Raw genomic sequence first — 72,089 nt, 5'->3', positions numbered from 1 at the left:
CAATATTCACCCTCTCGAGAATAAAATTATTATATTTACACATTAATATCAATTTAATGCATTTAAGTAGTTGTAGTTACTTAAGAGCACCTGAAAGTTGATTATTCTAATGAGACTGATGATGAGGAAGTTAGTGTAATCAATGTTATGCTAACATAGTATCCATGTTTTTATGTATCTTTTCTGTATCAGTTTGATATTTTGAATATTTTTGTACATATTGTTTCTATATATCAATAAATCGCTTCTGTGTTGTAAATCCTTGTGAAGACTCCATGTTGCTCTCCTAAATGATTCCTAATAGCCAAATTAAATTTACTGTTACAACTAAATATCATGCCAGTAAATTCACAAAACCCTTACACATGTAACAGAAGTAAAACATATTGGTTCACTGTTACTTGCCAAAGTGTATTAGCCCAGTCCGGAGTGCCTGCTGTAACAGTTTTGTTAATGGTGTCTGAATAATATCTTGTTTCCCAGTGCTAGTGTCTCGCTTTTTTATGTTGCACAGTGCAGATTAAATGCCTTTAAGATTAACTTGGATGTTGACTGCAGTGTCATCACTTTCAACATTACAATATCTCGAGATTTTTATTCAGTGTTGGAACAGGATATTCTAGCCATTCATTCATTTATCTGATCAATGAGGTGGCGATGTAGTATGGGATACATTGCCACTAACAGGTTTCACACACAGAATTGGCTTGTGAAAAGTAGTCCTTGGTTTTTCTGACATAATGAAGCACAGATAAGACACTGTAGATAAAAATGTATTTCTGATATTAATTTGTTTTTAAAGGAAAGCAATGATTTATGTCATTTGTGATATGATAGCAAGTTCATTATCCATAATAAACTTATAATGTGGATTTAATTAGAATATAAATATACATTGAAACATCAGCTGAATAAAGGAGGAAATATAGTTCAGTCAGAATTGTGAATATTTCCAGGAAAAAAAGACCTTAACAGGTAGATAATTCTGTATTATAATGTGTTTATTTTAAAATATGTACTCTGAATTAATGAACATGTCTGAATAAACATTATTTTGAAATCAGACTAAATGTCAAATTTAAAGTACAATGACATTATGTGTTGGTTAGGATATTGTATATATTAGGTGTATTGTAGGCTTGTTATTTAATTTCAGGTGCCTTGTGGCACCAGTGTCATTTGAATTTCTAGCTAGACTTAAATAAAATCTATTGACAGTGCTTTCAAAGGTCAGAACTATCTGACCAGATAAACAGCCACCAATTCAGACATACAATATGTGGCTAGATAGCAGCTTCCACAACCTTTGAGAATGTAATTTTCTGGATCAGCCAAACTTGGGTGACAGATACTGTACTTAAATTAATAACACAAAATTACATAAGAGGAAAGAAGCAAAGGCTAAATGAAAAGAGGGGGGTGAAGACCTTTTTGCACTGCAATCTTCTTGGATTCCTAAATGATGAACCAAAATCTTCCATAATATAAAAAAAGGTTATTATTGTTATTATTACTGAATGCATTGACCTGATGAAATGCAGTTTTTTGTTCTGATATCCATTTATTAATTTCCATTAACTTCCATGTTTTTACACTGCTGGGCAATACTTGTCACTCTTGTTTGTAATTGGATGTATTTTGATGAAAGTTTATATTGTGTTTATAGTCTGTTTACAGGATGGACTAACTAAAGGAGAATTACTTATTTTATGAAAATCGATGTATTTTCCTATATTATGATTTGTGTCTGTTTTTAAGTCTATTAGGATTTGTCAATGTGAGTATCTGAATGAAAAAAGACTGGATGCAGTGTTGTGGGTACTGGGACATACTAACTGTATATAATCTGTAAATTTCTGTTTGAGAAGCTTAAGAATTGTGTGTTTGTAGTTTTGTTTCGTTGTTGTTGTTTTAATAATAATATATAGCATTCATATTTTTCACACCATAACATTCTAAAGTACTTTCCATTTCGGAAAGGGCCCATTTTATCCACTACTGATGCACTTGCCTGACTGAGAAACAGTGAGAAATAAATAGGCAATAGCTTAAAACAGTAGTGTTCGCACCTTACATCTTGATTAACTTTATTTCACTGATATTAAAAACCGTGTAAAGCTGGATCTGATTATGACTGTGTTAGGATTCCACCAAGGAAATCTAGATAGCTTACACAGAGAGTTTGGGAAACTCAATGGCTTCATGCAATTATTGCCTAAAATACTACATTTTACACTTTGAATTTTACTTAAAATTAATACATTAAAATAATTACAGACTATCTCAGTTCAGATATCTCAGTAGAACACAAAGTGTGTTCTAATATAATTAATTGTAAGCGTGGGAATAAAAATAAAATGTATATTACTGTATAGTGTACTTGTCCCTCATATCAATATCATGATCATAAATACAAATTGCTAGCCTGTTATGCAGAAACAACAGTTTTACCTTGTTGCCTCAATACATTTTGGGGGCAATTTAAATCCAGTCTGAGACTACTGAACTACAACAAAGTCCATGCCAGCCAAATTATAGTATCTCCAGGGATATCTGTTGTAGTGGCAATGCTTAATAATAAGACAGAATTAAGTGTTGCTGTGCTTTTCCCAGTGAGGCCCCATATCTCTCTCATAGACCACAGAGAAGCCATTAATGCTGTGTATTGTTTCAGGAATGTTTGCCATCCTGATAAGGAACAGTTCCCAGGATGGGGATGCCTCCATCTAGTCATGATGGACAGCCATTCCTGGCACCTCATTGTCTGAGTGAGACTCTAATCCCAACTGGTTTATGGTCCTAGAGTTAGAGGTCATGGTTACTCATTCCTAAAGTTAGCCAACCAAGCCTGCAACAAAGACTTCGTAAGCTGCTAGCAGTTCATCCGCCTGATAAACGAAGCCTCTATGCCAGAAGCAAACCAAGTTTCTTCCCCCCTTAATAGTGACTTGTTTTGACCGACGCAGTCAACTCCAGTGCACAGAGAGTTTCCTAGTTCATCTTAAGGCTAACTAGCCAGTCCCTAGACAGCAACCACTGCCAGCATGAAGCAGCAGAAAGTTCTTGGTAAATATCACAATAAGATCTGCCATCTGTATCCAGGAAGACTATTATATGTTTTTATATGCACAATTTTATGGATTAATTAATGTATTTAGTGTATGTGAACCCCTGTGTGTGTATTGCTGATTGTTCTGATGATTGATTCTTAATAGCCAGAACAACCACCACATAATTTACTGTTACAATTAATAAATTGTCCCAGTAAATTCACAAAACTCCTACACTTTTTTATTTACATTTTTAACTGGGATATTTAAGTAGTAGTTACATGAAAAATGAAACCTGAAATTAAAATGTATTCTGAAAATAAAACAAATAGTGAATATTAATAATCAACCAGAAAGCATGTGATTCTTAATATACTGTATCTGCTTTTGAAAGAAATAATGTTGCATTCATTTTTTTGGTAAAATCCCATTGTGTATTTCATTCTCTCTCTGATTTTATTTTTTTGTGTGAATATTTAAGCTTCATCAGAGTTTTATCACATCTCTTGCACTTTACTGAAAATGTATACTGAAATGGAAAACACTTGCTAAATGACTTGTAAGAAAAGGCTTTCTTTTAAAATAACAGCTGAAGGCAAGAATCTCAACTGAAGTTATGATAACTTTTGTGCAGGATTACTTTAAAGACATGCTCCAGTAGGCAAACCAGTCAGGGATAAACAGGAATTTTCAGGTGAAGTGTTATGATTATATGTCCAAAAACAAAGCCAAAGCCAAATTCGCACTTTATGAAAATAAATTAGCAGTCAATAGCATCTCAGACAGACTTGTTTAATGACTACCATCATTTGCATCCTGATTATGCAGGAATTGGACTGATTTAAACATTTCTGGGAAGGTTCTTCAATGCATATTCTAATGCAGAAATTCCAAAGAAACCTTGGTCTGCAAATGTAAGATGATACATTTATATCTTGATTATATATCTATTAATGCCTCTGTTACACTCCTTGGTGGTTAAATGAAAATACTAAAAACAAGTCCAGATATTGTGATATTTAATACAAACTCAGCGTATTTCCAAAAATGTGGTAGTTCTTTTCACTACAAAGTGGTAGAAATACATTACTAATACAATTATCAAGCACATATAAGAATCTGGAAAACAAAATTACTCCAGGTGGCCCAAAGGTCCATTTTATAGCTACACACTTAAAAAGGTTAAAAATAATAATATAATGAACATGTTTTTGTAATCAATGTTTTATTTTAGAAACAAAAAAAATAACATTCAAACAACAACAAAATTCTCCCCCCACTGAGAACAAACAATGTATACATTCATTAATTTTAAATTACTAAATTTAATGTACAAGCAAAAATCATCTGAACTGAATCCTGATGAATGCTCAGGAAAAGAGTGGAAAACTAAACATTAGGTTTTATATGTTTTGTACATCATTGTATTAGTGATATGTTTATCATAAAATAAATCATAAAATAGAGTTAATTTTTTAGAGGACTCTTAAGGACTTTTTAAAGCACTTACTGTATGTATACCATTAGAGCTGCATGATCTTTGACACTGTTGCATAATGGTGGATATCAAACAAAAGAATCCCCATTCTAAAATTACAGTCTTGAATGATAATGATGTGCAGCCTTGCAAATACTTGTGTAAAATGCCTCCTTATATTATCATCTCATTTGAGGCAAGCACAGTGATTCAGATGAACAAACAATTGTAGCAATTTTTAACTTGGACTAGAATCACTCAATTTAAATTGTTTATTCAGTTTAAACAATCAACAAGACTAGATAAAAATACACAGAGGGGTAGAGGCAGAAAAAAATGTTGTAGCAGAAATGTTTATTAATAAACAAATTTATAACAGAATTATTTGTTGCTGTGGGTCTCCAGTGAGGCTGCTCTCAGTGATCTTAGCCACAGTGGTCTTTGCGTGTTGGAAAGTAAAGGAGATGAGTTTGTGTTTTGGATAAGGATCTTTTCCAGAATAGTGACACAACCCAGTACCAGTACACATAATGATGAATGTCCAACGCTGGTGCCTGGAGGTCTAGCAGAGAGCCACATCTGGACAATGAACTTAAAGTCACAGGTCATGGTCAATCTTCCAGAAAAATGACCAACCAATCATGGACCTGCAACATATGGAGACCCACTCCACCTGCTGATTTCTTAACCAATCACCAACCAGAATTTCCCCAGTTAAAAAGCAGTTTAGATCTCTCCTAACAAGGTTCTCTCCAGTGAACCAACATGACTGGTTGACAACAGAAGCACATGACTGCCATAACTGTTGTCTAAGCTTTGGGATTTAAAATGTTTGCCTGAAGTGCTGAGTTAGAAAGTGACCCTGTATGTAAAGTTAGAATTCTGCCTGAGGTCCGGCCTGCAGCCAGGACATCTCAACCAGCACTGTACATCCACTTGATGTCACGCCCTCTGCAGCCAGAGGGCGCTCCTTCTCTGTCCTGTCCCTAGTTTCCGGTCTGCTGTCCTTCCTGTCCCTCTCTTTCCCTTGGGCTATATATTTCCGGGTCTTGCACTCTGTCCTCGCTCAGCATTGACGTTCGGATGTCCTGAAACCCGCCTAGCACCAGTGCGCCCCATGTCCGCTCCCTGAGGGCATAGGTTTCTATACGGCATTCCTGAACTCTTTGCACTAATGAGCCCGGGCCTTTTTCCCGTCTCGCCGCTACGCATATGGGTCTTTTTCCGCTCTCTACTCCCCACGGTTAGTCCCTTTGGACGTCCGTGACACTTGATCATTGAAGCAATATGGCTGGACTTTCATCTACATGCCTGAATAATTCATTATTAAGAAGTAATCACTATGCCAGGAACAATCTGAGTTTCTCCCCATTTGTGACTCACCTTCACAGGCAGTCACCTTTCTGCACAGACTTTGACCCAGAGACTCATTGCTAACCCAGACATTCCACTGGAAAGCAGACACTGTCAGTATGATGCTACTGTAGATAGCTAGAACCACTCAATTTCTGAGTAGTATTTGACATAACTATATCACAAGCTTCCACTGTGTTAGTACATGGATGAGTTGTATGTTTGGGAGAGGGGAGAAGGGAGAAAAATATGTTTACATTATTTTCTTCAAGCATGATTCCACTGTAAGCCCTTACATGAATTGTTATTACTAATATCCTTTACATAGCTCAATACTCAATCCTAGTTCCTATACCACCTCTGCAGTATACTAACGAAAATGCTTATCAACTTTATAATTTCATCAGGATCAGCACAACATCCTCAATAACCAATCATGGAATACCAATTGTCAAATCCAATCCTGAGGTTTCAGACCACTCATATGAACATCTGAGCCAAACAGCCTAAAGCTTGTGCTCAAGAATTTCTACAATTGTAGAACTCTACTTCAGTGTTATGGCATTTTTAAGTGCTTTTTGAGTCCTATTTCATCTCCATCAGTTTAATTATGATTTGAACAAACTACTGAAATGGTGTTTCTAAACTGTAATTCAGTACAAAGTTAAATTTAATATCAAATATTTCTGCCCTCCTACGTACAAATATCTTTTCTCCTGAATGTCTCTTCATTCATCTTTCTCTCTCTACCTCATATTCACCCTCTCTGTCTCACTCTTAAAAAAGTAAGGGTTTAGCATAGTCCAAATACATTTAGTTTTTTTCTCTCTGTTTCATTAATTAGGATTTGAACTAGTCCAACCACAGTTATTTAAAAAAACTCAGTTGTCAATTGAACTCAATGATTTTTTGAAAGTGCATTTGATTAAATGCATAAATAACACTTTTTGCTGCATGAACATATCATCATTACACATCAATCAAGCACATACAGTGGGTGTAGAAAGTACTTTATGTATCGCCTCTTGGACCTTTGCCACATTCTGCTGTGTTACCACCTCAAATTGCAACTAATGTGAACAGTATTTTTTTGTATGATAAACAAAACATACTTAACATGTTGATGGGACATAAACATTTTTATTATCAAAGAAAATTTTACAAAAAATATAAATCCGGAAAATCCAGCTTGGACAAGTATTAACCCCCCTGAGACTTTAAGCATTTAATATTTAGTTGCCCCCCTTTTACAGCAATTAAAGCCTCGAGTCTTTTGTGATATGTTGTTACCAGTTTTTCATATCTTTATTTTAATTTTTGCTCACACTTCCTTGCAGAATTGCCCCAGCTTTTGCAGGTTACTGAGGGAACAGTGATGTAAAGCAATCTTTGGTTCCCGTCACAGATTTTCTATGGGAAATAAGTCTGGACTTTGAATGGGCCACTCTAGGACTTCCATCTTTTTAAGCCACTCAATCGTTGCTTTAGCTTCGTGTTTGGGGTCATTGTCCTGTTGAAATATGACTCTCCATTCCAGTTTCAGTTCTTTTGCAGACTGTTCCAGGTTTTATCCAGATTCTGTCCATATTTTGCTCCATCCATTTTGCCCTGTATTTTGACAACCCAACCAGTCCCTGCCAATGCAAAGCAACCCTACAACATTATGCTGTCACTGCCATGCTTCAAACATGGGATAGTGTTGTCACAATAATGCACTGCTATATCTGTTTTTAGATTAAAACAAGTTATTAAAAAGTCATTTCTGCAACATTTTTAGTGACTGGTGCTCTTTCTAATCATATATTGTTACAGCTAAAGGTGACCAAAAAGCGTCTATTAAAGTTTATATAAAAGTTTGTGACACTTGGCAGAGTAAACACTACTACCTTCAAAACTGTCTGGGGGGTCCCTTGAGCAGAAACAATTGTAAAGTTTACCTCATTATAGCTAGGAAAGTTGTAGGTTAATGATTGTCAAAAAGCAGTACAGACACACACAATATAAGATCACATTATGAACACAAGGAAAGGAATAGGGAGGAAAAAGAAGCAGGGAAGGCGAGGTGAGAGTTCAGAGGAGGTGGGACTTGAAGCTTATGCCAGGAGAGAACCTCTACTCCATGATCATCCAAACTAAACCTGACTGGAGCTAAGTATTTAAACCATGCTAGAGAGAGCTTGCTATTCTGTGTTTTTAGGGAACTTGGGTTTCCTGGGTAAAAGATACCCCAGTTAGAAATTTCTTTCCTGCTTGTGTGTTGTATGTATTGTTGTGTGTGGTGTAGTTCGTGTCTTGTCATTGTAATAAATATTTGTTAAACCAAGTGTGCCTACACTCACAAAAGCTTTGCCAGAGAACAAAGAATTCACATTACTTTAATTATACCATTAAGTATATTGCTAGAAAATACTTAAAAAATCGGAGTTATGAAGAATTATTTTACTTATTGACTAAACCTCTTGGTCAATTCCTGATTTGGGCCATTTTCGTAACCCCTATTTTGCAACAATATTTTTTATACTTGGACCAAGAAAAGTCTATTTGAAGTGCAACATTATTCCTAAGAGAATACAATGATGAAGAAAAGCAGGAAGACACCAATAAAAATATGTTGATAAAACATAACCTCTCTGTCACAAAGTTAAAATACTGAAATACAATATGCATGTTGTTGTTTTTTCCTATCAACCATATCTAGGAGATTTTCCTGTGTGATGAGTGATTTCAGTGTTACCACTTTCTAGCTTGATGTCATGAAAAATATTTGAAGCTAAGTAAGGAGGGTCAATAGGATAATATGAGATCTTTAATTCTGTACTCTTCCCATCGACCAGAATTTCCAAACCAATGGCCAACTATGACAACAGTGGAAAGTGTGCTGTAGGAGGTCCCATTCTTTGAAGGAATATAAAATTGAGTTCCTGACTACCTGGCCAGCAGAAATTGGTTTGAAAGAGTAGGGCTCTTTGACTCATTGTGATGAAAACCACTTTACAGATTCAAAGAATTATGGTTATGAATGTTTTGCTATGTATGGTACTGGACTAGTACTTATCTAGAAAAATAATTAGACAAACTAAGCTTCTTAAAAATCTGAGTTCCAGGAATCTTCACAGGTGAATTGTTAAATATCTGCACTGCAGCTGCTGTAGCTGGAAACAAACCAGAAAAAAATAAAAGAAAGAATACACATATAACATACAGATGCAGCCATTCAAAGTGTGCGGTACAGACATGTACCGCAGGTAAGATGACACGGGGTACCGCGGTGCGTGATTGGTTGACCGACAGGGGCACTCGTGATCCGTTGGTCTGTCATAGAAAGACTTACTGTAAACGTCTTTACTGTGCCCGTTGTAGATATTGAATTTTACCACTGAAGGGAAATCTTAGTAGCTGAGCATAAAAAGAATAGGAGCATACTGTAATGCATGTGAAGGCCATAAACGATATTAATTTTGGAACGTAAACATACAGTATATAGCTGGTCTCGGTACTTTAAAGAAAAAAATACACACCAGTATTCCATTTCTCCCTAAACATTGTAAGCTTCGAAGTCTTTAACTAACGTGATACCGGAGTCAACAAGCATACTTTTAGAATTTGATTAAAAGGGAATATAATATGGAATCGCGTATCTCAAGAATTTAATAACGGTATGATTACATCCGTGTGCTGCGATAGGGCTGTGTAGGGCTGTTTCGCCTGCCTGATCATGTGAGCTGTCTTGTAGCCTACTGGTCTAGGTGCGTGACTACCAACTGGCAGGTTGTGTGTTCAAATCCAGCTGGTGCTGGACTTTTCATTTTTATTTATTTATTTTTTAATCGCGTAACATAAAAATATTACCGTATGCAAACTGTACTGTATACAGTATGTATATGTATATTTAATGTCTTAACTGTGCCCGTTTAATTGAATTTAAAAAAATTATTTAACACGAACATTAAGCTGTTTACATCTTCCGCCTGAGAACAGTCACCCGTTGCTACCCAACGCAGAATGGTGATTGGCTGACACCATCTGACACCCCTCTGATTGGAGAAAAAAGACGTGCTGGTTTGCTATACATACTGTACCAGGAAGAGGATTTCTTTCTATTCAAAACGTGTATTTTAAAAGTTTAAGAAGTAAAAACCTTACAGTGTACACAGATTTCAAAACTGATCAGGATCGTTATCTTTGTCTTATGCATAATAATGTTCACCGTTCTGTCCAGCAAATTAATAATAAACTTTATTTTATATAGCGTTTTAAACGAATAAGTAATAAGATTGCTCATAAACCTAATCACTTGCTTTTTCTTTTTATTTAGGCTCAGATTTCAACAATAGATCGTATTATTAATAACCATAATAACAACCAACCAACAAAAACAACCATATAAACATAATACCAACCAAAAACATAGATAACAACCACAATACAAAATCAAATATATCAAACCATTTTACTCTCGCAAAGTCCTCCAATTATCATAATCCCGCCCCTTATGCAAAACCAAACCTTCCTCCCATCCCAGTTTATCCTGTTTATCATAAACAAAATCCACCTCAATTTTCAACATAAAGCATTACACAAAATCAATACCTCAACACTCCATACTCAACAACGATAATTCACAAACAGCCAGAACATGTAACTACACATTCCCAAACAGACCTAATTTCCATAGCCCCGCCCCTTATGCAAAACCAACATCCCTCCCCTGTTCTCTCTCTCCCCTGGCGGTTGTAATTGTTTTTATTTTCAAATAAATTTTAGCAAAGTCATGTATTTTAAAAATCTTAAGATTTTTATATTTATGTCTTTATTTAGTGGTTTCATTAGTGACAAAGGCTAAACTTTCTTGGAAAAATGTCTTTTATGTAAACCATGTTTGCTATTAATTCATTCAGGGCTAAAATATGTTCATTGTCTTCTAATGAAAGAAGGGTTCCTTTCGCCGTAGTCGGGAGCCTAGCCTTTAACTAGTAAGTACTGTACTTACTGGGTTTTTGAGGGGGGGAGGTGTCTTTCGCTGGAAATCTCGCCTCCTACTTTGAAAATACCTGTGAAACCGGTTCAATTCGTCACAGCCAGCACTCCTGCAGAGAGGGGGGTTGTACTTGCAGTGTATACAGTACACGCGTTATGCTCTTCGTTAATGTCTAAGCCGGAACATATCATTATATCTCATTTTGTATTTCTTAAAAAAAAATCGTTTTCCCAGCCTAACAGTATTGTTTTTAACCTGTAAAGCGCTTTGAGGAGCCACCTTTAAAGGCGCCATATACAATAAAGTTCATTATTATTACTATTGTAAATTTGCTGGACAGAGAGGTGAACATTATTACACAGAAGACAAAGATAGCGATTTACGTTGCATTGTGTATCGTGCTGCTTTAATACAGTTTTAAATAATTAAAAGTCTAAACAGTATCAGCTTTATTTATGGGTTTTAAATAAAGGTGATTTAAACGCGATTTAAATCAATATAAATGTTTATATTGTAACGCATAGGTGACTATTCATTGTTATTAAAATGACTTAAATTCGATCATGTTGTGATATTTAGAAATATACATTTGTTTGGTGCGAGTAAAGTTTTATTTAATCTCTGAGCCATACTGATTCTTCTGGAAGCCAGTTTCCGCCAGGGAGTAAAAAAAAAAAACACACTATGGTATTCTCTCCAATGCAGTGCAGTTAAAAACATACCTCTGATGCTGCTCCTAAATGAATATCGTTTATGACCATCAGAAGCTTTATGCTCCTTTTCTTTTTTCCAGTGGATTGAACAGGGAGAGGCATTTCATGATGTACTTTTCACTGATGAAACAACAGTGGCTCTGGAACAGTTTTCAACCATGTCGTTTTATAAAAAGGGGAGATATGTACACGTTACTGAAGCTAAAAGTTTAGCCTTTGTCACTAATGTAACCACTAAATTAAGACATATAGAAATCCCTACGTTACAGACTGTATATGGCTGGTATTGGTAGTTTAAAGAAAAAATACACACCAGTATTCCACTTTCTCCCTAAACATTTTAAGCATCAGAGTCTTACATGTGGTTATTTATTGCATAATTTAATTTTGAAAGCCACTGAGACATCAGGTACTACTGTTGTATTTATGAAAAAGAAACAAAACAAAAAACATACTAACAACTGTGCCATCCTACTCCTTAGTTAATACATTTTATTATTCATAAACAGTTAACATTGTTAGCAAAATATTTTGAATTATATTTAACCCTATTTTTTCTTTATTTTGTATTTAACTTATTATATGATAGTCAGACTTAATGTATATTTGAACAATGAAAATATATTTTTACAAGATTTTACATTAAGCACTTAAAATTAATTGGTTAATAATAGTAAACTGTAACATGCTGTACAAGATCGGTTAAACTGCGAAGAAAATGCTTTCAGAGAAAATGTTTCAGGTGTGAAGAACATAGATCTCCAATGCAATTTCAACCAAACCTGTTCCCACACACCCTGCCCCCACTACCATTAGAATACACACAAACATTTTAGCGTTTCATTCTGAGCAGAAGACCCTCACACCTGAAGAGTGCTGGCTGTGACGAATTAAACCGGTTTTACAGGTTTCAATCACAGACCATGTGACATGGGACTCAGTAAACTAACTGCGCCACTGGATTTGATAATACCTAACCAAAATCCGCAATATGGAAACAGAACCTGTGTGATTGTTGATAGATGATGTACTCGTAACATTTTTTCAAGACGAACTACAACATTTAAAAAATGACTTGTATGTACTTGATATCTCTAATCAATCCACGGGTCCCAGCACAAAACGAAAGTAAAACGCATACCGTTTCGCGCTTCTTATTAGTTGCTCAAAAGTAATTTGACCGTATGAAATGCATAATATAAACATAGAAACATATACGTGAGCAGTACTTAAGCACTGTAGTATCGGTGTTAAGAAATACCTCTCAAATACTGTAAATCAAGTTAAAAATATCTCAAGACCGATTCTGGTCGTAATGAAACCATGTTTCGTGTATGTTTTCTTTTTCATCTTGAAATAACTCATTTCTAAACCCGTTGTTTATTTATTTATCCCGTATTAATAAATAATAAATTTATTTTATTATAAATATAATAAATATAATAAATTTAATATAACGTTTATGTTTATTTATTTATCCCCCACCAGGGGAGAGAGAGAACAGTGGAGGGATGTTGGTTTTGCATAAGGGGCGGGGCTATGGAAATTAGGTCTGTTTGGGAATGTGTAGTTACATGTTCTGGCTGTTTGTGAATTATCGTTGTTGAGTATGGAGTGTTGAGGTATTGATTTTGTGTAATGCTTTATGTTGAAAATTGAGGTGGATTTTGTTTATGATAAACAGGATAAACTGGGATGGGAGGAAGGTTTGGTTTTGCATAAGGGGCGGGATTATGATAATTGGAGGACTTTGCGAGAGTAAAATGGTTTGATATATTTGATTTTGTATTGTGGTTGTTATCTATGTTTTTGGTTGGTATTATGTTTATATGGTTGTTTTTGTTGGTTGGTTGTTATTATGGTTATTAATAATACGATCTATAGTTGAAATCTGAGCCTAAATAAAAAGAAAAAGCAAGTGATTAGGTTTATGAGCAATCTAATTACTTATTCGTTTAAAACGCTATATAAAATAAAGTTTATTATTAATTTGCTGGACAGAGCGGTGAACATTATTATGCATAAGACAAAGATAACGATCCTGATCAGTTTAGAAATCTGTGTACGCTGTAAGGTTTTTACTTCTTAAACTTTTAAAATACACGTTTAGAATTGAAAGAAATCCTCTTCCTGGTATAGCACACAAGCACGTCTTTTTTCTCCAATCAGAGGGGTGTCAGATGGTGTCAGCCAATCACCATTCTGTGTTGGGTAGCAACGGGTGACTGTTCTCAGGCGGAAGATGTAAACAGCTTAATGTTCGTGTTTTAAATATTTTTTTTTAATTCAATTAAACGGGCACAGTTAACACATTAAATATACATATACATACTGTATACAGTACAGTTTGCATACGGTAATATGTTTATGTTACGCGATTAAAAAATAAATAAATAAAAATGAAAAGTCCAGCACCAGCTGGATTTGAACACACAACCTGCCAGTTGGTAGTCACGCACTTAGACCAGTAGGCTACAAGACAGGTCGCATGAACAGGCAGGCGAAACAGCCCTACACAGCCCTATCGCAGCACACGGATGTAATCAAACCGTTATTAAATTCTTGAGATACGCGATTCCATATTATATTCCCTTTTAATCAAATTCTAAAAGTATGCTTGTTGACTCCGGTATCACGTTAAAGACTTCGAAGCTTACAATGTTTAGGGAGAAATGGAATACCGGTGTGTATTTTTCCTTGTGATATTTTAAGCTCTAGTTGAATGATAGGTGTCGCATTTTAAATCATTTTTGTAGTTAGAAATTATGAAACGCCCTGTTAAAAGCAAGGAAGTTTTTATGCCCGTTGAAGTAAAACAAAATGCCTGACAAAGTATGGCTTGGACAGATTCCAAGTGCTTGTACAAATGTGCTAAAGAAATTATACTTTGAGTAAACAGCTTGTCCAAAGTCATCCATTATTAATACTATTAGTAATATCTTCAGTAAAGGCTTTGATGCATAAATATTTCTGATAAAGGTAGGTTGTGTACTTTTGTCCAACTGAGCAATCTTGCTTTCATAAAATATACCAGTCATTAATCATCAGTCATTTTAATGACTGATGATTAACATGCTGTAATACACAGTTCAAAATTAAAGGCTCAAATGCTGTACATGAGAGGTTAAGCTCCCCCTGGCGGTTTTACAAGGCGACGCCGGATAGTTAGTCACGTGACACACGTGAACTGCGTGATACCGCGTGATACCGCGACACGCCCACCGGGGTCTGCCGCGAAATACCTCACCCATTTTGAATGGCTGCATCTGTAAGCCTAGATTTATTGAGACTGTGGGTGGTTCCATCACAGGGACTAACTTGCAGTGGCAAACAAAAGAATAAGCACTTTCATTAGTGATATTCACTAAGTCACTTCAAGTGAATTTTAATTTTCCTTATGTAATCAAAAGGATAGTTTTTTTTTTTTACATTTACATGTGAGTGAATTGAAAGGGATTATTTTTAACCAAAGAAGAAGCAAAGCACGTACACTATGTAATGTAAAAGCATGCTGACATTTCTCTTCAGATGTGATGACACTGGGGTGTATGACATGTATTAGACAAGCAAGTCAGAATCTTTACATAATGGTATAACAAATAATTTAAATAAAATAAAAAAACTTAATTGACTGCTATGTTTGGAGTAGTTGATACCTCTTTCTGTTGGTGTACAGTATTTTGAGTTCAAGTGTCAGAATCAATTATGAGAAAGCAGTAATTATTTTTAAACTCTGTATCTATGTTCATTCAGTTGAAAAAATAGACAAAATGAAAGAGGTAATTTTTATTGTCATATTTATGTATTTGTATGAGATTTATGGGCTATTAATTTAAGCACAGGAGATGTATGGGCTATGTTTGTTTAAAAAAATATTTGTTTTCATGTGCATTTGGATTTTTCTGCCATTTTTTTCTTTTCTATACACTTACATTTTAGATGCGTTTGAGCTGTTAATTAGCAATGCTGTAAAAAGAAACTATGCCAGTGATAAATATGCAGTGTGTGCAGCTGTGGTGTTTGTTGAAAGTGCTGTTTTGTAAACTTTTTTTATTGCAAGCAAACAATAGTCCATAGGGAATCATTTTATTGTCAAAGAAGTCAGATAAAATGGCTTCCATTCTTCTGAAAATACATTTGGTGTTTCTTGAACATTAAAACTATAGGGTTCAGTTTAAATTTTGAATATACTCCCAAAAGCTTTTGCTATGGTTATCTAAGTGCTTAATAAATTATCTTTAATTCTTCACGCCCTTGAGTGGTTACTCATTTGGATTGTGTATTCAGAATTAATTATGCTTCTTTTCATGGAAGGGTACATACTAAGAATAGATTTAAAATGCAGCAGCAAAAATAATTACTGAAGTAATAAAATTTGTATAATGTTGAATTTATTTTATCATATTCCTTTTGCATGTACTGTATTTCAGATTAAAATATTTTTGCTTCAAACTATTTTAAAGCTTCAGTTCTAACTGTAGCCAGTGAAATAAAAATGTTATTCAGCTGCTATCATTTTAAAGGGCAATGCAGAGCATAAAAATTGAAATCATTGTTAAAAGATGCTTGTATTACACACAATATGATTCTGCAATAAGAGAAATAGAGCGTCTCATTCTGCCCAACTCAATCAGGCTACAAATACAGACCAGGCCATGGATGAGTTCACTTGCTTGCATAGGTCAGTTTTGAAAGATTTTTTTCCTGCTCCTTCATGTGCATGGTCAGTAAATCCTTTGGTTTACTTTTAAGTACTTTAGATGCATGGTCATGCTTGCTTTGTTTTGCACTGATTCAAGTACTGCCTAATCTAGTGTTTACATATTGATGTATGTATTAATGATCCACATGCATTATTTAAATTCAGTTTTCCTTAAAAAAGAAGTAGTGTTTACTTAGAAGAAATAATAATTAACAACTGTAGAGAATTTTTTTCTTAAATGCCAGGTGCCTTCAGAAATATACCCAAATGTATTCACTTTCCTAATCTGGGATACTTCTAGAATATTATTTTAACAGCATTGCATGGACTTTAAAAACCTTAGCTATATAGCTGGGATATTAAAAATGTGAAATGTATATCATCTGTTTTCATAATTGTTGTGAAATTAGCAGTTTTAGTGTATTTACTAGTGAAATTAGCAAAAAGAAATGTTCAAGAGATGTTGCAGGATAACAAAATCACAAAAAATATTTACCAATATTTTCTAAAGTTCAATGGTATAAAAACAATACATTTTAACCAACTACAGTAATTACTAATTAAAAAAATTAGAACACAAGATGGATTATTAAAGAGAGCAAGTCATATGGCCCACTTAGTTCTAAACATAAGAAATGACTTATGTGAGTAACTTATGTACTACTACTGCTACTTTCTGATGCCTGGCAAACCTTAGCTTGGACTTTAGCATTGGTAAGATGAGAACAAAGACTTGACTCATTCGTTTGCATTATTAAAAAGAACTGTTCACAGACATACAGATGCAGCCATCAAGAATGTGCATGGTGTCCATTGGTGTGCCACTGTAGACACTACGGTGTACAAAGGTGAGGTGTGGTACTGTACCTTATCCTTATTTTTCCACATTTGTCACATGTGAGACTGCACTACTCTGTAACACCTCCAGGTATTGCAGGACTTAATTTTTCCAACCACCATCCTTCTGCACACTGGAGTGCTGTCAGTCAGGGTCAAGTGTGTGTGTCAAACGTTTAAAAAAATAAATGAATGTAAATGTATAAACCACTCAAAATTAAAGAGTCATTAAAATAAAAAAACACAAAAGGGTATTAAGGATGGCTGCTTTTCTTGATCACATCACGAATGTGGTCATCAAAATGTTTTTTGTTTATTTTTGACTTCAGAGAAAGTGGTGTGTAGTGAGATTTAATAATTTTGTGTGCTGCAGGTGGAATAATTGTGGAATTTTTGTTACCATAAGAGTACACTATAGTTATGTGTGATCAACAGAAAAAAATATACTATGGTAAATCATAATTAAATATTTAGTGTTAGTTTAAGTGCTTTCATGCTCTGACCATATACTAGCAACAAAAATTGGTTGAACAACATAAACCCCTTTTCCACATCACTGCCACAGTGACAATACCAAATGCAATTTATCACAATGTAACAATGATTAAAATGACCAATTTTATAAGCACAGTATACTGTATGCAATAATTATTAATTATTGTGCACACACAGCCATTCAGAATAAATGTTAAAAAACCCTTGTCTGCAGCAAGTTAGCTGTGTCATACCACTGCCGAATTAAACTTTTAATTGGCCAAAAAAAGATTGATAGATGGCACTTGTAGTGTATTGGATGTTAGTGTTACAAAGCGTTTTTCAGGACCCTATGCAGACAGTAGAATCCTGAAGGGAGTGAAACAGACTCCGGGAGGAGATTGAACTGGGCAGGTTGACGAAAAAAACGTGAAATCCAGAAAACGACAAGACAATGTTACAAACCAGAATGGGATCCGATGCAGGGAGAGGGAATAAAAACCGGGGTGACGAGGCCAGAGGCTCTGAACCCCGGACTCAGCTAGGTCAGGAGGGCGTCCGTCTTCCATTGCAGAGCCCGGAACAGAGTGAACGTCTGGTTTTTAAGGTGGGCTGGATAGGAGGCAGGTGCACAAAATCAACTAAAATGTGAAACAAACCTTAAGGGGGAGGGATTACAATCGTGACAGTTTGCCTTAGTAGCCTGATTTAATCTATAGTACTACTTCTTTTAATCCACTAAATATGGAATAAAGTAACTAAAGGGAAATCTTGGTGGCTTAAAATAAGAATAACCAAAGTTTAATAACATTTCTTGACATCATTAACATCATTTTTAATAGAAATATAATATATTCATATATCCAGTAGTGGTAGCTGAAAATAAAAAGTAAAGTACACAACAATATTCCACCTTCTTAGCAAACATTTTCTTCATCAAATTCTTTAACTCAGTCACTTGCTGTGGTTATTTTGTAAAAAGGTTTGACATGTTTGTTTTAACTGTTATTGTAATGTTAAATGATACACTTAGGGTTTAAATTAACCTTTTGTAGAAAGTGGGAAAATGCTACCTTGTAATTTTTTTATTTGGCTTGTCCAAGCATAGTGACACTGTAGAAAATCCCAACACCTAAGACACAAGCTGTAGCCCTTAGCCAGCATATCACTAGATCATGCACATTTCGGTGGTCTGTCTCTGTTGGCTAGCAGAATCCCTTTTGGGCTCCTAGAATGTAACAGTGGTCCCTTTTTGGAGAACCCTGTACAGTCCAAAAAGCTACTCCATCACAAATATATTAGCCTGTGAAGGATCTTCAGTTCTTCTTTTCCTGTAAATAACTCTTCAGTTTTTAATTTAACTGCAAGAACCAGAACAGATGGATTCCTGCTAAACTCCTTAGTTCTCCATTACTCTTCCTCGCCAAAATATAAACTCTTCCTTTATATTGCCTGGAACCCCTGGCACTCTCCACCAGGTACTCACATCCATGGCAAGTCTTCATTTACCAGGAAGCAACCTGTCCCATACTTACTCTAGCACACTCAGCTGGGCTTACCCATCCACAGCTGGTCCTCCCTTCACTGGAAGATACACATTCCCCATCTCATCGGAGATGGTACATTTTACTCGACTGGTACACCTTACCCAACTTAACCACTAGTGCCCAGTTAACAACTACAAACAACACTATCCTACAGACTAGAGACTACAGAGACAAATTAATCCAGAAATAAAAATTAGAAAAAAATCCTAAATTCACTCTTTCATCTTTCTTTACTAAATCTAAATCCATAACAAAAATCTACTCATACTTTTAAACTTAAAACTGGAGTAGGACTGCCACCTGACTGCTGACATTAAAGCACAAGTATTGAATAAGCACTGCTTTTGTACTTTTCTTTTGGATATGTCTTTCTAGCGTGTGTACTGGGTAACAGGTATTAAAAAATCTGATGCCTCAGACCTGAAAACCAAGGGTTCAATTTAAGCCCTTAATAAGGCCACTATACATACAAAGTTATTACAAAATGTGTAAGGGGACATCATTCCAAGTGGAAAACACTTCTGGAGGTCTGTAACAAATAAGAGTAATAAAAGGCTAAACTATTCTCTACTATTCAGGATACTAGTAAAACACCCACCTTCCTTGAACTACAGGAGCTTAGACATCCCTCCCTACCCTGTGCCTTACAGATCAAACCATTCAGAATGCACAGTGAACAATACAGCAAAATGCAGTGTATACATTATAAAAATATCCTGTTGCGGGACTGCACTACTTTGTAAATCACCAGATGGTGCAGCGAATGCTTAATGTGGCACGTGAAAGCATTTGCACTGTCAGCACTAACAGATTCAGCCATTTAGAATGTACAATGAATAACCTAGAAAAATGTGGTGTACTATCCCCTGAACTCCAGGTGCAGGCTCACAGAAGAGCCTCCTTCTGGAAACTTTGGAAATGCTCTTAAGAAATGAAGCAGGCTGATTAAAAATAGTAATAGGTTTATTCCATGCTGAAAAAAAGAAGAAAGAAAACACAACATTTTGGCCGTGGAGCCTTCTTCAGGTGTGGCCTTGACACCTGAAGAAGGCTCCACGGCCAAAACGTTGTGTTTACTTTCTTCTTTTTTTCAGCATGGAATAAACCTATTACTTGTTCCTTTGCAGCCTATGCATTCTGACGCAGATACCCACCTGATTAAAAATAGGTTATGGACAAGCTAGCTTGAATATAGTTGCAGTAAAATCACCCTGCAACTGGCACCCTCTAAATCTCAAGAAGTGTGAGCCAAACAGGGGCATAGCCAGGAATTGATTTTGGGGTGGGACTGTGCAAAAGTGGTTGGCCCAGGCTCTAACTGACCATCCTGCCAGCATAGGGGAACCCCTCCAACAATTTACAATCCAATCTTTATGTGGTATAACCAAACAGCAGAATAAGCGGAACCTTATATATATTGTAGCGTAACGGGGTTGATGAAGATGGAAACAGGAACTTAGGCTCTTTTATTTATTTATATAACTCAGCGCTTTATTAGCCATGCGTCAAGCGCAGCAAAAGCAACAGAGGAAGTAAAACTGGAGAAAACAGGGTACAGGTATAAAAGGGGGTGCAACACCAGGGAAACAATTTACAGGGATCTGGGCAACCTTTATACCCGTTCACCCATTCCGGATGGTCAGCGGCACTGGACAGTGGCTCCCTTAGTCCCCTCCCTGGCTACTGTTCCGTCCTGCCCTTCACCGCACACCTGAAGCAGGCACTCTTCGGCCGCAACGCCAGGCAAGGGCGCCAGAATATATACATACATACTGTCTCTATCTCTCTCTCACACACACACACATTTTAAGCAACAATTACCTAGGCTGCCGAATGCTACTGTGCCATGGTGGACACACACACAAAAAAGACAGTCAGTGTCTACTTTTGTTATGAGGTTTTGGCCTTCTAGACCAGACGCAGGTATCGGGGCTTGGAATTGAATATTGTGATAATCTTGTCACTGTCTAGAGAGTCAGCAAGCTCCCGTTCAAATGATAGTACAGACAAGTTGTTTAGGCAATCTGATGACACTGAGGATTGTAAACACATCTTGATCTGCTTAACAGCTGAAAAGAGTCTCTCAACACTGCAAGATGTACTTGGAAGTGTGACTATTACTCTCAAAAGTGCATTAACTTGCTAATAAACCAAAAACCTACTGCTAGATAGCTCTAAGAGTGTCTGATGATGACGATAGCCAATTAGGCTATGCCTGCACCGCCCCACTGCAATTACATAATTTTCTTATTGGTCGGTCTTTGGTCTGTTTTACGGAAGAGATATATAACCCAGGTCCTGACTCTTCATGGTCATTGAAAATCCCAGTGTGTGTCTGAAAAAAAGTAAGGGTTTGTTAAACTCGGTGTTCTGGCCAACCCCATGCCTTTACCAATCCTGGCCTCCAAATACTCCCCATCTGCCCATCTCTTAAGTGCTTTCAGCTAAGTGTCCAGAAAAGTGATATATAAGCAAAAAAATATTATTATTATTTATTGTAGCTCTTAGAATTATTACTAAGCCAGGAAAGAGTTGAATAATTTTAAATCTCAGTATTACACCTTCTTCATAAATGTTTTCTGCATCAAAGTCTTTAACTCAGTCACTTACTGTGGTTATTCTGGAAAAGTTTTGACATGCTGGTTCTCACTATATTAAGCATATATACTTTCAAAAAGCTATAATGTTTTAACCTTTTCTATGAACTCTTGCTGTTGTTATTGTTGTAAAATAGTTGTTCTTTTTCAAATCCATTTGATAGGGAACATTAATATGGAATCACATAACTAAAGAAATTAATAACAATATTAATCTAAGGATCTAAATATAATATATTTATATAGCTTGTAATATTACCAGATTCCACTTTGTAAACATCTGCATCAATTTCAATTTCAACATTTTGATATGTCTGTTTCTGCTATGTTACTGAGCTGAGCTTTGGTACAGTAGGTAAGTGTGTATCTATCACCCAGAAGGTCCTGTGTTTGATTATTGATCTCCGATTTCTGATCATTATTAATATTCATCTATTATTTCAAAATTGTTTTCATAACCTTTGCTTTCTTATTAAAATGCATACTTATGAGAAACAGTATTTCAGATGTCAATAACTTTGCAAACAAAGGATACAGAGGCTTCAAACCACAGACATATTAAAGAAAATTTTGAAAAAGAGTTCATAACGTGAGAATTACAATCAAATGCTATGTATATGAAACACCTGAACAAATCAATCAAAATAACACAAACTCACAAGTTTCACGAATTTCTCTATGTTCTGTTTTTACTCAGATAAGAATAGACTACATGTGCAATTCTTTTGATAGAAGTAAAGGTGTTCTGTGCTCAATAGCCTTTTCACTACAGCACGCATTCTGTTACATTTTTTTACGCATCAGTTGAAGCATTCTGAAGTTTCTCAAATACGTAAAATAATTTAACATAATGTAACAGATATCACAGTTGAGTTTTTAAGTGTGTACAGCATTAAGTTTTAAATACAAATTTTAATGGGACTTTGTATACTTTTAAATGATAACATTTAAAATCTAAATTTTCAATTGTATTGTTTTTTGCTACCCTTTTTTTCTTCCTAGTACTTGATATTATTTATCAGTTTATATTATGTTATTACATTGGTAGTTTTTATCATCAAAGTTGTTAGAAATAATTTTACAAATACGCGAGAACAACAAAATTGCACTTGTGGGGCATGGCACTTATTTCATCTATTTCAACTTTTCTGATGTAGCACTGGAAGGCGTGTTCCGTGCCTTTAAGGTGTGTTCTCGCAATAGGGGGAAGGAGTTTTTATTTTTACTCTCTGGTCATGTCCCAATTCTTGCACTATGCTCCAAGTCCTTCCTCCAAGTCCACACTTCTGTGATGTAGCGCAAGTGTACACTTAAAGTGCATGAGTCTTCAATAGTGCACCATTATAAAAATGGTAATTGGAGACACTTGCATGATGTCACTTGCTTATTACATGGCTCAGAGTCAAAATGCTTCCTGTTGATGCTTTTCACTGCTTTTCCAGTGTCTATTGACATTTTTTTAAAGTATTTATCATTCTCCACTCGAAGTTTGATAAAATTGAATGCCATCAAGACTATCCCTGCACAAAAGTAGTGATACATCATGTTCATTCATGGTGAGCAGACTTAACTCAAAACAGGTGAAGTAAACTAAGTAAACCTTGGCAATATCACTCTCTGTTTATTCAAAACTGTGCATTACTAAATACATTTCTTATAATTCATGTTCATTGAAAGTAAATTACATAAGGTGAACTTGGTAGTAACTCAAACGATTGTACTGTTAAATACGTGTAACACTAAATATTCAGTTTACAAAATACATCACAGGTAAACGAAGATTCATCAGTCAAATTGGGGTGATGAAATAAAAGCTTTATGTCAATACTTCGTACCTAGAATACATACAGTTTGAATAATAAAGTAGCCTAATTAAATTTTGTTTTCACATAAAATATTATGCGTTTTAGAACTGCAAAACAGTTCAATTTTACTAATATGTGAACATTTTATTCTTCATATCAACTTCTCTCCACTTTGATAGATTAGAAAGTGAAATGTTACCATTCTGCGAGGAATGTCACTCCAAATAATTGATTTTAAAATAAATTATTTCAAATGTTGTTTATTGTATTGCATATAGTTTTGCGTTCAAGTCTTTATGTAGTGTCAATTATGGTACTTGTGGAATGCCTCATTTTCATATTTTCATTTTATAATTATCTTTAGAATTGTCATGGATAGAGGATCAGATCATAATTCAAATATTTTAAACTATTGGAAGATTCTGCCTGTATACATTCATGTTAACTTTGAAAGTAAAAAAAAATATTGAAGCTTAAAAACCTATATCTAAAACACAAACAAAATTGCCAAAATATAAAAAAAAAGACAAATTGTGAATATATTCTTGTGTCATATGTAAATAGGAACAGTTGACAAAGTGATGCAGTCCAAGGTTACCCCAAATATCTTTGTTAAACTTTGGTGTATTTAATATCTCAACTTCAACTGTCTATTTTTTTTTCAAAATTGTTAGTCTATTACTTGACAATGTTGTTATTTGTTATAGATTTTAAAATGCATAGGATAGTGCTTACTTATCTAATATGTCACGAGCAGCTTGTTTTCAATTTATATGGCTGAAGGTCTATCTAGATAAAAGAACAAATGGAGTTTCTAAGTTATCATTTCTACTCCAAATGAGAAAATAAAAATTGTGAGGCTGCCTGAAAAGTCTAATAATCTAATAATGTCAAAGAACTAGCTGTCAGCATTCCTTCTTAGTGACAGAATAATGTTGTTTACCTAAGAAAGGAAACCCAATCTCTAGAACAAGAGCTGCTATGTACCCCTTGGTATTCTCTGTTTTATGTAGGAAACAATGGTGTGTATCTGTTATATCTCTAAAAATGCAGCACTTGTCAACATGCTCCCATAGTATTGACTGAGAATAGTTTTGGACTAATGGAAAATATTTCAATTGAATGACAGGTTTTTAAAAATAAAATTATCTGTTTATTTTGGTGGTCACAAATATGTTAAATACCATGAATTCGGTATGTTTGTACATCTTCCAAATACACTGCACTGCTAAAAATACAAATTAAGAAATTTTATGAAAATGTGTATTTATAAATAGTTAAAAATTGTATGAAAACGTATGTACCTGCATTCCATGATTTAATTTATCAGCCATATAAAGTAGTTTAAGAGATGGATGTCCTGTTAGACAGATTTTTTTATTTTCATCTCACCCTACTTTAATAAAGTGAGTAAAGAAGTACAAAATTGACTTAATTTTCCGATTCATTGTTCATACTGTATGACACATATTGTAATTGTTGTTTCACTTTTAACAGAAGAAAGTTTGGCACTTCATATTAAAATATAAACGTTAGTTCTTGGTGATTTAGTTTCAGAACAGCAAGGAGGTTTTGTTTCACAGCAATCGCACACCTAAACATTACAAAACTATTTGTGCTGTATTAAATATAAATGGCAGTTCTCTTCCTGTCGCTCTCAATTGTATTTTCCTTTCTATAATAAAAAGTGCATGAAATATAATACCTAAATGTACTTGTACTAGGACTTTTTAATCAGGAATTTAATTACATCTAATACATGTGTGATTTTAATAATAATGTCTAGTTTCATCAGACATTAGTGTGTGACTATTTTATAAAAAATATCACTATTAATGCAACATTTTCACAAGTAATCTTGATTTCCTTGAGCTTTTTCATAGAACTTAAATTTCATTACTTTGAAGCAACATAGGAGTGAGCTATTAATGACAAAAAGAAATTAGTGCAGTAAAACAGCATGCTTCATTGCACAAGTAGCTTTGTAATTTTATCACCACGTGGCAATTACATTAACTTTGTAAAATGAACCAAGGTCAGACTAAACAAAGGATAATTTAGGCTGTGGTAATATTCTTGTTGGTTATTTTCATTGGTTTAAACTAATGTTGTGTTTACATCTAATCAAAACTTTTGTTTTAACTAGTTGATTCAATGCTGATCTGTACTGAAGGAACCTATGTCTGTAAGGAGTTAACAATTTTGTGCTCAAGAACTGTTTTACTGTTTTGTACACTCCTGGCTGGCCTAGGTTTCTTTGAGGTCTCTTAAGATAGATAGATACTTTATTGATCCCGTGAAGGAAATTGCAGTGCAACAGCAGATTAACACACACAACACAGCCACAGTGTAACGAATTATATAATAATAGTACAATACATACAATACAACACAAGAGTTACTCACAGTCCGGACACACAAGAACAAACTAGAACAGAACAGTACACAGAAAATCGTATCACACATATGAATATAAATATAGATGTAACTATAGATATAAATATAAATGTATTGCACAGGTCCCTGGCATATATTGCACAAAAGTGGTTGTAAACGGGAAAAAGAAAAAGAAAAAGAAAGAGAACAGATGTAGCAGTCGATGTGTATATGCGTTTAGTCCAGAAACAGGTCACTGTCGATGTTGCCTCTGCCAAGACGCAAGGTGAATGCGTTGTACAGTCTTATGGCAGACGACAAGAATGACCTCCTGTAGCGCTCCCTGTCGGACCGTGGATGAATCAGTCTATTGCTGAACGTGCTCTTCATTCCTGCAAGCCTGTCATAGAGGGGATGGGAGAAGTTGTCCATGATGGCCTCTAGTTTGGACACCATTCTCCTCTCAGCCACTACCTCCAAGGGGTCCAGGTCAGACCCAATGACAGAGCTTGCTCTCCTGATGAGCTTGTTCAGCCTTTTGGAATCTACTGCTCTAATCCCAGAGCCCCAGCACACCACTGCGTAGAAAATGGCACTCGCTACCACCGACTGATAGAACATGTGTAGCATCTTACTACACACATTGAAGGACCTGAGCCTCCTCAAGAAGTACAGTCGGCTCTGTCCCTTCTTATAGATGGCCTCGATGTTCTTAGACCATTCCAGTCTATCGTCGATGTGCACTCCAAGGTACTTGTACGAGTCCACCATCTCCACGCCACTCCCATGGATGTAGACAGGAGTAGGTTTGACCTTTTTCCTCCTGAAATCTACCACCAGTTCCTTTGTCTTTGTAACATTCAGTTCCAAGTGGTTCACCCCACACCACTCCACAAAGCTGCTGACCAGTCCTCTGTACTCCTCCTCCTGCTCACCCTTGATACATCCCACAATTGCAGAGTCATCTGAGAACTGCAGGTGGCATGACTTTGAGTTGTACTTAAAGTCCGAAGTATAGAAGGTGAAGAGGAATGGAGAAAGAACTGTCCCTTGAGGTGCCCCTGTGTTACTCACTACCTGTTCAGACACACAGTTCTGAAGTCTCACAGACTGTGGTCTGCCTGTCAGGTAGTCCGTGATCCACGAGGTCATGGAGGCATCGACTTGCATCTCCTCCAGCTTCCTCCTTAGAAGTAAGGGCTGGATGGTATTGAAGGCACTGGAGAAGTCGAAAAACATGATCCTTACAGTGTTGCCAGCCCTGTCCAGGTGTGAGTAGGCCCTTTGCAGCATGTAGATGATCGCATCCTCCACACCAACACTGGGCTGGTAGGCAAACTGTAGGGTGTCCAGTGATGAGCTGACCAGGGGTCTCAGGTGGGATAAGACCAGCCTCTCCAGTGTCTTCATGATGTGAGAAGTCAGTCCAACTGGTCTGTAGTCGTTGAGGACAGAGGGGCGCCCTTTCTTTGGTACCGGGACCAGGCATGATGTCTTCAAGAGCACCGGGACTCTCTCCAAGCGCAGGCTCAGGTTGAACAGTCGCTGGAGCACTCCGCTCAGCTGATCAGCACAGGCCCTCAGAACTCTGGGACAGATGTTATCTGGTCCTGTGGCCTTACCCTCGTGCAGCCTCTTCAGCTCCTTCTTCACCTGGTCAGCTGTGATGGTCAGCCTGGCCTGGGGGATGGTGCTCATAGTGCTTTCAGTGCTGCAGGTGTTAATGGCGGAGGTGTTGGAGAGTGGCAGCTGTGGGGGATGGGTAGGTGAGTAGCCGTCGGGGGTTGTAGCTGTAGGCAGCCATGTTTGTGGGGGGATGGAGGAGGTGTTGGGCAGTCGCAGCTGTGAAGGGTTAGGGAGCGTGTGGCTGTGGGGGGATGGGTGTTGCGCCACAGAGGACCCAGAATCAAACCTGTTAAAGAACTGGTTAAACTCGTTGGCCATCTCCAGGTTCCCTTCTGTTGCACCCCCAGCCTGTTTGAAGCCAGTGATCTCTCTCATGCTGCTCCATACATCTCTCACCCTATTCCTTTGCAGCTTGTCCTCTACCTTCCTCCTGTAGGCGTCCTTGCTCTCTCTTAACTTCTGCTTTAGCTCCCTCTGTACACGCTTGACCTCTTCCTTATCTCCCCTCCTAAAGGCTCTCTTCTTGTCATTCAGAAGAGCCTTCAGGTCGCTGGTGATCCAGGGTTTGTTATTGGAAAAGCAGTGTACGTCTTTGGTGGGAATGGTGTTGTCTACGCAGAAGTTAATATAGTCAGTGACACAGTCCACCATGCTGTCTATGTCGTCCCCATGTGGTTCGCACAGCACATCCCAGTCGGTGGCCTCCAAAGCACCACGTAGATCCTCCATAGCCTCCTGAGACCATCTCCTCACAGTCCTCATGGTCACAGGTTGGCGCTGGACAATAGGCTTGTATAGTGGTGTAAGCAAGACAAGGTTGTGATCTGATCTGCCAAGGGGGGGAAGGGCTGTGGAACTATATGCATCCTTCATTTTTGAAGGTATGGAGAAAAAACACTAACACACTAGCATTAACTAACTGAAAGAAACAAAAAGACAACAAAAAGACACAGAGCTGCTGTAGCAGGCTGCCACTAACACGGCGCCATCTTGAAAAATGCGGGATGCATATAAGTGGAGGATGCATATAAGTGGAGGTGTAACTCATTTATCCTGTGTATGATTTACTGTAGCAACATGAAAGGGAATAGGATCTTAGTTTATTAGGAGTCTTGGTTAATTGCCCAAGGCTGACCTGTCTTCCTAACTTTCCAACCTTGTTTACACCTTATATGGTAAGAAATGCCTACTAACCAGTCATAAATTTATGTTTTTGTAGGAATATTCTGCTTATCTTCAAGAGTAAAGGCCTGTTGTTGTTATTAGAAAAGCAAGTGAGAGACAAGAATGTGCTAACTTTGTCTGACCCCTTTATTTTATTATAATACAATATCCAGCTTGATTAACCAGAGTCATGTGGTTAACTGAGAAGAATCTAACAGTATGATAGGACTTTGCACTGCATTTTGAAAACTCATACATTTTTATAATTTTGTAGTATTCAGTTATACATAGTTCTTTAATTAGGCTGGGAAAACGATTTTTAAATTTTTTTAAAAAGAAATAAAAAATGAGATATAATGATGTGTTCCTGCTTAACTTAGACATTGCACGACTTTAAAACCTATAAAAATGGGTTACGAGAGTTAAAAACCACTTTTTATGCGCGAAAAATGGGTGATTTTTCTTCCTCGTGATCAGCTCAGAATCTCTGTGTACGCTGTAAGGTTTTTACTTCTTAATTAAACGTTTAAAATACACGAATTTCATAAAGACAACACACGTTTCGAAGAGAAAAAATCCCATTCTTTTCTCTTCCTGTTGTGTGAAACTCATCAGCAGGTCTTTTTTTCCCAATCAGAGGCTCTGAAAATAGCGTACCGCCCACTGCGCTCCGTCAGAGAGGGGCGCGGCACCGAGAGAGGGAGGAGGCGCGGAGCGCAGCAGTACAGAACGAACGTTCTACTGCCTGGAGCGCTTATGGCAGCGATCGCGTCTGCATTTATAACTTAGTTTTTAAAATTAATCAAGCAATATGAAGCATCTCTTTTTACTTTTAAGTCACTTAATTATCATTAAGCACAGCTTTCTCACCACCTAGACTACTTTTTGATACCATCCTTAGACAAAGCAGAAACTTCTTGTTCTGTCTAATGACATTACAAGTGGAAAGATTACAGAATTTAATCGTCTTTAATTTTGTTACGTTATACATTTTAGAAACGTTTCATCCATACAAACACCACAAAACTATTCTCGATTGTATTTCTGAATGGTATGTTACACTTAGTTCACTGTTTTAATTACACCTAATTAAGAAAGTTAGGTGTTAGCATAAACTATTAGCAATCAATATTAAATTTAGCACTGTAATAAGTTGTTGCACTTTCCCCCGCATCTTGTAAAAATATATTTTCATTGTTCAAATATACATTAAATCTGACTATCATATAATAAGTTAAATACAAAACTAAAGAAGAAATAGGGTTAAATATAATTCAAAATATTTTGCTAACAATGTTAACTGTTTATAAATAATAAATTGTATTAACTAAAGAGTAGGATGGCACAGTTGTTAGTATGCTTTTTGTTTTGTTTCTTTTTCATAAATACAACAGTAGTACCTGATGTCTCAGCGCCTTTCAAAATTAAATTATGCATGCAAACCTGTGAACTAGAAAGATAACTAAGATATCCATCCATTTATAATGGTGGCAAAGTGGTTAGCATTGCTATCTTGGAGCACTGGGGTCCTAGATTCAATTCCTGCCATCCTGTGTGTGTGGGGTTTGCATGTTCTCTCTGGGTTACATGGTTTTTCTCCATATGTGTGATATGACTCCCTCTCGCACTCCAAAACATACTGGTAAGTTAATTGGTTTATGGGAAAACTGGCCCTGGTGTGTGTGTGTTTGTGTCTGTCTGTCCTGTGATGGACTGGCGCTATGTCCAGGGTGTATTCTGCCTTGTGTCTGTTGCTTACTGGGATAGGCTCCAAATCCTCTGTACTGGATAAAGAGATTAGAAATAGATGGAACTATACACAGTGTTAGAAACCCACTATGAAATGGCAGCATCTCACTGAGAATAAAATATTTTATAGTGCTGGCCTTTTCACCTCTCTTGCACATCAGTATCCATACCTAGTTATTTAAACAAATTACCTCTAATTATAAACATCTTAATATGCTGGCTCTGTGGATCCGCATCAGCTATGTTTGCCCATTCCTTCAATTCATGTGCATCCAACACACAGTTCAATACTAGTAACTGCACAATATCTAAAATACAATCCTCATTTCAGTATCTATGTAAACATACAGTCTGTTAACTTCATCATCTTCATCAAAAGTATGCCTAACCCCATTAGGAAGTGTTCTTGTTATCAGTGTATTCCTTAGCTTTCCCAAAATTATCTTCTTCTTACCAACATCTCTAGTCTTTTATCCTGCAATAACTCAGCCAACACTTAAATCCCCAAAAGCTGCTTGTGTTAATTTCTTTAAATCACAAATATCATGTGTAAATACTGGCCATTTAATACTCTGCATTGTGGGATAACAGTTTATTTTAAAGGGAACTAGAGAAACTAAGAACTAGAGAAATTAAGAAAGGCTTTTTTTCCCTAGAATTAATAAATGCACATCCTGTTCACTGGGGAAATTAAATCCACACTGAGCAATCTTCAATATGTTCAGAATATGACAGCGAGAATCCTATCAGGGATGCATTACACCTGTTTTCAAGTCCTTGCACTGGTTACCTATCAGGTTTCGAGTCAACTTCAAATTCCTCATCCTCATTCTGTACCTACAGTATATGGCTTATTATCTGTCTACTCCCCCACCTTTGTCCGTCTGACTCTGGTCTTCTAGCTGTCCTCAAGAACATCTACATTCTGTGGGTGACAGGGTCTTCTCTAGCTGCACCCCAGAGCTCTCAATTTGTATTCCCAGTGATATCAGTCACGTACCCTGAGTGCATTTAAATCTAACCTCAGAACCTTTCTTTTCAGAAGACTTAGTGTCTGTATCTGCTTCATTTTCTAATTTTGGTAGCACCTCTAACTGCTTGTCTTTCTTATATGTATTTACTTTGTAATCTGTGGTCCTTTTATCTGTTTGTATATCTACTGTATTGCTTTGAGATGCCACTTTTAAAGGTGATATATAAAATAAAGTTTTTAAATATTGTTATAGAGAAACATGATCAGTTTTCCCTGGTTCAGATAAAAAGATCTAAAGTATACTAGTTTGTCACTCTTCTCATTCCCTTTGCTAAATAACTTTTCATACTAATCTGATCAATCTAACTGCCTGTTTTCTGTGCTTTCTCTATCCTGCTAGATTTGCAATTATTCTGAAAATTTTCTTCTTGAAATAACTCATTTCTAAATACCTTTTTTCACTGTTAACATCTTGCAGCAACTCTGTGACAAAATATACACTTAGCACAGTTCATCCTGCTACCAACATTGAATAAAAAAAATCTTAAGATTTCTATATTTATGTCTTTATTTAGTGGTTTCATTAGTGACAAAGGCTAAACTTTCTTGGAAAAATGTCTTTTATGTGTTGCAGAAAAAACTGACTTGCTTTAACAAAATATGTTTACAAGTCCTTTCACCTGGCAGTTTACCTAAATGCCCAACTATCTGAGAAGCCCTCCATGAAACCATAGTTGCTATTAATTCATTTAGGGCTCACTGACAGAATTGCTGTTTTTTATGCATGCTAATTTCTGATTCCTCACTCTGTTTCATGTTTATAGATAAGACTATTGATCGCGAAGGGAAATTGATGTACATGTTTACATGTTCTTTTGTAACATACACCTTTTTGTGATTTTTTTGTATATCTAAGCAAGTGTTCCTGCATCCCTCTTCTGCACTATAGGCATGGCTTTTATTCTGTTTGCTCCATTTCTAAAACTTTTTGCTCATGTGCATTTTTGTATTTTTTTACACCTCTAGCACTTTAACGTCCTGAATTTTCATTTGCCTTAATTTGTAGAATGAATTTGAATTTTAGCCTTAAAAATCTTAAGTTTTCACTATCTTTTGTTTCTTGTCCTACAACTGTTATTATTGATCACCATGACTTCATTCAGCCTTTCCTGAACGTCTATAACAGGCAGAGAGAGTGCTGTTTCTGGTGCGATCTTTTGCAGCTGACATTTCACTGTTTTAAACGAACAAGAAATTAGATTGCTCATAAATCACTTATTCTATATAAATACAGCGTAATTGCCCTCCGAAAATCCTCTTTTTCTTGTTCGTTTTAGAGACCTTGATCGAAACTGATTTTAGATGTCAGAAAGGATTTATTTTCTCTGTATTTCCTACATTGCTTTGTCGAGATTTTAACTTTATATTTAGGCTCAGATTTCAACTATAAATCGTACACTAATTAATAGCAGTAAATACTGATGTTTTGCTCCCTCTTACCACAAAAATATATATGTTTTGTAGCTGGGATGAACTTTATTTCGTACGCGTAGCTACTGCGATTTGGACACGAAGCGGTTAAAGATGGCAGCAAATCAGGCACCCAGAGAGGGGGGGGCATCTTCTCGCCTCCATAACTAAAATGCCAAATAGGAGTGGCTTAAGCGACATACACAGTCGTGTAACTGACAGTTTGAGGTAGCCTATCGTGTAAATTTCGCTTTGTTGCTGATAGGTTAAGCTTTCGAAACTCTGTCCCAAAGTCATGTGACTGATTTTTCGCCCTGTTTCGTTGGTTAAACGCAATGATCACAAGCACCACCATGGTTACTGGGATGTGTAGTTTTTAATTCCGTTTGAATTATAACTGTACGTACTGTCTTCATATTTGGCCAGGGCTTTAAAGAGAAGGCGCGCCAAAAAATTTCGGTGCCGTCGTCTCCGCTTTAAAGGTACCCCCGTGCTGGAAGAATTTGACCTTGGAACGTTTGCCCAGCGTACTTTAATGTCAGTAGTAGTAGTGTAGTAGTATTAGTGTAGTTTATTGCCATATGTACACGTACATTATAATTTCTCGGGACATACACAGTACAACAGACAACACCACACAATGTAGACAGTACATTACAAACATAATTAATACATACATAATAAAAAGGAACAATAAATATGTTGTGGACAATAAATATGTAGTAGTGAGCAAATAAAATCATGGTAGGCCATGCAAAAAGTGCATAGTGCTGATTATATTGAGTCTGAGGCATTGCAGTTAGCTGTTAAGGATGTGTACTGCAGTGGGATAGAAGCTGTTCTTGAGTCTGGTGGTCCTTGCTTTAATAGCGGTACCGCTTGCCAGAACGCAGGGGGGAGAACTGTTTGTGGCCGGGATAGATGGGATCCTGAATGATGGATTGGACTGTTTTGCAACAGTGGATGGTGTGAATCTCACCGATTGATGGTAAATCAGATCCTATAATCTGTGCCGTTGCCACAACCCTTTGTAGTGCATCTCATGTCATGCATTGAAGTATTGCTGTAACATACAGTGATGCCACTAGTGAAGACACTTTCTATAGTGCTGCGGTAAAAGTTCATCAGGAACTGTTTCCCCATACCACATATCTTTAAACACCGCAGAAAGAGCAAGCACTGCTGTGCCTTTTTCAGATTGGCTACAGCGCTGTGAGACCAAGTCAAGTCAGTGGAGATCTGCAGGCTGACGAATCTGAAGCAACCTGAACTTGAACCTGCCATCAATTATGACTGGGCCGTGACTGTCTCTGGGTCTCCTGAAGTCCACAATGAGTTATTTTTGTCTTGTTGACATTCAGGGCCAGATTGTTGTCAAGGCACCATCTTGTATGATGCTCCACCTCACTCCTGTATGCAGAATCATCTTTGTTGTTTTAGCCCAATAATAGTGGTGTCATCTGCAAACTTAATAATGTGGTCGCTGCTATAAGTGGCTGTACAGTCATAGGTGAACAAAGAATATAGCTTAGGACTGAGACAGCAGTCTTGGGGAGCTCCTGTGCTTAGGATCACTTTAGAGGAGATATTGTTGCCAATTTTCACCACCGGAGGTCTTCACATCAGGAAATCCAGTATCCCGTTGCAGATAGAGTTGCATGAGCTCAGATTTCTGAGTTTTGGGACCAGTATAGTGGTAACAATTGTGTTGAAGGCCAAGTAATTTATAAACAGCATTCTAACATAGGTACCTGCCTGTCTAAATGTTCAAGGGCAGTATGTAGTGTTAGAGATATGGCATCATCAACTGACCTATTTGGGCAGTAAGCAAACTGAAGTGGGTTATGGGAGTCTGGGACAGTGCAATATATATATTTGACAATACTAGGTTTAATGTGCTGTTTTTTTGTGAATTTCATGCAAGTTTCTCAAAACACTGTGGGTACCTTTGGTTTCATATTAATAAGTCATATTATTTGATGTAAGGGTGTGCTTGTACTCAGTTCTTGTCAACAAATAAGTCTGTATGCCTGATTAATCTCTGTCTAATGGGGGATTTGTTATTCCTTGTGGCTCCACCAAGGCTACAAGAACTGTTAACCACTCTCTCCAGGAGAGATAAGAATTGCACAGCCATAAAACTATTTGGCTATGAAAAAAGTAGGCTATGTGATTCTCAATCAACAGAAGAGATTCCCCAGAGACAAGGCCATACCTTTGGGGCCACTACTTAGCAAGGAATGCAAGGAAAGACTTTTGTAAATTGCAGTCTCAAGAAACTGAGCAAACATACCTTAAAATCATCCATATATATATATAAATCCTATGTAGTTCAGGTGGGTAGCTGTGTCAGCATGTGTAGGCTGCAAATGAACAAGTAATAGGTTTATTCCATGCTGAAAAGAGAAGAAAGAAAATATAATGTTCCAGCTGTGGAGCGTTCTTCAGATGAAGAAAACACCTGAAGACACCTGAACCCTTGGAAGTTAGGCCTGGGTAAATTATGTCCGGAATTTAGGCCCATGAGGTCTGGGAAGTTAGGCCCAAGAGGACTGGACGTCAAGACCCAAGAAAGCCAGCACACAAAGGAGAAGAAATAACAGAGAAATCAACTGAACCAGGAAAGCAAATTCTGATACGCTGCTCCAGCCAGCAGCCCATCTACTTGCGCTCGACAGCAATGCTGGATCAGCTCCAGACCAGGGTCATAACACTCCTCGCCTAATAATTCTCCGCAGATCAGGTTATGCATAAACAGAAGCAATCCTGATTTGAATTCATGCAGCTCAACCTCACTGCCATCTTGAATTTGGATTGTTAAGCATTATGTTAATTATCACATTAATCTGGCTTTGTTTTCAGAGGACATGGTCATATAAGAGTTGGTGTGGTGATTATCACTAGATCACGAGACCTTTTTTATTCCTTGCTCTTGGTCTTTCAGTAACCTAGGTCACATCATATGGGCCTTCTGGTCTGGTCATTTTATTTTAATCTGGCCTCTGTTTTGTTTTATATACAGTATATAAATAATAGAATATAATCACAAAAACTCTATTATACATAGTAGCTTTAAAAATAGTATATAAAAGCAAATATGCATGTATAAATCTTAATTTTGATTTTTGTTTAAGGGCATCATTAAATTCTGTAATTCTCTCCGAGCATCCTGGAGATTGTCTTGGAAACAAATGACTGGTACGACTTGTTTTCTTAATCCCCCTGTGGCCATATTCACATTTTTGCTAACTCTAAATCTGATTTATATAATGATGACATTTATTATTAATATTACTTTAATATTTAACATACTGTGGTATATAACATTAATAAAAATGTCAATAAAGAGTACGTACAGTATTATTTATTAGGAAAAAGTAAAGGTTTATTCCATGCTGAAAAGAGATTTAAAGAAACACAACATTTCGTCTGTGAAGCCTCCTTCAGGTGTATGTATATTATTTATTATAGTTTAGTATTAAAGAAAGAGTATATTGTGCTAAAGGGAGCAATTTACTGTACAACTTGCTCATTAGCTGTGAATCAATATGGCAGGTGAGAATTCTACCTCTGAAATGCCAATGTATTGCTCTGATTAAATGAGCTAAATTTAACTACAAGAGTAATTTCCCCTTACAACAGTGATGAAAGCAAATGTTCATGGGAAATGTAGTTAAAACAAAAATCTTTCCAAAAATAACCAAAGCAATTGATTGAGTTAAAGAATTCAATGTAGAAAATGTTTATGAAGAAGGTGGAATACTGTTGTTTACCTTATTTGTATTGTCATCTATCAATACCAACAATATAAATATATTTATGTTCATAAATTAATTCATAAATTTGCCAAGAGAAGACACTACCAGTTGATCAAAACCAAAACCACCTGGCATCTGAACAGCTTCCTCCCCATGGCTATCACCCTTCTTAGCCAGAAAACATGAATGTGAATGTAGTGTGTATATAAGTATGGACTCGTGTATGTTTCTGAGTCTAGTGTATATGTATTATTGTTTCTATGTTTTTGAACCAAGAGACCAGATCAGATTCCTTGTACATGTAACATACTTGACAAATAGAATGAGAAGTGATTCATGATAACAAATTACTTGCAGCTGCTTATATAATGAATGCTTATATACTTCAATAATGTGTTATAACAGCTATGATGTTTATTATCTGATTTCTGTACATATCAGGTTTCCCCTAGGAAAACATGAATACGTTATTTTATGTTTTGCTTTGTTATTCTTTGAAATTCATGCAATGATACTCTCAACATTTTTTATTTTGGTAAAAGACATGATTATTGTGGAAATTGGGTAATCTGGAAAATCTAATTATCGCCTAATCTATATAATTATTATTATATATATTGAGAGGTCATGATAAGCCAGCAGCCATGTCACCCTGCAATTTACAATTGGCAACCCACTGAAGCTAGGCAGGTGTGAACCTGGTCAGTACCTGGATAGGAGACCTCCTGGGAAAAACTAAGGTTGCTGCTGGAAGAGGTGTTAGTGAGGCCAGCAGGGGGCGCTCACCCTGCGGTCCATGTGGGTCCTAATGCCCCAGTATAGTGACGGGGACACTATACTGTAAAACGAGCAGTATAGTGCTCGTTTTGTAAAATGAGCGCCGTCTTTTGGATGAGACGTAAAACCAAGGTCCTGACTCTCCGTGGTCATTAAAAATCCCAGGTTGTTTCTTGAAAAGAGTAGGGGTATAACCCCGGCGTCCTGGCCAAATTTCCCATGCCTCCTAATAATCCCCCTCTATGAATTGGCTACATTACTTTGTCCTCCTCCCCCTCCGACAGCAGGCGGAGCGATGCGCCGGTTGGAGTATTCTAGGGCGCATTTAATGACAATGTCAGCTCAAAGATTTGGTTCACACCACCAAATGGTCGGGCATGCCGACAAGCTGATACGGGATTAACACTAGGATGAGAGAGAAAGAGAGATCATGATATTTTAGGGCCTACCCAGAAAGCATAGCATAAAGGCTAGAACTACACTTTAGACAAAACTGTTGAGTTAACACACACAAGCAAAATTTAGAAAATAACCTAGTCACCATACTGTATATTCATATATTTTTGGGATGTAGGTGAAACCTAAGTACCTATTGAAAACCAACATGAACAACATGTAAACTCTGTCAATATGTTAAATATTTTTAAAAATAAAAATATTTTTATTTAAATTTGTAAAAGTATTAATTGTTTACTATTTTTCCTTGTTTATTATACTTCTAATACTTCTTATTCTAAAAAAATGAAATAAATGCTATATTACTATTAATCATATTTCATATTTATATTAACCAAATTATTTTGCCACAAATATTTATATTTTTACTTTTTACTCAATAATAATTATTGTTTATGATAATTTTATTGTGAATAATTCAAAAATCCTAGTATTAGTAAAAGTGTCCAATCAGCATACTGTATCTCAATTGAATTACATCTTTGTATATTTAATGTATTCCACTTCTTACTGAACAGTGTTTTTACAGTATAAGCTTCTGAAACTTTCTTTGATGTTCTTGAAAAATGTACTTCAATATACGTTTTAAGGCCTCTCTGATTATAAAACAAATGATGTTTGTTTGATATTAAACACCTGTTATTATTTTTTTCTTTTTGCCACAGGGTACATTTCACTTGAATATATTTTTAAGAGCTTTTTTCGTCATTGTGACTGGTTGTATTACAAAAAAAAAACACCCAGACTTTCGTTTTCTTAATTTTTTTTGTAGTGGAAATAATAGTAGTCATAATAATAGCTACTGTATATTAAGTTGTGCATGGTTAGCTACAGTACTGAGAATGGTTATGGAAACAGAAAAAAAACTCTGTTTAAAATAAAAATAACATATGATAAGATCCCATCTTGTGGATAATTGAAGTAACACCATAGTACAGCATTATTCTAATGTAGTGCACTTACTGTGATTGTCCTCAAATATCCAGAAAATGCCACGCAAGCATAAGGACTGTAAAAGGAAAGTCACTGATATTGTTAGAGTGCAGTACATACCATAGATCCCGAGAAGGAAATATTACAATTCAACATGTATAGAAAGTCTTAACTAGTATAAGATTTGGCATGAGACAGAATGTAGTCTGACGTGTTTCAGCTAGTGAGGATGTGCAAAACTGGTATTGTTAATAATACAAGCTGTTGAGGCAGAAAACTTAGACTCTCTAAAAGTGGTTATGAACCCTAGACTTTGTTCTGTATACATGATAGATGACAATACCTGAAAGTGGTCTCAATGGATGAAATATATGTTTGCTGCCAATTTCAAATATTCGGTTTGATTACATCGCCTTCTCTTTTGGGCATATATGCACTCAATAAGGACTTAGCACTAATCAGAAGTGAAGTAATGTAATTTCCACCTAAAATTCAATGTCTTCTATAACCATAACTCCACAAATATCACAGAGTACTCCTGTGCAAAGTTGCCATACATTTTATTGAACTGGAAAATATGTTGATTGGATAGGAAAGAGCAATATTTAAAATGTTTCTCTCTTTGCCCTTATTTCAGAAGCCCTGTGGGGTGGTATTATAGCATTATTAGATATTATTTTTTCCTGTCTGTGGTTGCTAAGAAACACTTATATTGCATCAAAATCAATCTGTTCATCCATTATTTGAAAGCCTGTCTTAAGTGAGAGTCACTACAAGTTAGAACCTTTCCCTGCAGCACAGGGTACAATTCTGGACTGAGAGCACATGACAGCTGTGCCTCTGGAAAGAATAAAAGTCCATTAAAGGACCATGGTGAAACGGAAAATTTAAATAGCTAGTTAAACCTATTCAGCATGTATTTTGGAGATGAATTGAGACACAATGAAAACCACCACGAACCTTAGACCACATGCACACAAACATTCACCTGAGACTGAAATTGGCTTTAGGACCCTGGAACTGTGAAGCAGTATCTCTAGCTTTAACACCATCATGTTGACCTATTAAAAGCCTAAATTACTCATTTCCATAATTATACCATATACTTAAAAGAAAAAAAAAATATTACTGTAATGGAAAACAAAAGTAACATATTTTGAATATTTTAGTTTTATGAATTCACAAGACAATGATCATGCAAAAAATTACTAAGTCAGTGTTGTTAGATATCTACTTAGTAATGTAGCAGCTTCAATTAGGTTCAAGCTATATTATTCTCTGAGGGAAAATTGTTTTACAACACAGTCCATTGCAACAATACAACAAGCAACAATCATATGTGAAACGTTTCTGAAACTTTGTTTTAATGTTTATAATTCTTATTTTTCAACAATATTTTATTGGTAAATTTGAATTGCTAAAACCACTCTCATTCTGATTTTCTGTATCTTTTTTAAAAGTTGTACTGTCTACTTCTTCAATTTGTAAAGTTTCATAGTTTTGTAATTGCTTGCAAGATGTGAATTTCTGCATCTGAATGTATTTTTCTAAAACTGTAATTAATTCACATAATACTGCTGCTAAAGTTGAAGTTTGGGGCAATGAAGCATTGCACTATCACAAAAAATCCCAGTTCTTCTATTATCCAACATACTTCAGGTCAAAGCAGGTGATTGTTTTGTATAACACAATTACATTTTGTCATGTCTGATGCCATCCATCTGTTTTTATTCAATGCTATTCATTGGCACCACTTAAAATGTCCAGTGAAAACTAAGTGTTTACCTAGAATATAGTTTCACATAAAGCTTTGAATCCCTAAGACAAAAAGATCAATTACAAAAACAAAAAGGAGGGGGACAATGATATTAAGCATCTGTTGCTTAAGCTACATTGAGTGATATATAGTTGACTATTTCTATTAAATGATTATTAAGGTAAATTTGGATTGTGATGCCCAAGCTTTGTGTAATACCAAGAGAAAAGAGGAAGGAGAGATAATGGAGAAATATGTTTGATCACCAATGGGCAATTTTAAAAAGCTTCACTTTTAAAATAAAAAATTGACTGAAGATAAATGCACATAAGTGCTTTGAGTAGCATCCTTTCTGTAAAGACAGTGGTTAAGAGAATATTTAAAGGAAGTGTCACAAAAATGAAAAACTGGACTCTCATTCTGAGTAAAAACTACTTCTTTAAAGTGTGAACCATTTAAATAGCCCACCCGTTTCAATTCCAGTGGTAGAAATTTCCTGAAGTTCCTAAGCATGATTTAAGACCATTACAAATTCTGACTTGTGATGCAAACCCATCTTCTTTGAAAACAGAAATCCTCTTCCTCTAATGGATTTTCTTCAAAAAAATACTAACAAAGATCATACAATAATACAAATCTAAGAATTTCGGACATGCACAGTAGTTCAAGGATGATAAAAATATTTTTTTTACAGAAATATTTTATTTTTAAAGAACTTTGAAGTATTGGGCTGCAAACCTTCATTTAATCAGAAAAAAAATATTTGCTGAAATTTAGGAGTTCACTTAAAAGTAAGTATTGGTCAAGAACAAAAAGATTTACTAATAATTCATAACTATAAGGTAGGTTTAAGACGTGATTTTTATTTTTTTCCGATTACATGGCATTTTACTGAAGGTTTTAAGCACACTGGTGTTTAAATCAGTTAGCGGTGCAGGAAGATCCCTGTCTGACATACAATCTAATCACTAGAGAAACTTTGACCTTGCAGTAATCCCAGTTCTGTAAAAGATAAGGCACTCAGGGGCTAAGAATGGTTCTCTTTCCTTGATGGATCAGTAAGTGCAGTTTCTGCTACAAAATGAATTGGTCTCAACTGGCTGCATTTAAACAACTGAAACCCTTTAATTTGGAGATCTGAGACTTTGTCTTCCTAAACGTAAGCTTTTAAGAGATTAAATATTTAAAAGATGTGCATTTATTGTCTTTGTGTTAGTCCTGGAGTCTGAAAGCTTTTCACAAATGCACCAGCTATTGTGAAGGACGCATAACAACAGTGAAGTTTAAATGAAGACTTAAATGTTTGTAAACTAATTTTAAGGCTTTATTTATAGGCTGAAATTTCTCAAAATTACATAAGAATATTTGTGTATGACACATAGTCATTTAAATAACTAAAATAAACACAGAAATGCACTGGTTAAAATGTAACTTTTTAACTGATGTAAAATTGTAATTGTAGCTTTGTAACTAATAGAAACTTTCAATTTTACTTTCAATTATTGTTATATTACAAGTTTCTGGATATGCACTTAGTCTAAAAATCTTTTTTTGGTGAAGACTAATAATGTAAAATTCTAATTTTTATTAAAATTATTGTCAGTGTTTATACATTGTTTACTAATATTAGTAAACACTGTATAAAGTGTTTTTTCATGAACACATTTATTGACCTTAGAATACAGTACACAAAGAGATGTTATTTGTTCAGATTGCAATAAAGAGAATCATCTCTTCTAAATCTGATTTTTGCATAAAGCCAAATATCATGCTAATTACAACATTGCCCTAATAATAGCTGTTAAATGTACGCTTTTAATATGCAAAAAGTGGAAATAGAAGTAACTTTTGATGGTTCAGCCCCTTTCAGCATTGTGAAACAGCCATAATTCCTAGCAACTGATCTTAATCTGATCAGTTGCTGTCTATAAAATAATCTGTTATTGATCACCTGATTATTATAGTAACATTTGTGTAACATTTCTACACATACTGTGAAATGTGTTATATTTTTTATCTGCTTCTAATCTTAAACATTATAAAAGTGCCTTTTTAAACTACTGTAGGTGGGTGAAGCATATTTCCATCTAGTTTCTCACTGCTTTATCCAATATATGGCTGTGGGGAAGCAAGCAAAAGGCACAAGGCAAGGTACAGATGCAGACATTCAAAGTGAGCGGTACAGACACGTACCGCAGGTATGATGACACGGGGTACCGCGGTGCGTGATTGGTTGACCGACAGGGGCACTCGTGGTCCGTTGGTCTGTCGTAGAAAGACTTACTGTAAACGTCTTTACTGTGCCCGTTGTAGATATTGAATTTTACCACTGAAGGGAAATCTTAGTAGCTGAGCATAAAAAGAATAGGAGCATACTGTAACGCGTGTGAAGGCCATAAAAGATATTAATTTTGGAACGTAAACATACAGTATATAGCTGGTCTTGGTACTTTAAAGAAAAAAATACACACCAGTATTCCATTTCTCCCTAAACATTGTAAGCTTCAAAGTCTTTAACTAACGTGATACCGGAGTCAACAAGCATACTTTTAGAATTTGATTAAAAGGGAATATAATATGGAATCGCGTATCTAAAGAATTTAATAACGGTATGATTATATCCGTGTACTGCGGCAGGGCTGTGTAGGGCTGTTTAGCCTGCCTGATCATGCGAGCTGTCTTGTAGCCTACTGGTCTAGGTGCGTGACTACCAACTGGCAGGTTGTGTGTTTGAATCCAGCTGGTGCTGGACTTTTCATTTTTATTTATTTATTTTTTAATCGCGTAACATAAACATATTACCGTATGCAAACTGTACTGTATACAGTATGTATATGTATATTTAATGTCTTAACTGTGCCCGTTTAATTGAATTTAAAAAAATTATTTAACACGAACATTAAGCTGTTTACATCTTCCGCCTGAGAACAGTCACCCGTTGCTACCCAACGCAGAATGGTGATTGGCTGACACTATCTGACACCCCTCTGATTGGAGAAAAAAGACGTGCTGGTTTGCTATACATACTGTACCAGGAAGAGGATTTCTTTCTATTCAAAACGTGTATTTTAAAAGTTTAAGAAGTAAAAACCTTACAGCGTACACAGATTTCTAAACTGATCAGGATCGTTATCTTTGTTTTATGCATAATAATGTTCACCGCTCTGTCCAGCAAATTAATAATAAACTTTATTTTATATAGCGTTTTAAACGAATAAGTAGATTGCTCATAAACCTAATCACTTGCTTTTTCTTTTTATTTAGGCTCAGATTTCAACTATAGATCGTATTATTAATAACCATAATAACAACCAACCAACAAAAACAACCATATAAACATAATGGTGGTGCTGGACCTTCCAGTTTTATTTATTTATTTTTTAATCGCGTAACATAAACATATTACCGTATGCAAACTGTACTGTATACAATATGTATATGTATATTTAATGTCTTAACTGTGCCCGTTTAAGTATTGAATATTCATATCTAATTTTACCACTGAAGGGAAATCTTAACATAAACATACAGTATATGGCTGGTCTCGGTACTTTAAAGAAAAAAATACACACCGGTATTCCATTTCTCCCTAAACATTGTAAGCTTCGAAGTCTTTAACTAACGTGATACCGGAGTCAACAAGCATACTTTTAGAATTTGATTAAAAGGGAATATAATATGGAATCGCGTATCTAAAGAATTTAATAACGGTATGATTAGATCTGTGTACTGCGGCAGGGCTGTGTAGGGCTGTTTCGCCTGCCTGATCATGCGAGCTGTCTTGTAGCCTACTGGTCTAGGTGCGTGACTACCAACTGGCAGGTTGTGTGTTCAAAACCAGCTGGTGCTGGACTTTTATTTTAACAAACATTTCTTCGAAAAAATAGGTAAGCGATATTATGGACAATCAATTGACTTTTATATTTCAAAATATCGCAACATGATCGATATTTGCGATATTTTGAACATATCTTCCCTTCTGACAGCGGTTCCTGTTTCTATTGTGTGTGTGTGTGCAACAGTAAATTTTTATAGAGAAATGGAGGCTGGACAGTATGCGTTACAATATAAACATTTATATTGATTTAAATTGTGTTCTGATTTAAATCGCAAACGCGTGTTTAATTATGTGTTTTTTAATCATAATCAGGCTAATGCATTTCTACATTTTCTGTATGAACCAGCTTAGAGGTTCATACAGAAAGACAGCTTGTGTTTAAATTGAGTGTAAGGTACAGATGCAGCCATTCAAAATGGGTGAGGTATTTCACGGCATACCGCGACACGCCCACCGGGGTATCACGCGGTATCACGTGTGTCACGTGACTAGCTATCCGGCGTCGCCTTGTAAAACCGCCAGGGGGAGCTTAACCTCTCATGTACAGCATTCGAGCCTTTAACTTTGAACTGTGTATTACAGCATGTTAATCATCAGTCATTCAAATGTTGGTATATTTTATGAAAGCAAGATTGCTCAGTTGGACAAAAGTACACAACCTACCTTTATCAGAAATATTTATGCATCAAAGCCTTTACTGAAGATATTACTAATAGTATTAATAATGGATGACTTTGGACAAGCTGTATACTCAAAGTATAATTTCTTTAGCACATTTGTACAAGCACTTGGAATCTGTCCAAGCCATACTTTGTCAGGCATTTTGTTTTACTTCAACGGGCATAAAAACTTCCTTGCTTTTAACAGGGCGTTTCATAATTTCTAACTACGAAAATGATTTAAAATGCGACACCTATCATGAAAAGAAAAAAATACACACCAGTATTCCATTTCTCCCTAAACGTTGAAAGCTTCGAAGTCTTTAACTAACGTGATACCGGAGTCAACAAGCATACTTTTAGAATTTGATTTAAAGGGAATATAATACAGAATCGCTGGAGCTGTCTTGTAGCCTACTGGTCTAGGTGCGTGACTACCAACTGGCAGGTTGTGTGTTCAAATCCAGCTGGTGCTGGACCTTTCGGTTTTATTTATTTATTTTTTAATCGCGTAACATAAACATATTACCGTATGCAAACTGTACTGTATACAATATGTATATGTATATTTAATGTCTTAACTGTGCCCGTTTAAGTATTGAATATTCATATCTAATTTTACCACTGAAGGGAAATCTTAACATAAACATACAGTATATGGCTGGTCTCGGTACTTTAAAGAAAAAAATACACACCAGTATTCCATTTCTCCCTAAACATTGTAAGCTTCGAATGAAACCACTAAATAAAGACATAAATATAGAAATCTTAAGATTTGTTTTATTTAATGTTGGTAGCAGGATGAACTGTCAGAGTGTATATTTTGTCGCAAAGTTGCTACAAGATGTTAATAGTGAAAAAGGTATTTAGAAATGAGTTATTTCAAGATGAAAAAGAAAACATACACGAAACATGGTTTCATTACGACCAGAATCGGTCTTGAGATATTTTTAACTTGATTTACAGTATTTGAGGGGTACAGTATGTCTTAACACCGATACTACAGTGCTTAAGTACTGCTCACGTATATGTTTCTAGGTTTATATTATGCATTTCATACGGTCAAATTACTTTTGAGCAACTAATAAGAAGCGCTAAACGATATGCGTTTTAGTTTCGTTTTGTGCTGGAACCCGTGGATTGATTAGAGATATCAAGTACATACAAGTCATTTTTTAAATGTTGTAGTTCGTCTGGAAAAAATGTTTCGAGTACATCATCTATCAACAATTACACAGGTTCTGTTTCCATATTGCGGGTTTTGGTTAGGTACAGTATTATCAAATCCAGTGGCGCTGTGTGTTACTTTACTGAGTCCCAATCTGTGATTGAAACCTGTAAAACCGGTTTAATTCGTCACAGCCAGCACTCTTCAGGTGTGAGGGTCTTCTGCTCAGAATGAAACGCTAAAATGTTTGTGTATATTCTAATGGTAGTGGGGGCAGGGTGTGTGGGAACAGGTTTGTTCTTCACACCTGAAACATTTTCTCTGAAAGGATTTTCTTCGGAGTTTAACCGATCTTGTTACAGCATGTTACAGTTTACTATTATTAACCATATTAATTTTAAGTGCTTAATGTAAAATCTTGTAAAAATATATTTTCATTGTTCAAATATACATTAATATACATTAAGTCTGACTATCATATAATAAGTTAAATACAAAACTAAAGAAAAAATAGGGTTAAATATAATTCAAAATATTTTGCTAACAATGTTAACTGTTTATGAATAATAAAATGTATTAACTAAGGAGTAGGATGGCACAGTTGTTAGTATGTTTTTTGTTTTGTTTCTTTTTCATAAATACAACAGTAGTACCTGATGTCTCAGTGGCTTTCAAAATTAAATTATGCATGCAAACCTGTGAACTAGAAAGATAACTAAGATTTTAATACTAATTAAATGACCGCGGGCACTTCCCAACCCCTCTACATTCTCAGAGTAGAACAGACTAACCTTCTAATGAAAGACGGTCCACCCCCCACGGACAGGAAAAGTGCCCACAGGCACTTAAACTTAATATGGTCAGTAACGGTAAACAGTAACATGGTAAGAAGGAGCACGTACAAACGTTTTCGAAATAACCACATGTAAGACTCTGATCCTAAAAATGTTTAGGGAGAAAGTGGAATACTGGTGTGTATTTTTTCTTTAAACTATCAATACCAGCCATATACAGTCTGTAACGTAGGGATTTCTATATGTCTTTATTTAGTGTTTACATTAGTGACAAAGGCTAAACTTTTAGCTTCAGTAACGTGTACATATCTCCCCTTTTTATAAAACGACTTGGTTGAAAACTGTTCCAGAGCCACTGTTGTTTCATCAGTGAAAAGTACATCATGAAATGCCTCTCCCTGTTCAATCCACTGGAAAAAAGAAAAGGAGCATAAAGCTTCTGATGGTCATAAACGATATTCATTTAGGAGCAGCATCAGAGGTATGTTTTTAACTGCACTGCATTGGAGAGAATACCATAGTGTTTTTTTTTTTTACTCCCTGGCGGAAACTGGCTTCCAGAAGAATCAGTATGGCTCAGAGATTAAATAAAACTTCACAGACATTAACGAAGAGCATAACGCGTGTACTGTATACACTGCAAGTACAACCCAACTCTCTGCAGGAGTGCTGGCTGTGACGAATTGAACCGGTTTCACGGGTATTTTCAAAGTAGGAGGCGAGATTTCCAGCGAAAGACACCCCCCCCCCCCTCAAAAACCCAGTAAATACAGTACTTACTAGTTAAAGGCTAGGCTCCCGACTACGGCGAAAGGAACCCTTCTTTCATTAGAAGACAATGAACATATTTTAGCCCTGAATGAATTAATAGCAAACATGGTTTACATAAAAGACATTTTTCCAAGAAAGTTTAGCCTTTGTCACTAATGAAACCACTAAATAAAGACATATATAGAAAAATCTTAAGATTTTTAAAATACATGACTTTGCTAAAATTTATTTGAAAATAAAAACAATTACAACCGCCAGGGGAGAGAGAGAACAGGGGAGGGATGTTGGTTTTGCATAAGGGGCGGGGCTATGGAAAGTAGGTATGTTTGGGAATGTGTAGTTACATGTTCTGGCTGTTTGTGAATTATCGTTGTTGAGTATGGAGTGTTGAGGTATTGATTTTGTGTAATGATTTATGTTGAAAATTGAGGTGGATTTTGTTTATGATAAACAGGATAAACTGGGATGGGAGGAAGGTTCGGTTTTGCATAAGGGGCGGGATTATGATAATTGGAGGACTTTGCGAGTGTAAAATGGTTTGATTATTTGATATTGTATTGTGGTTGTTATCTATGTTTTTGGTTGGTATTATGTTTATATGGTTGTTTTTGTTGGTTGGTTGTTATTATGGTTATTAATAATACGATCTATAGTTGAAATCTGAGCCTAAATAAAAAGAAAAAGCAAGTGATTAGGTTTATGAGCAATTTAATTACTTATTCGTTTAAAACGCTATATAAAATAAAGTTTATTATTAATTTGCTGGACAGAGCGGTGAACATTATTATGCATAAGACAAAGATAACGATCCTGATCAGTTTAGAAATCTGTGTACGCTGTAAGGTTTTTACTTCTTAAACTTTTAAAATAAACGTTTTGAATAGAAAGAAATCCTCTTCCTGGTACAGTATGTATAGCAAACTAGCACGTCTTTTTTCTCCAATCAGAGGGGTGTCAGATAGTGTCAGCCAATCACCATTCTGCGTTGGGTAGCAACGGGTGACTGTTCTCAGGCGGAAGATGTAAACAGCTTAATGTTCGTGTTAAATAATTTTTTTAAATTCAATTAAACGGGCACAGTTAAGACATTAAATATACATATACATACTGTATACAGTACAGTTTGCATACGGTAATATGTTTATGTTACGCGATTAAAAAATAAATAAATAAAAATGAAAAGTCCAGCACCAGCTGGATTCGAACACACAACCTACCAGCTGGTAGTCACGCACCTAGACCAGTAGGCTACAAGACAGCTCACATGAACAGGCAGGCTAAACAGCCCTACACAGCCCTGCCGCAGTACACGGATATAATCATACCGTTATTAAATTCTTTAGATACGCGATTCCATATTATATTCCCTTTTAATCAAATTCTAAAAGTATGCTTGTTGACTCCAGTATCACGTTAGTTAAAGACTTCGAAGCTTACAATGTTTAGGGAGAAATGGAATACCGGTGTGTATTTTTCCTTGTGATATTTTAAGCTCTAGTTGAATGATAGGAGTCGCATTTTAAATCATTTTCGTATCTAGAAATTATGAAACGCCCTGTTAAAAGCAAGGACGTTTTTATGCCCGTTGAAGTAAAACAAAATGCCTGACAAAGTATGGCTTGGACAGATTCCAAGTGCTTGTACAAATGTGCTAAAGAAATTATACTTTGAGTATACAGCTTGTCCAAAGTCATCCATTATTAATACTATTAGTAATATCTTCAGTAAAGGCTTTGATGCATAAATATTTCTAATAAAGGTAGGTTGTGTACTTTTGTCCAACTGAGCAATCTTGCTTTCATAAAATATACCAACATTTTAATGACTGATGATTAACATGCTGTAATACACAGTTCAAAATTAAAGGCTCAAATGCTGTACATGAGAGGTTAAGCTCCCCCTGGCGGTTTTACAAGGCGACACCGGATAGTTAGTCATGTGACACACGTGAAATGCGTGATACCGCGACACGCCCACCGGGGTATGCCGCGAAATACCTCACCCATTTTGAATGGCTGCATCTGTACATCCTAGATTGGACACCAGTCCATTGCAGGGCACACACAGACACAAACATGCACGTGCTCAGACAATGACCAGTCTTCCCACAAGCCAATTCACCTACCAATATGTCTTTGGACTGCGGCAGAAACCCAGAAGAAACTTGTGCAAACAAGGGGAGAACATACAAAGTCCATGCAGATAGCACCCCAGATCTGGAATTCAAACCCGGGCTCCAGTGCTGTGAGGCAGCAATGCTAACCACTGCACCACCATGCTGCCCTGAAGCATTTTTAAATATCTAAAATTAATTATATAATTTCTTAAAGTTTTGCACTTTTTCCAACATGAATACCTGAAATTTTAATCAGCATTTCTCTGCGGGGTTAATATCTCATATGATGTAAGATATGCTTTCTAATAAACCTCCCTGACAAATTTAAAGTCTGGAATAGGATGAATATAAATACATTCCATTTAAATCTCCTGGTCTGTGGGCAGCAGACCTGGTGAGATCCAAGTTTAAAGTACTTTAAGACTAAAACAATGAAAATAGTTTGTTATCTTTATTTTTCTTTCTTTACCTATATCTATTTCAAGTGAATTATTACTGAAATCTTTATGCTAGTATATTTATGTTTACTGTATAGCTAATACAAGAAAAATGAAAGTGAAAATGAATTCCACTTTCCCTCTCAATTCATATGGTGAATTGCATGCATCGTAAAAGCTTTCATTAAATTGAACCCCATTACTTTTATATCTTTTCTATCAAACTGACAGACATTTAGAAATTGAAACTGTTTCTCATTTGTATATTCAGCCAGAACAAAATTTCCAATTACAATTCAATAATCTAATCATGCATCTGAATGTTCACTATAAACTTATAATAAATATTCTGTTAGTGACTGCTAGTGAGATAAATTATATATTGTAGACCTCACATTTTTTAATCATAGGATGTACTTCATTTCAAAGCAAAATATAGAAATAGTTGTTCAATTAGTGGTTGTACATTTTATGTTATGTTAATTTCCATAACCTCTAAAATGATAAACTTTTACAGAGACCTTGCAAAACAAATCATATCATCAGTAAACTTTCTTATCAGTATCCAAATGCCAGCTAAATCCTCTGAGCTGAATTTTAAGGAAAGATCTACATTTTCTCCTGTCTTTCACAAACCTGATTAATTAATGTGTTATATTTATATAGTAGTCATAAACGCTGTGTTAATGTCACAGAGTGCCAAGAGTGAAGAAGGGAAAAGGCTTAAGGACTGTGATTAATTGAGTTTGCATATAGTGGCCAGTGATTGTGTCAGTATCAGTGTGTTTGTTTCGTCCCCATAATCCAAATTGTCAATTGCAGATAGTGGGGCAGGAAGTAATTAACAAAGATAAAGGAACACAATGTTTGCTCAGTTTCCACAGTTTGACATAGAAGTGTCAAGTGGTGCCAAACCAGTTTGGACTAGACCTTGGGCAGAGGAGGTCAAGGAAGGAAATAAAAGACTGATAGGGTGCTTAAATACCAGGAGATCTGCATACAAACAGCTCTCAAACAACTCATCTTGTTTCGCCAAGCTTCTTCTTATAACCAATTGGACAATCAACTGCCCCTATCTGAGACAATACCAAAAAAAACCTCTGGCTGAAAATGGTCAACCGAAAAAGAACATGTTAAAGGAGCTTTAATAAAAAATGAGCTGAAAAAAGAGTGGGCAGGGAGGACACCGGGGCACCTTGTTCAGAATGCCTGGGCTGAAGAAGATACCGAAGAACCAATTTAGGAGCTACATGGAGGACAGAACTGCTGGACTGTATTCTTTTGGGATATTTGTTTGGGTAACTGGGTTCCAATGGAGTACTTGAATGTTTGCTACTTGAAGATTTTTTTGTCATGGGTTCTGGAAATTGGATAGATACTGTAGGATTTTGTAATTGCTAGAGAATGAAAAGGGCACTTAAGAAATACTAACTTTCTTGTCTGGTCTGTGGCTCTACTGGTGGTTCCTAGCAACATTTATAATTGCTAAGTGGCATTGTCATGCAAAAAAGCAAAAGGGGTTACCATTCCATGACATTAACATTTTAAAAGAGTAGTTTAGCATTTGTTTAAAAACTGCATGGTTTCCCATATTGCTATTGCTTCTGAAATTTAGTAGACGGTACCAAAAGTTTAAAAATCTTCTACTCCAGTAATATCATAATCATGCATAATCAAAGACCACTGAATTTTTCATTTTTATTCGCTGTAACATTGTGGGAGTGGGAGGAGCGAACAGCGGTAAAAAGTTAACTCACCTAACTGAGGGACAGAAGCACCAGTGTGAGCGAAAACCAAAAATAACACAAAAAAGATAAAAAGAAAAACTTGCGTCTCTGCATCACGAAATCCAGGCTGTACTTACTCTATTTAATGGGATCCAGCCTGGATGAAAAGGGAGTGCAAGGCCAAAACAAAATAAAAACTTAAAGTGTGAAAAATTTCAGCCTGCCCCGACAGAGATACCTAATGGGATGCGCAAAAATAAAAAGAAGAAAAATGACAGCCTTACACTTGGATACCATCCCCTCTGGGACTGCCGGTGAAAGTTCCTCTCTTTCTGGGATTTGCCGTGCTCAGCCCTTCAGGGGGTGTTCAGTGTACTTTTATAGAGCCCTCACACAGCTGTGGCTTATCCTCAAGCAGCCAGAACAGCTGTGGCTACTAAGGCAATGCATTGTCTTTCATCCAAAGCTCCGCCTCCACACTGAACACACCCCTGCGTAATACCACACCACATACATTGATCTTGTCTGCATTAAAAAAAAGATTATACTGAGATTAAATCTTTTTCCTGGAGATACCCTATAAGATATCTCCAGCAGAGATCCACTTCTTCCTTAATATTATGCTGAACTTATGTTAATTGCACAAATGACAACAAAATGACATGAAGCCTTAACAAAGTACAACAATAAATCTTTGTTGTTGCCATAGTGTCTCCCATCATCAATATCAGAATTCAGATATACATTTATATATATTTTTGGTAAAAATACCACATAGATCTTCAGAGATTTTTAGGACAAGTGATTCACTCAGACATGAGGTAAAATGTTGTGAATTACCAGCATAGCATTAAACATTTACACCATGCTTATGAATTTGTCATTCAACACATAACAAAAATACTATCAGACCAGGACGATGCCATTGTTAATATTTGCTTATCTTGATATGAATGCCACCAGTACAACAAAGAATTGTCTTTCTTGTGTGACAGTGTTCTCTAGCCTTGGTCCCAAAGAAGTCTACTACAGCAGCTTTTTTGCATAGCTTTTGAAACATCAATACTTTCAAAATGCCCATAATAAACATAACATTGATGAATTACACAAGTACTGTGTTCAATAAAAGAGATTCAGAGATCATTTAGAAGAAAAATCTGAATATCCTTCAGCCCTCAAGAACCCAGTGATCCTTTCATAGAAACATGACTTGCTTAAATAAGTGTTCCTAATATTTATGTAGCAGATGATTTAGTATGACCTAATTCATCTGTTATATAATTATTATAAGATTACTTGGATTGGGACTCTCCAGGACCAAGGTTAGAGACCCCAGACTTAAGCTATAATCAAAACAACTTGAGTAAATTTACTGCTAGACTAACCCATCCTTTAAGAAGAATTATTCATATGCCTTTTAATAGTGTAAACCCCCTCTTGTTAGGTGCAGGCAGAATAGAATTAAATGCTAAATTGATGAAAGATATTAAGATCTATTATGACAAAATATGAACTAGACCCTTAGAGATTAAATCTGAGATGTCCCCACAATTTTGAATGAGCCTTTGCAAGGGAAATGCCATGAAAGGGCATTTTTTCCTATGTATTTTTACAGGATGTCTTGGGGGGGATTGTTATTCATGCCGCATGAGTGAATTGGAATTGTTCCTGATGTTAAATTTAGGGACAGAATAGCAGCCTTAAGTTTAGAGTACATTCATCAAATTAGTCTCCTGTTTATCAAGTGGAAATGGTAAATAATTCTTCTATTCCATCTCCTCTATAGTAACAAAGGGGAAGATCAGGATAGAGTTGTGAGTCTGTGCTTCTAAAGTAGAAAATAAGGGGCCCACCACAATCTGACCTAAACACACATACCCCACAGGTCTAGAATGATAAAAAATGTATTAAATAAATTTTTGAGATTTTCTTATATCTGCCAAAGTTCTTTTCATATATGTTTTTCTATAGGAACCATTTAAGTTCTTGGACAGCATTGAAGTTTTAAAAGTAAAAACAATTAGAAACACCAAACAAATAATTTCAGCTACTTATTACAAAGTATATATAACATTGCATTATCATTAGCTGGAGACATTTTTTTAAATTAAAATATGCAAAGATGGTTAACAAGATGCCTAAGCTATTATACTTTCAAAAACTATATCAATTAAGATGTGATTAAATTAAATGTTATTTTATTTTATTATTTCTCCAAATCCTGATCTTATGTGTATTTGAAGGAAGGACCAGTCAGTCATTTATTTACCCCTCAATCCTTCTGCCAGATCTCAATCAAACATGACCCACCGGAAGCCCCAATCACCCATTACTCCAATTTTGGCTAAAACACAATCACATCTAAGTGTAGACCACAGTTACTAACTGAGCCCATGCATATCCTTCCTACTGTAACTGGCACAGACAAATCCTGCTATGGGCAACTGGATAACTCTCTTGGAACTCCTTTTGGGATTAGAGTAAGCAATTACCACCACATGTGGGTGGACAACAAAGTCTAGTCAGCAAGACTTGTTGAACCCATTGTCAGACATTAGCTGTTTGTGATTGTTTTGTACCTGGGGATTTTTTTAGTTTACTTTTATGCTTTCCACAATAAATTCCAGTAAGGCTTAATTTCTTCAGAAGATCTACTATTACTAGCTTTTACCTCACACATATAACATCCAATTAATTCACCAACACTAAAAGCATGATAAGAACTGTTAATCTTAAATTGAGAATAAAAAAATGTAAATTTGTTGCACTTCGCACTTTTTGTGTGGTCTACCATTATTTTCTCACCACAACATATTTATTGTTCCTGTTGTTATTATGTATTATATTTGTAATGTACTGTCGACGTTGTGTAGTGTTGTCTGTTGTACTGTGTATGTCCCGAGAGATCAGGGTGATTAAGATTCCAATGTACGTGTACATATGCCCATAAACTACTCTAATCTAATCTAATGTAATAGAACCCTAGAATTATTAGTCTTCTGTTACATAATTGGTCTTGAATTACATCATTTGGTTTTGTCATTTTTATGGATTGATGCAACATTAAGAATTGTTGTACATTTTGTAAACAAAATACATATCCTTGTATTCACTTACTTGTACAGTGACATGATTTTAACAACCCCACCAATCATATTTCAGCTCTATAAAAAACATGTGTAACAATGCTGTTTAGTTTCCATTTAGTATGTTTAATACTTGATCAACTTGTTGAATCCTCAAACTGATACATTATTACAACTAGTTACTTTTTTATATGATCCACCATTAGAAAAGTGGATTATAAAAGTGCCAAATTCCAGTAGACTGTGGTGATATTGCTAAGCCTACTAGAGTAATAGTGCTGTTAATAGTCTTCTTCACCTTTTATTTTAGTCCTCTAGGTATGAATAAGATTTTTATTTATCTGTACACTGTCCAAGATATACAAAAGATGTAAATAAAATATATGATGATTTGTGAGTTAGGGGCATCTTTTAAATAAATATTAAAACTCTGTGGTCATTTTAATAGACAAAATACCAAATACTGAGTTTTGTCCTCCCACTTATGCTCTTGGTGTTGAGTTTAATATGCATTACTGTGTAATGGCTGGTCATTTTAATATGATAGGTATCTGTTTTCAATTCTAGTCAGATATAATAATCTAATATAAAACTTGGTAAATCAATGCCATGAAAGTAACTGGAGATAAGAATGATTGCACCATGTAAATTTTTGAAATATTGTTTTCAGAGGTTATATTCAGTCAACCCATTCCACATTATATTGCATAACAATCAATTATCATACTGTATGTTGTTTATGTGACTGAAACACCTGTAATCAAATAAAAAGTTTTTTTGTATACAGTACAGTCTCGATTATTTGACCTTTGATTATCCAACATTCCGTTTTATCTGACATAACCAATCAACATGTTATATACTGTATGCGTGTGCATGCATAATACTTTGCCCAGTCTCATACTGCTTTGTCTCTCAGTGCATCACATACTGCCATTGATGTAGCTTCGCTTGCTCATTTGAACTCGTGATTTATTTTTGTACTGTACATACAGTGATTGCGTTTTATTTTTCCTATTGTATTTTCCCTTAATGGGTCTGCACTGGCACTAGACAAATCTGAAAGAATCAGTCACAGCGAAGGGGTCAAGGCTCTTGAAGTTGCACTAGCTTACGTTAAACAACAAGAGGAGGCAACTGCTACTGATGTCATGTTACTAAGATCCTGGCGAGACCTTGCCACAAGGAAGAGAAGCACATCTGGGAAACCGATTCCAATCACTAATTTTTTTTAGAATAATAATTCTAGTATAGAACAATAGTTCTATACTCTATTATTTTGGTATTACAGTAGATTAAAAAATCAGATTTCAGATTTATATTTCCATTAATATATGATTTGTCTACTCAGTTTCCGCATTATCCAACATTTTCAATTATCCGACATACTATCGGTCAGATAATCATTTAGGTCAGATAATCAGGACTCTACTGTTATCACTTTTCTGTGCAATATGTGTAATTACCATTTGATTACTGTTCTGATAAGGGAAAGAGTCAATGCTACATCCATGAGCAAACATAGCAAGTTTTTTTTATACCTGTATGTGCTATTGTACCTTAAGATAGGGTACAGTAGCACATATAGTATACTGTATATATAGAGAGAAGGAGTATCAAAAGAAACATTACTTACTGTATAACTGCAACAGATTCATAAATGTATTGTGGCTATACTGTCAAAGGCAGAAAACTCTATTGAAAGTGGTGAGTGGAAACTTTGTGTCAAGACTACTAACTCTCTTGATAAGCAGTACAGGAAATCAAGGAGACATCATGACTAAGGAGGTTATAATAAAAATTATAACACCATGTAAATTGTGTAGAAGTTAACACACTTCATAGTATACCAAGTTGCTCACATTTTAAGTTTTTAAACATGAATGCCAACAGAAATTAAATCCTTCTTCCCAGTTGAAGTGCTTTCTTGTTGAATTTAAAGCAGCTTAGTTCATTATTATTTTCACTCGTTCTGCTACCATACTGCTGAATGAAAGAGACAGCAAAGTGATGCATCACCTAAACAATTAGAGAATCATTCATTGCTTCATGCTATTGAAATGATAAAGAGCTCTCAAAAAATGTAACTGTCCTTCAATTGCTTTTATTGTTAAACATTAGATACAGTGATAAATTCAACTCTTAGACAATTGCTTACAATGGTATCTATAAAATCCTGTCAGTCACCAATCTATCTTTATTATTGTCTGTTAACAGGGGCTGGCACAGGATTGATTACTTGAATGCAGTGATGGTGCATAGATTACACTAACAACACACACATGCCTCATTGTTTTTGAGGAAGACAAATGCAGCAATATAACAGTGCACAAGAAAGGAATAAATAACAGCACTAATTTTCTTTATCTGGACTTTAGAAGAGTTCAGCTGTGCCCAGACAACTTATTTTCTGTTGTTCTGCTAGAATCAGTGGGATGAGCTCATATTTTTTTAAACTTCACTAGATTTCAGAATATAAGTAAAATGTGGTAAAATGCTTCTGTCATTATTACTGTTGAAAACTGTTTATTGAATTTAATATAGCAGTGTTAGAGACAGGGGCAGTTGTTTTCAAGTTATTCCTATTTTCTAACATATATATATATATGTGTATGTACCATATATTTTAATTGCATAATGCTTTATAGTTCCTAGTCTTGTTTTAGTATCTATTCATACTGTACCTCAACACCTAGAGACAGGAGAGCTTTTAGTAAAGCCATATAAAATACAGGAAATGTCCACTAAGCGAAGATTTGCTTTGGAAGAATATGACATGTAAGAGAGGTTTATAAATTACACTGGAAGACAAGCTTTTGTGTCTTGCCAAAAACAACAAAAATTAATATATTGATGTTACTCAAACATCTTTAAATTCCTGGTTATTATCATTTGAACAAATAAAGGGGCATACAATATTACATTCCATTGCAACCTATCAGATAAATAAGATATTGACACTACTTCATGATTGTGGTATGCAATTAAAGAAAAGTAAACTCTGAGAGCTCCACTCATCTGTGATAACACAGCCATGTGGGTGTCCCCCAGACAGACCTCATATCAGCAGCACAGAATGTACCAGCTAACATCACACTTTGTCACCATCCATCTCTCTACATGCAAGTCACTTTGTCCTTACAACCTCTTTGCTGACTATAAGCCAGCATCACTTTGGTAGAAATAAAATCGCACTTTGATCTTTCAATACAATTCTAGCCATTTTGTTAAGATATCAGGAATGACAACAAAGTCATACAAAGATGTTGCTGATATATTTATAACCAGATCCCTAAATAATATCACTACAAATATTTTTTAGATTAAATACACTATGTATGTTAGACACTTTATAACCCATCTAAAAAATATCCTTGCATATCATATGAGAAAAAATGCCATCCTAAGATCATTGACATTAACATTAAAATTAAGCAATTGTTAAAAAAAAACAATATCAGGTGATGCAAATGATTAATTAAACAGAAATTTCTGCCTCTAAATGTGAGATTTTGTTAAAATTTATTGGTTTAAAGGGAAGTCTATTAGGAAAAGGTAAGGGGTATAAATATCAAGATTTTTCATTTTTTAATTGGAAACAACAAAATTTCCTGTTTTTAATAATTAATTGCTGCTATGACATACACCAAAGACTTCCAATTAATATTTTTTGTCAGAAGGTATACATTTTAATCTATAAATACAAAAGGGTAACACATATAGTGTAAGTAAATGCCAGTAGTACTTTGCCAATTTAAAATCAGCTGTGCTCTTTGACGACTTTAAGCTTTGATATTGATCTTGATTCATTAAAAAGTAGGCTGTGTTCCACAGTTAAACTTATGATTTTTAAGGGCAGGATAATCGAACCCCACAATAAGCGAGCTCATCTTTATGCTTCTTAAAGCTTTATTATAAGAAGTATGGAGGATATTAGATAGCAGATAGCAAGAAAAATTGATCTTAAAATGCAGCATATAAAAAGTAGATACATTTTCAGGCAAGAACGATTAGGTTGTATACAGTACATACAGAATTACCCCAATATTGGGTCATTTAATTAGGATCACCATCAATTAAAGCAGAGTTAATTATTTCATAGCATAGGGGAAAATAAATGGGAGAATAAGCCAATTACTATACTAGCAATAGCCTCTACAGAAAACATTAAAATAAATTCCCTAGAGTACATAAGTTAAACAGTGTTGGGAAATTTGAGCTCATTTGTCACTTGCTAACTTAAGTTCAGAGTATTTTTATAATTAATCTTAATACATTTTCCTGGCATTTCAGGAGATTTGAAAACTAGAATAGCATCAGCTAATATATACAGTATAGCACATTTTGTTCAGCAATATCTTCAAGGTTTTGAAAGGAAACTCACACATGCTGACATGGTGAAGCTACAAAAGGACATCACTCTATGCTGTTTTAAGTACATCTTACATGTTTTAAGACTTCATTCATTGTTTTCTACTTAAATATTTCACAATGTCAGTCAATGTCGGCTTCATCTCCCGAGCACATCTGCAATTTAGGTATTTGACACAATTCACATAACAGAAGTGCATGAACATGATTTAGATTGGTTGTGATATACATGTTGATATAGGCAGCAGTGTAGCAATTGAATAAACTGTACATCCATCCATACACTGTGCACATAAGGTATCCCAGAAGCATTGGGCAAAAGGCTGAGCTACACTCTGGACAGAACTATCTATAACAGGGCACACTAGTCATCTTATCTTTGGAAGATGGAGTTAAACTGGAGCAGGTAGTGAAAACCCTTGTGAACACAGGAAATACTCCACAGAGAATGTGTTGTAGTCCAGAATCAAAGATCAAATTCTTGCATACACTGGTGTCATAGTTTTGGGGAAATTGTAAAAAAATCTGTTAGTCTGAGTATTCTGTAGGTTGTGAGAAAAACTAAATGCAAAATAAATTGATCTCGTGCCCTTGTATATACAGATGCAGCCATTCAAAACGAGCGGGGTATGCTGCGGTACAACGTGGTGGGTGTGTCTCATTTGGCGTTATACCATACAGTTTACCGTATGCGAATTAGATTATGTTAATAGTTTCCGGAATCACCTTGTAAAACTGCCAGGTGGGGCTAATAAAGCTTAACCTCTCATGTACAGCATTTGAGCTGTCACCAGAAAACACCCTGTTTCAAATCCCGATCACTGCTGCCAGACAATCTTTATTCAATTAAGAATTTAAGTTGTATACTCTTTAGACTTTTAAATTTAAACTGTGTATTACAGGATGTTAATCATTGTACATTAAAAAGTTGGTATATTTTATGAAAGCAAGATTGCTCAGTTGGACAAAAGTACACAACCTACCACCTTTATCATAAATATTTTAATTATGCAGAAATATTTTATACATCAATATCTTTACTGAAGATATTACTAATAGTATTAATAACGAATGACCTTGGACAAGCTGTAAACTCAAAGTATTACCCTGGTCCACATTCTTTGTAACTGCCTTTGTAAACGAAAATACTTTATTTTTCCATTGACAAAAAGTAACACCACAGCATTTTGTTGATCCAATCATGCATTCGTTTCCAATCATACAAAGTAAGTCTTGAGAATCTCTGATTCACCATGCCTTTCACATGCTTATAAAATATATTAATTTAGGAACATATTACTGTATGTAAACTGTACTGTATATGGCTGGTCTTGGTAGTTTAAAGAAAAAATACACACCAGCGTATTCCATTTCTCCCTAAACATTTTAAGCATCAAAGTCTTACATGTGGTTATTTCAGAAACGTTTTTACGTGATCCTGCTGACCATATTACTGTACGTTTATATACTTTGTGAAAAGTGATAGTTTTAAGCTTTTCTGTGACTACGCTTGTTATTGGAGTAAACAAAAGCATACTTGATCATTATGATCATCAGATGCGTTATGCTCCTCTTCTTTTTATGCTCAGCTACTAAAATTTCCCTTTAGTTGTAAAATTCCATATAAATATTCAGTACTAAGCGGATTAAAATGTGCATAGTAAAGAGATTAAATGATTAAATCTTTTCAGTACTGACCAATGCACCACGAGTGCCCATCAGTCATTTTTGCCAGCTAATCACGTACCACGGTACGCCGCGGTGGCTTGTGGGTAGTTGCGTGTGGTACGGGTTTGTACCGCAAAGTTTGAATGGCTGCATCTGTTAAAGGTACTGGAACCAAAGACCAATTCCATCTACCAGATGAGTTAGAGATTTTACCTCGTCTTCATTACCTGGTCTGTTGGTATCTTTCAATACCATTATCTTTAGTACTTATTAGTTTACTGCTGAATGAAGTCTTCTTCCTAAATTCTAACACATACACACATATCACATATCAAATATAATTATCCAACCTTTTCTAACAAAATTACACATTTTATTGCTATTTTAATATTTGCTTTTTTGAACGATGACCTGTTTTTTTTCTTGCTGTGTGTTCAGCCGTTTGCTAATTTACCTTCTAAATCAGAGTGAACTTTTACAATGAAGGAACATGAACAACATATCTGATCACTATTCCAAAACATATATCTTAAGACAAAGACATCTTACCACTTGCAATGCTACTTTGTATCATTTGTCATATCTGCATCATCTTTCTCCACTACGATATGTTATTATTATCACGGATGTCAGAAAGGACGAACCGTGGAATGGCAGGAGAGCGAAAAGACCCTATGCGTAGCGGCGAGACGGGGATTAGCCCGGGCTCAGCTGTTCAGGGAATGCCGTATATAAACCTATCCCCTCAGGTAGCGGACGTGGGGCGACCTGGTGCTAGGCAGGTTTCAGGACATCCGAACATCAATGCTGAGCGAAGGCAGACTGAAAGACCCAGAAGTATATAGCCCTAGAGAAAGAGAAACACCGGAAGGACATTAAAGAACTGGAAATGAGAGACAGGACAGAGAAGGAGCGCCCTCTGGCTGCAGAGGACATGACAATAATAAGCAGCACACATTGGTGAAAGACCTATCACCATGGCACAGAGGTACAGATGCAGCCATTCAAAATGCGCGGGCGATGCCGCATTATTTTCCGGTACGCTGTACGCAGTCTACCGCAAGCTACCGGTAAATACCGCTAGTTACCGGTAAGTACCGCTAGTTACCATAAATTCTCCTATAATACGACAAGCAAAATAATAGTATCCTGAATTTCCGCAAGGTGGAGCTAATAAACCTCAACCTCTCATGTTTGAGCTATGGCCATCAGTCTTTAACGAAGATATTACTAATAGTATTAATAATGAATGACCTTGGACAAGCTGTAAGTGTAAACTCAAAGTATTGCCCTGGTCAACATTCTTTTTTTCATTGACCGTCTTTGTAAAAGTAACACCACAGCATTTCGCAATCACGCATTTGTTTCCAATCATGCAAAGTACAGTGATTCACCATGCCTTTCACATGCTCATAAAAGAGATTGATTTAGGAACATAAACATATTACCGTATGCAAACTGTACTGTATACAGTATGTATATGTATATTTAATGTCTTAACTGTGCCCGTTTAAGTATTGAATATTCATATCTAATTTGACCACTGAAGGGAAATCTTAGTAGCTGAGCATGAAAAGAACAGGAGCATACTGCAACGCGTGTGAAGGCCATAAACGATATTAATTTTGGAACATAAACATACAGTATATAGCTGGTATTGGTACTTTAAAGAAAAAAATACACACCAGTATTCCATTTCTCCCTAAACATTTTAAGCTTCGAAGTCTTTAACTAACGTGATACCGGAGTCAACAAGCATACTTTTAGAATTTGATTAATAGGGAATATAATATGGAATCGCGTATCTAAAGAATTTAATAACGGTATGATTATATTCGTGTACTGCGACAGGGCTGTGTAAGGCTGTTTCGCCTCCCTGTTCTTGCGAGTTGTCTTGTAGCCTACTGGTCTAGGTGCGTGCCTAGCAACGCACAGGTTGCGTGTTCGAATCCAGCTGGTGCTGGGCTTTTCTTTTAACAAACATTTCTTCGAAAAAATAGAATAGCGATATTATGGACAATCAATTGACTTTTATATTTCAAAATATCGCAACATGATCGATTCTAAGTCATTTTTGATAACAATGAATAGTCACCTTCTTCCCTTCTGACAGCGGTTCCTGCTTCTATTGTGTGTGTGTGTGCAACAGAGTAAATTTTTATAGAGAAATGGAGGCAGGACAGTATGCGTTACAATATAAACATTTATATTGATTTAAATCGTGTTCTGATTTAAATCGCAAACGTGTGTTTAATTATGTGTTTTTTAATCATAATCAGGCTAATGCATTTCTACATTTTCTGTATGAACCAGCTTAGAGGTTCATACAGAAAGACAGCTTGTGTTTAAATTGAGTGTAAGGTAATTTATGCTTCTAAAGTCATGGTCAGCATTTATTATTGTACTGTGCTGTAAACTTTTTCTGTGCCTAGTCACATTATTTTATAGCATTTTTATTGCGTTATTAAATCCAGTGGCGCTGTGTGTTAGTTTCCTGACTCCCATGTCACATGGTCTGTGATTGAATCCCATGGAACTATGACTTTATTTTTTAACAAACATTTCTTTGAAAAAATGAAACGTTTCCCTTGGTCAGAGATTAAATAAAACCTCACTCGCACCAAACAAATTTATATTTCTAAATATCACGACATGATCGAATTTAAGTCTTTTTAATAACAATGAATAGTCACCTATGCGTTACAAAATATACATTTATATTGATTTGAATCGCGTTTTGATTTAAATCGTAAACGCGTGTTTAAATATATGTGTTTAAAGGCGATATACTGTATAAAAGCGCTGATTCCTATGGAGTGTGTTCCGCCGGGGATTCAAAAAAATTATTTTAAATAGGCTGATAAAGCTTAGACTACTGTAACTGTATTCTAGCCTGTATTACAACAGAACATTGGACAATGCAACGTAAATTGCAAAAATGCACTTGGAATCTGTCCAAGCCCTCCTACAAAAATTATTTAAACTGCGACACTGATCATTCATCTCTAAATAAACTTTATTTTATATAGCGTTTTAAGCGAATAGGTAATTAGATTGCTCATAAACCTAATCGCTTTTTCTACATAAACACAGCATGATTGCTCTCTGAAAATGCTTTTCCTTTATATTTACAGTAGGCTCAGATTTCAACTATAGATCGTATTATTATAAACTTTCTTGGAAAAATGTATTTTATGTAAACCATGTTTGCTATTAATTCATTTAGGGCTAAAATACGTTCATTGTCTTCCAATCGAGTCGAGTTGACATTGGAAGCTTGCCACACCCGGACTGTTAAACCAACGCATTAGCACGTCAAAGCCCATTGAGGGTATTGAGCCAGTATTGGCTTTAGTATTCCCCCCCTCTCCCCTCAATTCAATTCAATTCAAGGTGTTTTATTTGCATGACAGATGGGTACAAGTAGTGTTGGGTATGTATATTGTAATGCTTACGGCCGACAGGCACTGTGTAAGAGCCGGCGTACCAGAGCAGCGCACCGAGGGAGCGTCTGCATTTATAACTTAGTTTTTAAAATTAGTCAAGCAATATGAAGCATCTCCTTTTACTTTTACTTTTAAATCAGCGCTTTTATACAGTATATCGCCTTTAAACACATATATTTAAACACGCGTTTACGATTTAAATCAAAACGCGATTCAAATCAATATAAATGTATATTTTGTAACGCATAGGTGACTATTCATTGTTATTAAAAAGACTTAAATTAGATCATGTCGTGATATTTAGAAATATAAATTTGTTTGGTGCGAGTGAGGTTTTATTTAATCTCTGACCAAGGGAAACTTTTCATTTTTTCAAAGAAATGTTTGTTAAAAAATAAAGTCATAGTTCCATGGGATTCAATCACAGACCATGTGATATGGGAGTCAGTAAACTAACACACAGCGCCACTGGATTTAATAACGCAATAAAAATGCTATAAAATAATGTGACTAGGCACAGAAAAGGTTTACAGCACAGTACAATAATAAATGCTGACCATGACTTTAGAAGCATAAATTACCTTACACTCAATTTAAACACAAGCTGTCTTTCTGTATGAATCTCTAAGCTGGTTCATACAGAAAATGTAGAAATGCATTAGCCTGATTATGATTAAAAAACACATAATTAAACACGCGTTTGCGATTTAAATCAGAACACGATTTAAATCAATATAAATGTTTATATTGTAACGCATACTGTCCTGCCTCCATTTCTCTATAAAAATTTACTTTGTTGCACACACACACACAATAGAAGCAGGAACTGCTGTCAGAAGGGAAGAAGGTGACTATTCATTGTTATCAAAAATGACTTAGAATCGATCATGTTGCGATATTTTGAAATATAAAAGTCAATTGATTGTCCATAATATCGCTATTCTATTTTTTCGAAGAAATGTTTGTTAAAAGAAAAGCCCAGCACCAGCTGGATTCGAACACGCAACCTGTGCGTTGCTAGGCACGCACCTAGACCAGTAGGCTACAAGACAACTTGCATGAACAGGGAGGCGAAACAGCCTTACACAGCCCTGTCGCAGTACACGAATATAATCATACCGTTATTAAATTCTTTAGATACGCGATTCCATATTATATTCCCTATTAATCAAATTCTAAAAGTATGCTTGTTGACTCCGGTATCACGTTAGTTAAAGACTTCGAAGCTTAAAATGTTTAGGGAGAAATGGAATACTGGTGTGTATTTTTTTCTTTAAAGTACCAAGACCAGCCATATACTTTATGCTTATGTTCCAAAATTAATATCGTTTATGGCCTTCACACGCGTTGCAGTATGCTCCTGTTCTTTTCATGCTCAGCTACTAAGATTTCCCTTCAGTGGTAAAATTCAATATCTACAACGGGCACAGTAAAGACGTTTACAGTAAGTCTTTCTACGACAGACCAATGGACCACGAGTGCCCCTGTCGGTCAACCAATCACGTACCGTGTCATCTTGCGTCATGATACGCGATACCGCAGCCAATTACCTGCGGTACGTGTCTGTACCACCCACTTTGAATGGCTGCATCTGTAGATTCTATGTTTGGATTATACTTAATCTTCCAAGGGCACTGCAATGCACTTTAACTTTTTTTTTATTTTACATTTTTCAGTTGATAATATTTGAACAAAACACACAGATCTCTTGATATCTTCTAGCTTTTTGCAAAATCCTTGGGAAATCATGTCTATATTAACCACAGACTTAATTTTCTGAAAATCAATTTTCTGATCTGCTTTTTTTGATAGCTTCATGAAGTCTTTAAAGTCATTGTAGTTCATCTAGTTATAGTGCAAATATAATTGTCTGCAGTGAATTATAGGTGACTTAAGTAGGATACATATCTCTTCAGACCTTGGTCCTCTTTATCAAATGTCTTCTATTGTTTTTCAATGTGGTAGTAAAATGATGTGGAAATGGCTTTTAGCCTAGGTCCTCAGGTAATAAAGTAGTTCTATACAATGATTCTCCCAACACAATATGTCAAGGTTGGGATGAGGTTCTTCTATTAAAAGACAATGTTTGGTGTTCACCAAAAAACAAAAATCCTATTGTGTCAAAAAAGTTTAACTATTGACATGCCTGTCTAGAGAACATTTTTCCAGTAGTCTTGTGGATTGGCAGGTGCTCCTTGGTGAACTTGAGACAGACAGCAATGTTGTTATTAGCAATGGTTTCTTCCAGTCTATCATCCCATAAAGACCATCCTCATTTAGTCTTATACTGATGATTGGGGAAAAACACAGACATCTTATGCAGAGAAAGGCATACAGATCCTTAAATGTTACTCTGAGGTTCTGTGTGACTTCCTGGATGTTTTTCTGGTTAGATCTTGAGGAGGTCTTATCAGGATAACTAGTCCAGGATACAGTTTCATGGCCTTGAAAATGGAAGAATGGAGCCACAGAGGAGCCATAATTAAATAAATAAGACACATTGATTAGTACATTTACATATCTTCTTTTCAATCATACTATTATTATTTACATTTGGCCCCCTTATTTTTTTTTAAAATAAACTATAGAAAAACAAAATAATTAATGCTGAACTGAGATCACAAAAATTCATAATACAACAATCAGAAAAGTGTTTTTTGGCTATCTGCATATAGAGTCCTTGCACAAGGAGAAAAAAACATTATGAAATATTCTTCTAATACAAGGCATTTTTAATGGTTTTGGTTTCAAATGAGCCCAACTTGTAACATCAATTCAAGTCATTGATGCTAACCAAATTGTAACTTATTATAGAGAGCATTACTGTATACTGTAGGACATTTCCAATATAATGAGACAGATTAGCCATTTAAGAGTGGAAAATGTGTATCTGGTGCTTGATAAGGGAAGATTGGGAAAGATATCTCAGAATTGAGAGGCTTGAAAGTGATGATTGGCAAAAGCACTGGGGTGTTTCACTGCCTGTCCTAGTTAACTAGATCAGATAGTTCTCTGCTAAAGCTGCAGCTTAATACTAAAAGTATTTCCTGTCTGCTTCTGCGGTGCCTTTGCTTGCTAAAAAACATTGATACATTTTCATTTTTCTGTGCTTTAATTTGTTGTACTTATGTATATTTTAAGTTTTTCTGTCATGTAAAGTGACTATAAATACTTTAGTCACCTGTGAGAAGAATCCTGTGCCTGTATATCTTTTTATCACATTTACTTAAAATTGGTACACAGATACAGAGATATTAACATGGGATCATAAGCATGTAAATGGTTTTGGGGAAACATTATCAGGAGGTGAGATTGTTTGCATTTTGTGTTTTATATAAGAAATGCAATTGCAGATAAGTTGGCTTTCTTACTATCATAACCCCCTTCATAGTCACAATCATAACTGGCTTCTCACAAAACTTTACTATAAGGCAGGTAACAATGCTGCCTCAGCGGTAAGAGACTCCTGCAGGCAAAGAAGCCTATGCCTGGTCCCTTTAAAATTTGAAGAAATTGGACTTTGATGGGATTTTGACTGTCCCAGTCATGAACACCTGTCAAGGTTATAGCTGAGACGGTATGTACATGAGATATGGAGGGAGCTGCTAATAAAAGCAGGGTGTATAGGGCTTGTCATATTCTGTCAAACAAGCATTCTTTAAGAATTGTCTTCTTAAAGTTCTCTGAGTTATGCTGAAACAGTCCCTGTTCAATGTAACAATATTGTAGGAGTTCCTAGACTATGACAGGGAGACTCATTTGACTTTGCATTTACCTTCCTTGGAGCTTACCTTCTTGTCTCTTTAATATGCTGTGGGCTTTTGTCAAGCACAGTTCACCTTCCATGGGATAGTAAAAACATAAAACTGTTGCAATTTGGCCAAGTGATATCCAAATGTAACTCAGGACATTCCACAGCACTCTCCTAAAATGATTGTCTAGTGCAGTTTCATTTCTGATGGGACTATACTGGTCCATATTTCCTGCAAACATGTTTCATTATCAGTGCACGACATTGTAAACTTCTGTGGGAGACTGATTTAACTGAGTTACAGCAATATAGAATTTGTGGTGACTCTATGTATAGGATGGCATTTGTGCTCACATACTGTAGCTACTCCTCTGAATAACATGCTCTTAAACACATTTGACACAAACTATGTCATCAGCCATATTATTTTGACTTATGTGGCCTGCAAGATCACTTGACATCACCACTTTGTACTTCTGGCTATGAAGTTTCTGGAAGTTTCTGGGTATATCTCAACAGTATAACACTTCTGCCTGTGATTCAGCTTGTTGTTAAATAATTCCCAGGGATATATTTATTTCTGTAGTTTGCAATAGAAATAGTGCTTATTGATATATACGATCAACACTGGGCTCATATTGAACAGTCATTATAAATGAGCAGCACCTAGAGATCATTTTCATACTGGTGTTCATGATTCCATTATGTCAATTGTGAACTTTGTTGAGAGCTGATAAAAGATTTGCAAAAACCCTAGAGATGTATGTATACATATACAGTATATGACCTACAATATTGTGAGATCTACCAATTTGCTGTTGTTTTGATACAAAATCAAAGGCTTTGCAGCAGAAAAATGATTTGTTATACCAAATAAAAATTAATATTTTAATTTGTCTTGCCACAAATTACTGTACAAGCACAAGTATCCTAAATTTAGCATTCAGTTACAATGAGGTTTTTTGGTCATGATTCATAAAATGTTCATGTAAGAATGCTGTCTTAATGTGTTTTCTTTTTTTTCTTATATGTTAAATTAAAAGGAACTGTACTGCCAGGATATTAAATTATAATTAACTTTAAATTGTATTTGTATTTATATTTAAGCCAGGCTTTCTGAATTGCAATTGATATCAGGGTTGTTGAAAATAATGAATACATACCTTATTTTCTTGAAATCAACTGTTTGAGTGATGCACATTGCAACGAAACAAGTTTGAAGTCTAATTCATGTCCTTTTCACTTGTTAGCAAATCAATGTTGAAATATGGTTTTAATGATTAGGGAGAAGGAAACATTTAACCAACTGTAATAAAGTGCTCAAAACTCCTCCACTAAAAACACTGAATGTAATGCATGTACAGAGTTAATGTCAGCATGCAAGATACATAGCGAAGAAAATACATTTCATGCTCACTGGTTATGTACTTGCAGATGCTGTTGTGTTCATTTTTGACCTTTATATTTGGATGTTACATGTCCATGAGCATGCAGCATTTCTTTATTATTTGTTAATAAAGTAAGCTGTCCAGAAGTCCAGGAGATAAAGTTTATTTGTGTTTTTCAGAACACAAAGTTGAATATAGGATATATTTCTGTAGTGATCAATTAATTGCTTTCATTTGTATATCACTTTTCATCCCAAAAGATCGCAAAGCACTTCACATACTGTATGACAAGGCTCTACAACATTCACTACTGAAGTGTTGCACCCACCGGGGTTACATCTGGAAACCATGAGAAAAATTATTTAGGATTTGTTACCATTCATATTTTTACTTGACTTTCTTGTAACAGAAACAGGAAGACAATAGCCAGGTGATCCATCCAAACTAGGAATTAAAACCATGAACCAGGTCGGAACCAGCGGACAAGGAACGGAAACAGAGGTTAAAACCTTAACGGGACCAGGCGCTTCCAGGTCCCGGACTCGCACCGTGCGGAAACCAGATGCAGAGCCAGGATGAGCGTCAGCGCCTGGCTTTTAAGGTGGGCTGGGAAAAGGGATCAGGTGCACAGAATTAAGTCTAAAGTGAAAGGGCTAGAGCACCCTTAAGGAGGGGGGACTATAATCGTGACATTAGCATTTCTTTTTTTGCCTGCAGAGGAAGGACTTTAGTTCAAATTTTCCTGAAGCAAAATATTTAATTATTTCTAACTTATGTACAGCAAAAAAACACATTTATCTGCATATTTCTCATACAATGAGAATACTCATACAAATACATATTAATATATGTTACATCTATACTATATATTCATAATTGTTCTTGATTCACTCTGCAAATTAACTAAAATCCATTCCATAAAGATGTATTTTTGCTTTAAATGGCATTAGTTGCTATGCATGTTTAGATTTGCGAAAAGACCAATCTGTCTGTTAATTAAAAACTTATGACAGTATACACTAACCTTATTATTTATTTACAGCGGTATTAATAAAAAAACATACTGGATCAGATAAAATAACAAATAATAAATAAGATAGACACATGAAACACTGTAGTATTAAAACATAAATTAATATTTAAGTGAAGAATTCATGTCACATCCAGTTGTTTGGGATTATTCATGATTGAATATGATCAAAATGTCATTCTGAGTTCTTGAATTATACCAATTGTTTGCATTGCTCTTGACAAAATCTTTGGGGTTTAGTTTGTACCCAAGTAAGCCCAGAAGAAATCATCTGGGCCTAACTGTACTACTGAATTACATCTCAGTGTATCAAATGCACCCGGGGAATGGTGTTAACAGGAAAACAGGCACATGTGGAAATATGTAAAACATAATCGTATGCTCAGTATTAACAATTAAATAACAGGTGTCAATTGGGATTACAGTGAACCTTTCTACCTAACAGAAAAATGCAAAACATATCATGTGCTAAAAAAGTATTGTGATCCACATTGTTAACTTGTTTGCCAATCTAATTTATTTCAAAATGACATGTCTGGGGCACAGAGCTGCTCAAATAAGCACCATCAAGTCCTTTAATTATTTTTTAACCTTTCTATATAGTACAATTTGGTGACTACTGGCACATATTGGCCATTAAGAAATGTCTGGTAGCAGTGTAAGGAGACTTAAGGGAAATATTTCCTCTGCAGTAGGAAACAACACAATTCTTATTTTAATATGTTGTACAGTATGCAGCTTCTCATTGAAGTACTTCTAGTGGTACATAAATGTACAAGCTTCCTCACACATTATGTGTACAGTATGTACATTTACATCATATCTTGTGACACAGAGACTGCACATTTTTTTCTATATCCCACACCCTGAAATTGAAGGAAGTAACACATATGGTGGTTTATTACTTCTAATCAAAGGAATAGACCGATCACTTTTATTTCAAAATAACAATGTTAATACTAATTGCTAAATACAGTAATGCTAAAATTCAAATTTTCCAAAAGCTGTTTTTTTTTTTTGGCAGAACAGCAGCATTACCACAATGTTAGCTTCGCCTTTGTGATCTCAGAAGCTATGCAAGTCTGGTGAGTATTAAGATTATAGATCACTATGAGGAAGTAGTCCCTCAAAACTGATGATAAGGGATATTGGGATAGTCCCACAATAAAATACCCCCATGCCCCTAGAGCAGGCAGATTTTTCCACAAACATCACAGTGTAGTGAGGTGTGTATATACAAAGGTACACATTTTATTGTTATAAATTAG

This window comes from Lepisosteus platostomus, chromosome 2 (genome assembly GCF_059453375.1).
Source record: "Lepisosteus platostomus isolate fLepPlt1 chromosome 2, fLepPlt1.hap1, whole genome shotgun sequence".
Taxonomy (NCBI): domain Eukaryota; kingdom Metazoa; phylum Chordata; class Actinopteri; order Semionotiformes; family Lepisosteidae; genus Lepisosteus; species Lepisosteus platostomus.
The sequence above is the reverse complement of the archived record's forward strand: the minus strand, read 5'-3'. Positions refer to the sequence as shown.